The sequence below is a fragment of the Dendrobates tinctorius genome, unplaced genomic scaffold, assembly GCF_039654945.1.
Source record: "Dendrobates tinctorius isolate UK_male_01 unplaced genomic scaffold, ASM3965494v1 ptg000251l, whole genome shotgun sequence".
NCBI classification, from domain to species: Eukaryota; Metazoa; Chordata; class Amphibia; order Anura; family Dendrobatidae; genus Dendrobates; species Dendrobates tinctorius.
Window position 1 is genome coordinate 7,093,470 of NW_027361918.1, and position 71,766 is coordinate 7,165,235.

The following is a 71,766-nucleotide window of genomic DNA, read 5'->3' on the forward strand; positions in this document are numbered from 1 at the left end:
CAGCACCCCTCAAACTACTGATGATAGACTATTTAACCATCGGTCCGGCTCACCAGGGGTACGAGCACTGTCTGGTCATCGTGGACCATTTTACCAAATTCGCTGTGATGACCACAACCCGAGATCAAACAGTGGAATCAGCCACCTACACGATCTCTAGGAACTTTATTCTAGTATACGGCTGTCCCCAACGAATTCATTCAAACCAAGGTGCCTGCTTCCTGGGGGAAAGTAATGGAGGACCTACATTGTCTATATGGCATTGACAAATCCCGAACCACACCATATCATCCGCAGGGGAATGGGGCCTGCGAGCAGTTTAACCGGACCTTAATTGAAATGTTACGTACCCTGGAAGACGACCGAAAGACCCGTTGGCCCCAATACATCCCCGAACTGGTCTGGGTATATAATAACCGGGTACACTGAGTCACCAGCTACACCCCGCTACTCTTTGGCCGAGAAGGCAAGGGAATCACCGAGGTGGAGTTGGACCCAGAGGAGGAGCAACTGTAAGGGAAGTGGACTGACATATGGACCTGTCTGCAGCAGGAAAGGTTAATGTACAATATGCTGGACTTGGACTGCTGTATAGGAAGGTGGGAGACAGCTAGACAGAGGGGAAGGATGTTGTAGTACAGGGTTTTTTCCACTAGGGGGAGACCAAGGACAGCAGAAATGAAGGAAGGTGTAGTACTGCAGTTTGGCCACAAGATGGGAGTAGAGAGTTGTGAGAAAAGGACTGAACATCAGCTTAGGGCTACGAAACTGCACATTAATGGGGGCGGGGTTACAAGGACTCTAGGGGGAATCCCCAGGGAGGGTAATAAAAGGAAGACAGAGTTCTAGAAGCTGTCAGTCCGGGGAGAGGAGCTCAGGAGAGGAGAAGACCAAAGGGAGAGGTGGACAGAGAGAACAAGCTCCGGAAGGGACTAACAACAGAGACAGTCAGGGGGGTGGCCCTGACAAGAGAAGCCACAGACGGAGAGAGCCTGGGGTACTGCAAGATGGACAGACTCAGGCAGGCGAAGCGCTGTGGTGGTAGGCCTAGGGCAGCCACAGTGAAAGAGCCACGAGGGACGTCAATCAGGGGAAGGAAGGCAGTGGAGGTATCCGGGCCTGTGTGTAGAGTCGTGCAGCTGCTGTGTGGTGCTGCGGAGTTTGTTGAGCAGCTGCTGTGTGGTGCTGTGGGTCATCGAGAGGACGGCCAATAAAGAGGACCTGTTAGAGGCACTTCAGTCTCCGTTTCAGTCTGTTCGCGGCGGTAAGAGGACCACCCCCCCAGTCGGCCCACCTACCTACACAACCTTGGGCATGAGTCTCCTCATGGGTCCGAAATCACCGATATCATCTGCAAACTCTTCACCGACTAGTCCAAACGAAACTTCGGGACCTGGAACATCCAGGGAAGACCTCGCCCCAACCCGCCAAATTCCAGACAGAGGATCGCATACTCGTACGAGACCAGCGCCCCCAAAACAAATTTGGGCACCACTCGGAAGAAAATCCCTACCGAGTACTGCGACAAAAAAGTCCAGATGGGCCGGTGTATGAGATACAATCTGAAAGAGAAGGGGATCACCCCACCCAAACAGTACATCGCAATTTGCTGTGACCCTGTATATCCACAGACCCCGAGCAGCCTGAGGCCCCTCCTCAGGCCCCAGAGCCTCCGCTCTTTATATGGAAGGATGACGAGGAGGAGGACCAGGGATGGTGAGATGCACCATGTCAGCGCCGACTCCCCCCGCCGCCGCATTGAACTATACCGGCGTCTATGACGCCGGCACAGTTCAAAGCAATGATGGAGGAGAGAGCGTCAGCTGACGCTCCCACTACCATCATTCCCCGCTCTGCCTCTGACACAGTGGGTGCGTGACGACATCATAGCGCACTCACTGTGTGGCAGGCAGAGCAGGAGACAGGAGGAGGGAGCAGCGCGGGCACAAGGAGAAGGTGAGGCGAGTGTTTTTTTTAATGCAACAGTGAGTACAGCCAGGACTGTGGGGCCATTCTCGGGGGGGGCTGTATACCATGGAGGGGTGCTGTGCTGTATACAGTGGGGGGTGTATACCATGGAGGGGGTGCTGTGCTGTTTACCATGGTGCTGTATACCATGGGGGTGCTGTGTTGTATACCATGGGGGGTGCTGTGTTGTATATCCATGGGGGGTGTATACCATGGGTTTGGTGCTGTGCTGTATACCATGGTGCTGTATACCATGGGGGGTGCTGTGTTGTATACCATGGGGGGTGCTGTGCTGTATACCATGGGGGGTGTATACCATGGGGGGTGCTGTGCTGTATACCATGCGGGGCTGTGCTATATACCATGTGGTGCTGTGCTGTATATCATGTGGTGCTGTGCTCTATACCATGTGGTGCTGTGCTCTATACCATGTGGTGCTGTGCTATATACCATGTGGTGCTGTACTATATACTATGCGGCTGTGTTATATACCATGGGGGGGTACATTATATTCTATGGGGGAGGCTGTGTTATATAATACATTATAAGGCGCAACATTATATTCTAAGGTGTAGCAAGTCAGACATCTGTCCTCTGCTCCTTTCATTCTTTATATGGGGTGGAGTTATGGGAGTGGTGGGGCTGTGGACAGTTCGAGGGATGGAGTCTGGGCTGGTCTTAAGGGGGCCCCAAAAATTTTGCCAGTATGGGGCCCCAAAATTCCTACTGGCAGCCCGGGGTGGGGGGCCCCATTTGAAAGTTCGCACCGGGGCCCATAACTTTGTAGTTATGCCATTGAGGAGGACCTTCCGATAATACAAGCGGACACTTCTAAGACCAATATCCCGATGACTCCGGTCCCCCAACCACCTTCCACCACCCCAGAAGACTCCATCACAGTCGAACCGCGACGCTATGAGCGGTCTACAGCCGGAAAACCCCCCGAACGCTATGAGCAGGATCTGTTCGTGTTTCAGAAAAGACTTCAATATCAAAAGACAAATACAGGCCCCCCAAGCCTTCGCTCGAGGACTGGCGAGCAAACAGAATGGGGGAGTGTAGGGGGGAGAGTTTTCGCTGTGTAACCGGGCTGCAACCAAGGGGCTGTCACCAAGGTTCCTAGGAGAACTGTTTCTGGGGGACATAATTAGAGGATGTACCAGAGACAGTTCTAAAAGGAGTGGGGGTGGAGCGGATATAAAAGGAACGCAGAACGCCAGCAGGGGGCACTCGACAGAGTGGGAGAGAAAGAGCAGGAAGCCTAGGTGGCGCCACAGAGCTGGAAGGAGTCAGCACCTACCAGGGAGATTGGACAGGGACTCACCGGTATCAGGGAGAGGACAGCATTGAGCAGCACAGCAGGGGGACGCTGACCGGACGACCATGGTCGCACTCCAGACACCGAGACCCGTGACCGCCGCGGCCCCGACCCTGACCGCGGGTGCGACCTACCCACTGCCACCCGTGGCCGCCGCTGCCGAACTCCAGCCAGTGGCTGCAGCCTGCCAGCTGCTACCCGCGGACGCCACTGCCCGACTTCAGCCTGTGTCACCGTTAGAAGATGTGAGGCGCCGGACCGGACCGTGACACCTATTGGACCAAAACCGGACCCGGACTGCCCTTGGGTTAGTATAATCTAACTCGTTTTTCTTACAGGTCAGTGAGAGCCAGAAATCTTGCATGTTTTTAGGTGACCAAATACTTATTTTCCACCATAATTTGAAAAATAAATCTTGCCAAACCAGACAAGGTGATTTTCTGGATTTGTTTTCTCACTTTGTCTCTCATAGTTGTGGTCTACCTATGATGTCAATTACAGGCCGCTCTCATCTTTTTAAGTGGGAGAACTTATACAATTGGTGGCGACTAAATACTTTTTTTCCCCACTGTATACGTGGTAATCCAGAAATATGCAAACTGAGAAGCTGACACCTTTCATGGAAGTCCAGAAATATGAAGATGGTGAACCACAAGGAGAAGGTTTTCAGTGTACTTTCATAAGGGCTGAAAAAGTCCTGCTAAAGTCCAGCACAGCAGCTCGCACAGACACAGTCCAGAAGTTAATGCTCAGGAAATAATAAAAAAAAGTCTTATGGACCTCAGCAGTTCCAGAGATGTGTAACTCCTCTCTTTAGAAGTCTGGTCATTATGTAAGCACAGCCAGGATCAGGATGCAGCTGGAAATGATGAGGCAGAGCACAGAGTAAACAAGCAGCAGTAGGAACCCCAGAACCAAGTCAAGAGGAAGCTCCGAAGCCACCAGCAAACAAAATACTCAGGCAAGGAGTTTTTCCTGACCCAGACTTAAATAACAGGTCTGACAGGAAGTTCAAGGACACGGCGAAGCACCAGACTCCATCTTGGATGAAGGCAAAACAGGCTCCATGGAACATCTGTAAATCTTACAGCTACACAACTCAGAGTCAGTACAGCTCTACAATGTTATACATGCTGCTTCTGCATCCAGATATGTACTACATTAAGAGAGGAGAGCAGGAATTCATCGTGACTATGTGAGCTGTGTATGAGAGACATAATAGCAACAAGTCTTTGCCCACTAGCTCTGAGACAACTGAAAATAACAGATAGAGCCTGCAGAGAGGAAACCTGGGGAAAATGCAGACATCTAATAATGGTCAGAAACAACTGTGATGCAGTGACCCCTGTTACAGCTAGGGGGCACTGGGTGTTCTCCCCAGGATATGCAGGGAGGTGTATTGAGGCTATGAAGATGCATTGCAGTAACAGGCGTAGCTGGGATTGCAATGGGGAGGCAGAGACCGATGTCACAGGTAGGGGTCGCTGTATAGTCTCCCCAGGATATGAAGTGGGTGTATGAAGACCATAGGTGTGCATGGCAGTCACAGGCGTAGCTGGGACTGCAATGCAGACTGATAATAAAAGTAAGTGCTAGTGTCCAAGACAGAGGTAGGGAAAACCTGCTCTGGATGTTGTGTTTGAAACAGATTGCAGTATGATAGTGTTGCAGTCTGTTCCATTCTGGATCCAGGTTTTCCATGTGGCTGAAAGACACAGGTTGTTGTGTTAAAAACCCAGGAGGAAAGGGTTAGTGAGATCTGAGGAGTTCTGAGTGAGTCTCAGGTGTGTCAGGGCCTGAGTGAGTTGGTGCTTGTTGCTGTGCAGATCAGTTGGTGGGCAGAGCACAGGACAGAGCAGATCCAATAGGCCTGGCACTGACAGTGTACACAGTGATGCAAGTAGTCCACGGTAACTGGTCTCGGATGTGGACAGTCCTGTGCCCAGAGGTGAACCGGGGGGGGGGGGGTGGATGTCCTGTGCCCGAAAGATGACAGGCGTGTATCGATTGCAAAGCAGGTGGATATGGTGCCCGGCTGCGATTCAGAGGATATCCTGGACTGTGTACGGCTGTGAGTAGAAGATTGTGATACAAGCGGTGCAGGACACCCATGGAACTAGTCAGAGGAGAACTAGCGTGTGTAGTGACTGCAATCTAAAGGATGCCGTGTACTATGTAGTGCTATGAACTGGTGTGAATTGAACACTGCTAATATGCACTGAAGTTATATGCAATTGTGTGGTTTGGAAACTTTTCTGTGTGAAGATAACACATTAAAGAGACTTTTATGTTTGAACTTTGTGGGTCACTACCTCATCACTGCATACAGTGCTACCGCTGCCTTACATATGGTGGAGAAAGCGGGCAGTGTCAACTGAGGCATACCCAAGAGAGTGCTGCATGTTGTTGCTGGAAATATGGAGGAACTATTGAAAAAGGTGATCTTCATGTGGTAGCAGCAGGAGCAAAAGGTGCAGTGGCAGCAGGAGCGGGAGCAGGAGCAAGACGCATTTCTATTCCAGCAGCAGCAGCAAGAGGCGCTGCAGCAGCAAGAGGTGTGGCAGTTGCAGTGACAGAGGCAGCATCAAGAGGTGCTGCAGCTTCAGCATTCAACCCTCTCACTGCAAAGGTTGTGCCGGGCATAGAACTCGAAGATGTTAATGTACCTGCCATAGGGGTCACCAACCTAGGTAAAAAGAGTGTGATCCCGATAGGCTCCCCCTAGACATATTGGCAGGGAAGGATGGAAATGGTGCTTTGGGCGCAGAACCAAAAGATGTTGAGATATCTGCTACAGGGGTTGCCAACTTAGTGACTAGTGTAACCCCTGATAGGCTCCCTCTAAAGGTTGTGGCAGTAGAGGGCGTGGAGACTCCACTGAACCCAGAGCTGGAAATGTCCCCTGGTAAGTTCAGGACAGCTCAGTTCCAGGGTCCCACGCAGAGAAACAGGTGTAAAAACCGCAGGCTTAAAAAGAATGCCGGGAAGAACCAGGTGTGTGTGGTCGCGGAGGCAACTGGGGATGTGCGCACAAGGAACCCTTTGGTACCGGCCAAGGATGTGACCGAGGGTCAGGGTGAATTAGATAGAGTTATACAGCATTGTCTGGAGGCTCAGGTTCAGATGCGACGTAATTAAGATGGATGCTCGGAGTTGCTGGGGAGGACTGCGGCGTTTCAACATGACGTAGTCCCTGAGGTATGGGTAAGGGTACAGAGGAAACGGTACCAGAGGCCCGAAGGCAAGTACATAGGTGACAGGATGAGTTGCAGGGTTAGTGAACCCAAAATCAACAAGGTCGAAACCACCCAAAATCGGCCCAAATCTACGGTTAAACGTGAAAGTGGGCATGGCGTCTGCAATGGAGAACGGCGTGGTGGGTGGTCCCTTAATGAAGTATGGAGGAGAGATGCAAAGGGAAGGGATGCATTTGCTGATCGATGGTTCTGGACCCTACTTTGGTTTCTTAATGCAGTGTCTGGTGGGGATGTTACAGTGGCATGCAGATGCCCTGTCTCACGCCCTTGTGGGATGCCAAGTGTTCAACGGGTTTTAACAGGGAAAGGGAAAATGTGAGGCAGTGACCCCTGTTACAGCTAGGGGGCACTGTATGTTCTCTGTTATGAATGAGTCACCGTAGGAGGCAAAAACAGAAATACAAGCTAAGTCCAGAAAACCAGAGAAGTTGGCAACTATCAGATTTCAGACCCCTGAATCTATCAACACAACTCGCAGTAGCCGAGGGGGGTTCCTACGATGCCCTAGACCCCTCGATCACAGCCAGAGAATTAAATAGGCCGAAAGAAAGGGGAAATCTAAACTGCCCCCAAAGCAATAGGCAGCCCCCAACATATAATGACGGTGAAGCAAGATGAAAACACTAACACAGACAGAAAGATAGACTGAGCAAAGACGGGGCCCAAAACTACCTAGATAGGAAAGGACAGGAAGGCTGCTGTCTGCAATCTGCCAAAACCCTATCAAAGACATAAACCAACAAGCTGATATGAAAAAGGCCCTGAAGCAGCTAGGCTTCAAAAACTAAATCAGCACTCAGGTATTTTCAGAAGACACAGCTAAAGGAATTCAGCACACCCCAGCAGGGAATGGCAGAAATCCAGAAAAACAAAGCAAAACAAAGTCAAAGCACCAATGCAAAAGGCCAAGCAGCAAACTTAGCTTTAGAGGAGCAGGAATTCAGACTGGTCTCCAAGGATCCCACAGAGAAATCACCCGCAGGGCAGAAGGGCGTCGGCAGCCTTATATCCAGTCAGTAACTCCACTCAGCCAGTCATCATCATCAGCCTCAGGTGTTTGATAATCAGGCTCACCACCTTTCTTCACCAGAAGAGGGAGCTCCTCGGGCCTCAGTAATGAAGGGGAAAATGAATTCACAACAGTTCTCCCCAGGAAACGCACGGAGGTGTATTAAGGCTATGAGGATGCATTGCGGTCACAGGCATAGCTGGGATTGCAATGGGGAGGCAGTGACCGATGTCACAGGTAGGGGTCGCTGTGTAATCTCCTCAGGATATGCATGGGAGTGTATGAAGACCATAGGTGTGCATGGCAATCACGGGTGTATCTGTGACTGCAATGCAGACTGATAATAAAGGTAAGTGTTAGTGTCCAAGACAGAGGTAGGGAAAACCTGCGCTGGATGTTGTGTTTGAAACAGATTGTAGTAAGATAGTGTTGCAGTCCATTCCATTCTGGATCCAGGTTTTCCATGTGGTTGAAAGCCACAGATTGCTGTGTTAAAAACCTTGCAGGAAAGGGTTAGTGAGATCTGAGGGGTTCTGAGTGAGTTTCAGGTATGTCAGGGCCAGAGTGAGTTGGTGCTTGTTGGTGTGCAGAGCACAGGACAGAGCGGACCCAATAGCCCTGGCACTGGCATACAAGTGTATGACAGGTTTTAAATTATATTTATTTCCCATGATGCAGTTTTTAAACTGTAAAGCCTATCACAGGACTAGGAACACTAATGATTAAATTAATTCACCAAGAACAAATTTGCTGCTAAATCCAGCAGTTGTAGAACCTTGGTCGCTCTTCTCTGTTCTCTGCACCCACTCTAGTTCAGACATAGCTGAACTGGAGCGGGTGCAGAGAAGAGCGACCAAGGTTATTAGGAAACTGGGGGGTCTGCAACACCAAGCAGGTTATTACACTTGGGGTTATTCTTAGGGGTGATCTTATTACAATGTATAAATATACGCGGGGACAATACAAAGACCTTTCTAATGATCTTTTTACTCTTAGACCTGTGACGGGGACAAGGGGGCATCCTCTACGTCTGGAATAAAGAAGTTATAAGCATAATCACAGATTCAGATTTTTTACTGTAAGAGCAGTGGGACTATGGAACTCTCTGCCATATGATGGTGTAATGAGTGATTCCCTGCTAAAATTTAAGAAGGGACTGGAAGCCTTTCTTGAAAAGTATAATATTACAGGGTATATACACTAGTTTCCTTGATATTGCTTTGATCCAGGGAACTAGTCTAATAGCTGTATGTGGAGTCGGGAGGGAATTTTTTTCCCCAATGTGGAGCTTAGTGTTTGCCACATGGAGTTTTTTTTTTCTTCCTCTGGATCAACATGTTAGGGCAAGTTAGGATAGGATATGGGCTGAACGAGATGGACTTAAAGTCTTCCTTCAACATTAAATACTATGTTAGAAGATCCATGCACAGTCATCTGATAGCTAATGCTGGGACACAATATAAAACGGGCTGCACACAAGAGTCCAGACTCCTTCTCCCAGTCCAGACTCCATCTCCCAGTCCAGAGTTCTTGTCCCAATCCAAGGTCCTTGTTCCAATCCCAACTCTTCCCAATGAAGAGTCTTTCTCCTAGTCCAGAATCCTTCTAAAAATCCAGACCTTCTCCCAATCCAGAGTCTTTGTCCCAGTCCAGAGTCCTTGTCCCAATAAAGAGTCCTCCCTGTGAAGACTCCTTCTTCCCGTCCAGGGTCATAATCCCAGTCCAGAGTAATTCTCCCAGTCCAGAGTCCTCCCAGTCTGGAGTCCTTCTCCCAGTCCGAAGTCCTTTTCCCAATCCAAAATCCTTTTCCCAATTCAGTGTTTTTCTTCAAATCCAGAGTTGTTCTCCCAATCCAGAGTCCTTATCCCAGTCCAGAGTGCTTTTCCGAGTCCTGAGTCCTCCCAATCCAAGTCATTCTCCCAGTCCAGAGGTTTTCTCCCAGTCCCAGAGTCCTTGACACAGTCCGGATGTGTTATGCCAAACCAGAATCCTTCTCCCAATCCAGAATCCTTGTCCCAGTCGAGAGTCCTTCTCCCAATCCAGAGTCCTCGCAGTCCACAATCCTGTCAGTCCCGATTAATTAACCCAGTCCAGAGCCCTTGTCCCAATCCAGAGTCCTTGTCCTAGTCCAGATTCCTTCTTCCAGTCTCGACTCCTTCTCCCTGTCCAGAGTTTTTTGATCCAATCCAGAGTCCTTGTCTCAATTCAGACTCCTTCTCCCAGTCCAGAGTCCTTCTCCCAGTCCAGAGTCCTTCTCCCAGTCCACAGTTCTCTCAGTCCAGAGTCCTTATCCCAGACAAGAGTCCTTCTCCCAGTCCAGACTCCTCCTCTAAGTTCAGAGTTTTTGTCCCAGTCCAGACTCATAGAATCATAGAATCGTAGAGTTGGAAGGGACCTCCTGGGCCATCTGGTCCAACCCCCTGATCAAAGCAGGATTTGCTAAATCATCCCAGACAGATGTCTGTCCAACCTCTGTTTGAAGACTTCTATTGAAGGAGAACTCACCACCTCTCATGGCCGCCTGTTCCACTCAATGATCACTCTAACTGTCAAAAAGTTTTTTCTAATATCTAATCTGTGTCTCCTCCCATTCAGTTTCATCCCATTGCTTCTAGTCTTTCCTTGTGCAAATGAGAGTAAAGATGATCCTTCTACAATGTGACAGCCCTTGAGATATTTGTAGACAGCTATTAAGTCTCCTCTCAGTCTTATTTTCTGCAAGCTAAACATTCCCACATCCTGCAACCTTTCCTCATAAGACAGGGTTTGCAGACCAGTCACCATTCTGGTCGCTTTTTTCTGAACTTGCTCCAGTTTGTTGATGTATTTTTTAAAATGTGGTGCCCAAAACTGGACACAATATTCCAGATGAGGTCTAACCAAAGAGGAGTAAAGGGCAATAATGACTTCACGTGATCTAGACTTTATGCTTCTGTTAATACATCCTAGATTTGCATTTGCCTTTTTTGCTGCTGCATCACACTGTTGACTCATAATCAGTCTGTGATCTATTAGTATACCCAAGTCTTTTTCACATGTGCTGTTGCTTAGGCTAGTTTCACACTTGCTTTTTTTTGCAGCGCGTTTTTCCCGCAAAAAAACGCATTGAAAAAACGCATACATAAGCATACAACTGCTGCGTTTTTTTTCAAGCATTTGTATGAGCATGCATGAAAAAAACGCAGCGTTTTTATGCGTTTGTATGCGTTTTTAGCGCGTTTTTACCGCGTTTGCGTTTTTTTCCAACATTTTTAGGTGGCCCCTCACACTACCCAAACCATGACTTTACTAACCCTAACCCTGACCCTAACCCTAACCCTAACCCTGACCCTAACCCTAACCCTAACCCTGACCCTAACCCTTAACCAAATCATACTTAACCCTAACCCAAACCCTAAACCCTAACTAACCCTAACCCTAACCCTAACCCTGACCCTAACCCTAACCCTGACCCTAACCCTGACCCTAACCCTAACCCTAACCCTAACCCTGACCCTAACCCTAACCCTAACCCTGACCCTAACCCTTAACAAAACCATACTTAACCCTAACCCTGACCCTGACCCTAACCCTAACCCTAACCCTAACCCTAACCCTAATCCTGACCCTAACCCTGACCCTAACCCTAACCCTAACCCTGACCCTAACCCTTAACAAAACCATACTTAACCCTAATCCTGACCCTAACCCTGACCCTAATCCTTAACAAAACCATACTTAACCCTAACCCTAACCCTGACCCTAACCCTAACCCTAACCCTAACCCTAACCCTAACCCTTAACAAAACCATACTTAACCCTAATCCTGACCCTAACCCTGACCCTAATCCTTAACAAAACCATACTTAACCCTAACCCTGACCCTAACCCTAACCCTGACCCTAACCCTAACCCTAACCCTGACCCTAACCCTAACCCTAACCCTGACCCTGACCCTAACCCTTAACAAAACCATACTTAACCCTAATCCTGACCCTAACCCTGACCCTAACCCTTAACCAAACCATACTAAACCCTAACCCTGACCCAAAACCCAACCCTAACCCTGACCCTGACCCTAACCCTAACCCTAAACCCCCTTAACTAACCCTAACTCTAACTCAAACCCCTAAATTCCATGGTTAAAAAAAAAAAACGCATATGCAAAAAAACGCTTACATGAGCATGCCAGTGCGCACATATGCGCATCCATAGGCTATAATGGCCATTTTTAGCGCAAAACGTGCGCATATGTGCGCATGCGCTTTTTTGCAGGGCCAAAAAATGCAACATGATGCGTCTGGAAAATCCAATCGCACACCCCAAAAAAACGCAGCGCATGAAAATCGCATACATGCGCTTACAAGCGCGCAGGTATGCGCACCCATGTTAAAGATAGGGGAAAAAACGCATGCGCAGGTTAGCGTTTTTTTCCAGCGCTAAAAAACGCAAATGTGAAACCAGCCTTAGCCCTATTCCTCCCATTCTGTATATGCTTTTTTCATTTTTATTGCCCAGATGTAGTACTTTGCATTTTTCCCTGTTAAAAACCATTCTGTTAGTTGCTGCCCACTGCTCCAGTTTATTTATATCTTTTTGAATCCTCTCTCTCTCTTCTCTAGTATTAGCTATCCCTCCTAGCTTTGTGTCATCAGCAAATTTAATCAGTTTACCCTCAATTCCTTCCTCTAAATCGTTGATAAAGATGTTGAACAATTCAGGGCCCAGGACAGAGCCCTGTGGTACCCCACTTGAGACATTCTTCCAACTGGATGTGCAGCCATATACGACCACTCTTTGGGTCCGATCACTAAGCCAGTTATGAATCCACCTAACAGTTGCCTTGTGCATTCCTTGCTTAGCCATTTTTTCAATAAGGATTGTGTGAGATACTTTGTCAAATGCTTTGCTGAAGTCAAGATATACTATATCTACAGCATTTCCCTTATCCACCCAATCAGTGTGTCACGCCGGCGCTGCCTGGCAGGTCGGTACCATCGCCGCCTGTCAGGTCGGGGCCGGCGTCACCTGTCTCGCCGGGTCCCGCTGTGCCTGCTTCTGCTCCCTGGGTCTCCCCCTGACTCCCTGCTCACCACTCCATCCGGCGCGTGGCACCCCCAGTCTCCCGTCCTGCAGCTCTGCATGGGGCTTCCTCCTCCTCCTCTGCTCCTGTCCCGGGCATGCGCCTTAAGCCATGGGTGTGCGCTCTTCTCCTCACTTAATTCCTGCTGCACCAGCCATGTGGAGCGATTACCAATCAAGCTCCAGCACTGGGTATATCAGGCGGCTCCTCCCTCATGGAGGCGCCTGATTATCGTGTGCCTTCCATACGGTACTCTGGCCCCGTCTGGTCTCTCCTGACTCCGGTCACTCCTGACTCCGGTTGCTCCTGACTCCTGTCGCTTCTGACTCCGGTCACTCCTGACTCCTGTCGCTTCTGACTCTTGTCGCTCCTGACTCCTGTCGCTCCTGACTCCTGTCGCTCCTGACTCCTGTCGCTCCTGACTCCTGTCGCTCCTGACTCCGGTCGCTCCTGACTCCGGTCGCTCCTGACTCCGGTCGCTCCTGACTCCGGTCACTCCTAACCCTCTGCCTTGTTTGTCTCATCCGCACCTGAGCCACCCCTCTTGGTATCAGCTGTCGTGGTATTCGACTCCTTCGGGCCTGCTCCTAACGGTCCCTGTATAGGGGTCGGCACCACCTGATCAGCTTGCCCCAGGGATCCCGGTACCGTGACCTAGAGGATCCACTCTTGCTACTCCTTACACTTACAGCATAATCAGGCCATGGACCCCGCTGGTGCCTCGGCAGCCACCCAAAAAGAACTACTCTTTTTGCGGGAGAACCAAACCCGGATTATGGCTTTTATTAAGTCCATGGACACTCGGTTATCCGCCATTCAAACCTCTGATCCAGGGAGCGCCCCCCCTGCTGACGGGACTCCAGCAGGAGCTTGCGCAGCAGCGTGATAAACATTCCCATATTTTAAATTACATGGCGTGTGTTGATGACCGTTTGCAGTCCCTGCAGTCGTCCGCAGCGGCCTCTGCCCCGCCCCACGACCCTGCACTTCAGCCACCGCCACATTTGGGGAAGCCTCCTAGGTATAGAAGGGATCCCAAATTGTGCCGGGGTATCTTAACCAGTGCCGCCTACATTTCGAGCTGTTGCCCCAGCAATACCCGTCTGATAGGGCTAAGGTGGCATTTATCGTGTCCCATCTCGAGGGGCAGGCCTTGGCATGGGTGAACCCCCTGTGGGAGCGGGATGATCCAGTGGTATCCAGCCTACATGACTTCCTGGATACTTTCCGCCGGGTCTTTGAGGAGCCCGGGAGTCTGGCCTACACCACGGAGTCCCTTTTCAATCTCCGACAGGGAACTCTTACCGTGGGACAGTATGCTATTTGCTTCCGGACCCTGGCCTCAGAGCTGGGGTGGAATAATGAGGCATTGGTAGGGGCTTTTTAGAGGGGGCTTTCGGGGAAAATCAAGGACAAGCTTGCTGGTCGGGATACCGCCACCTATTTAGAAGAACTTATGTCCCTGGCTACTTGTATTGACTTGCGGTTCCAGGAACGCTCCCGCGAGACAGTAAGGGAGAGAGGCCCGTCTAGGTTCATCCCAGCCCCCAGTCCTCGTTCATTCAAGACTGCCAGTAGTTCTGCCCCAGAGCTCATGCAGGTGGATCGCGTTAAGCTATCAGAGCTGCAGCGCAGGGAAAGGTTAGAGCAAGGATTATGCCTCTATTGTGGTGGAACCAACCACTTCCTGCGTTTCTGTCCTGAGTGGCCGGGAAACTCCTCCGCCTAGGCCAGGTAAGAGAGGCCTCCCTAGGTGACGCTGTTCCCTCTCTACCCCTTACTATCTCAGCTTTAATTCTCCTAGGTCGGGAGCGTAGATCTGTGGAGGCATATGTGGACTCGGGAGCGGTGGGCAACTTATATTCGGATGGAAGAGGTAGACAAGTTTCGGATTCCTGTCGTCATCCTTGAAGAGCCGCGTGTGATCACCTCGGTGGATGGCAAGCCGTTACCTGTCCCCATCACCACAGTCACTCTAGAGCTGGAAATGCAGATTGGAGCTCTCCACCGGGACAGAATTGCTTTTTATGTTTTGCCTAATTTGTCTCACGCCCTGCTCCTTGGCCGGCCCTGGCTCAGGTCGCATGAGCCAGTCCTTGCTTGGCGCTTCGGGGAAGTCCTTCGCTGGGGTCACTCTTGCCAAGAACGTTGTCTGCTGCCTGTTACCCGTACCAGTCTGCACCAAGTGCCCGCAGACCTTCCGGGGCTTCCTGTGGCCTACCATTCGTTTGCGGATGTCTTCAACAAGAAGGAAGCTGAGACCCTTCCTCCGCATCGGGCCTACGATTGCCCAATCAAGCTAGTTCCTAGAGCTACTCCTCCCAGGGGAAGAATATACCCGTTGTTGCCTGCAGAAACCTCAGCCATGACGGAGTATATCCAGGAGAACTTGGCCAGGGGCTTTATCCGGAAGTCGTCTTCTCCAGCAGGGGCTGGGTTTTTCTTTGTTTGTAAGAAGGATGGTTCCCTTCGACCTTGCATTGATTACCGAGGCTTAAATAACATCACGGTCAAGAATCGGTATCCTCTACCACTTATTCCCAAACTGTTTGACTGCCTGCGTGGTGCCCGGATCTTTACTAAACTGGATCAATGGGGGGCCTACAATTTGGTCCGAATACGTGCCGGAGATGAGTGGAAGACCGCCTTCAACACGCGGGATGGCCATTATGAATATTTGGTCATGCCCTTTGGACTTTGTAACACCCCAGCGGTCTTCCAAGAATTTGTTAACAACGTCTTCCGTGATCTTCTGTACTCATGCCTCGTGGTGTATTTAGATGACATCCTCATCTTTTCACCAGACCTGTCCTCTCACAGGAGAAGTGTTCGCCTGGTCTTGCAACGCCTGCGGGAGAATCAACTTTATGCCAAGTTAGAAAAATGCCTGTTTGAGCAGACCTCCCTACTCTTCTTAGGGTATATCATCACGGACTCGGGGTTACGAATGGACCCAGAGAAATTGTCCTCGGTGCTCAAATGGCCCCGACCTGTCAGAGTGAAAGCCATTCAACGGTTCTTGGGCTTCGCAAATTACTATAGGCAATTCGTTCCACACTTCTCTGCTTTAACCAAGCCTATTGTTGCCCTTACCCGGAAGGGAGCAAGACCGAACATCTGGCGCTCGGAAGCTGAGGACGCATTCCTCGCACTGAAGCGGGCATTTGCCACGGCTCCGGTTTTGCATCGGCCAGAGGTCGGCAAGCCCTTCGTCTTGGAGGTAGATGCATCTTTTACTGGGGCTGGGGCGATTCTTTCCCAAAAGACGTGCACTGGGTGCTTGGCACCGTGTGGGTTGTTCTCCAAGTCATTCTCACCCGCAGAATGTAACTACACGATTGGGGATCGAGAGTTGCTGGCCATAAAGATGGAGCTGGAGGAGTGGCGTTATCTCCTGGAAGGGGCAGTCCATCCCTTCACCATCTTCACTGACCACAAAAATTTGGCCTACCTCCAGTCGGCTCAAAGACTCAACTCCAGACAAGCCAGGTGGTCATTGTTTTTCTCTCGCTTCGACTTCGAGCTCCACTTCTGACCTGGTGACAAGAATACCAAAGCAGATGCTCTTTCCCGGTCCCTGCAGTCACCCAAAATGGAGGAGGCTCCGTCGCATGTTATCGATCCTGCCCGGTTTATCACAGTAGCTCCTGTGAATCTTCGTTCCATGCTGCCTGGCAAGACCCTTGTCCCGCAGGACAAAAGGGCAGAAGTACTATGCTGGGGCCACTCCTCCAAGATCGCTGGACATGTTGGCATCAAGAAGAACCTTGCGCTGGTTTCCCGTTATTACTGGTAGCCTTCTCAACACCAGGATGTGTTAGACTTCGTGGCCTCCTGCTCAATTTGCGCCAGGAACAAGGTACCTAGAAGCTTGTCCTCCGGTCTCCTTCAGCCATTGCCTGTTCCCGAAGCCCCCTGGCAAGACATCGCCATGGATTTTGTTACCGACTTACCCCGCTCTTCTGGATGCACGACTGTTCTGGTAGTAGTCGATCGGTTTTTCAAAATGGCCCATTTTGTCCCATTACCCGGCTTGCCCATGGCCTCTGAATTGGCCAGAATCTTCATTCATCAGATTTTCAGATTAAACAGGCTTCCTCAGCGAATCGTGTCTGACCGCGGGGTACAGTTTACCTCCCGCTTCTGGAGTGCACTCTGTAAACTCTTGGGCATATCTCTGGATTTCTCTTCCGCTTATCATCCACAGACCAACGGGCAAGTCGAACGGGTCAACCAAGTCTTGACCTCCTACCTGCGGAACTTCTCCAACGTCCATCATGACAATTGGGTTGATCTTCTTCCATGGGCAGAGTTCGCTCATAACAATCTTTCCAATGAATCCACCACCAAATCTCTGTTTTTTGCGGTCTCCAGTCAGAACCCAGGTGTGCCTCTTCCAGTATCTTCATCCTCTGGTGTACCCGCCGCCGATGCCCTCTCCCAAGAGTTTTCCCAGGTCTGGAGGAGGACCAAGGAGGCTCTCATACAAGAAAAAACATGCCGACTAGAGGTGGTGGGATCTCCTACCATACCATCCGGGAGACAAAGTCTGGCTGTCAATCAAGCACATTCGCTTGAAAATCCCTTCGTATAAATTGGATCCCTGGTACATCGGTCCCTTCGAGATTCTTGGATGCATCAACAATACGGCCTATAGATTGAGGCTGCTTGCTTCACTCCGGGTCCATAACACCTTCCATGTCTCGCTCCTGAAACCGGTCGTCCTCAATCAGTTCTGCCCTGCACCTCCTGTTGTTCCTCAGCCAGTAGGGGCCGATGACATCTTTGAGGTGAGAGATATTTTGGCCATGAAAATGGTTAGGGGAAAGACCTTTTTCCTCATCGATTGGAATGGGTTCGGTCCTGAGGAGAGGTCTTGGGAGTCGCGAGAGAATGTGGATGCTCCACTCATCATAGACCGATTCTTGGCCAATCTCAGAAGGAGGAGAAGTAAAGGGGGGTACTGTTGTGAGTTCATTTTCCCCTTCGTCACTGAGGTCTGGTGAACTCCCTATTCTGATAAAGGAAGGTAATGAGCCTGATCATCAGGCACCTGAGTCTAATGAGGATGACTGGCTCAGTGGAGTCACGGACTGGATATAAGGCTGCCGACGCCCTTCTGCCCTGCGGGTCATTTCTCTGTGGACTACTAGGACACCAGTCTGATTCCTGCTCCTCTAAAGCTAAGTTTTCTGCTTTGCCTGTTAGCATTTGTGTTTTGCTTTTGTTTGCCTTGCTTTTCTGGATTCTGCCATTCCCTTCTGGGGTGAGCTGAATCTCCTTTTGCCTGTAGCTCTGTCTTCAGAATATTCCTGAGTACTGACATAGCTTTTTGAAGCCTAGCGTCTTCAGGGCCTTTTTCACTGTCAGTCTGTTGGCTCTTATTTTCATAGGGTTTTTCACGGATTGCAGACAGCAGCCTTCCTGTTCTTTTCTATCTAGCTAGCTCGGGCCCCGTCTTTGCTCAGTCTATCTTTCTGTCTGTGTTAGTATTTTCATCTTGCTTCACCGTCATTATATGTTGGGGGCTGCCTATTGCTTTGGGGTCTGCTCTGGGGCAGTTTAGATTTCCCCTTTCTTTCTTTAGGCCTATTTAATTCTCCGGCTGTGATCGAGGGGTCTAGGGCATCGTAGGAACCCCCCACGGCTACTGCTAGTTGTGTTGATAGGTTCAGGGGTCTGCAATCCGATAGCTGCCAACTTCTCTGGTTTTCTGGACTTAGCTAGCATTTCTGTTTTTGCCTCCTACGGTGACTCATTCATAACAAAATCAATCACCCGCCATACCGCAGATCCTAGGGTACTCAATAGCAGGAAAGAATTGTGTTTAAAAAAAAAAAAAAAAAAAAAAAAGGGTGTGTGTATATTCTTTCCTCTATATCTCTGAGGCCGTAGAGGGAATTTTTTTTTCTCTCTCAATGGAGATAAAGCAATTGTCTGATCGTGTGGAGCAGCTCGCTGCGGAAGTGTGGGGAATTTCCGCCTACCTTGCTCGTTCGCATGCTGTTGAACCAAAGATCCCTACACCTGATGTATTTTTTGGGGATCGATCTAAATTTTTGAGTTTCAAAAATAATTGTAAATTATTTTTTGCCTTGAAGCCTGACTCGTCAGGGAGCTCCGCGCAGCAGGTTAAAATTGTCATCTCTTTGCTGCGTGGTGATCCCCAGGATTGGGCGTTTTCTTTGAAACCAGATGATCCTATTCTGACTAATGTGAACGCATTCTTTCAAGCTTTGGGGTTGTTGCATGATGAACCTAATGCTATTGATCAGGCTGAAAAGACCCTGTTGGCATTGAACCAGGGTCGAGATTCTGCAGAGTTGTACTGTCAAAAGTTCCGAAAGTGGGCGGTCCTTACTACCTGGAATGATAATGCCTTGGCTGCTCTCTTTCGGAAGGGTTTGTCAGAAGCCGTAAAAGATACTATGGTGGGATTTCCTGTTCCCTCTGGTCTGGACGATTCTATGTCATTAGCCATTCAGGTTGATCGGCGTTTACGTGAACGCAGGATTGCACGAGAGGTGTTGCCACCGATTGAACAGACGTCTGAACCTATGCAATGTGATAGAGTTTTGTCTAAGGCGCAACGTCAGGAGTTCAGAAGGCATAATAAGCTGTGTTTTTTCTGTGGAGATGCCTCGCATATTATTTCTGTTTGTCCTAAACGAGAGAAACGCTTTGCACACACGTTTTCTGTTGGTGGTGTTCAACCTAAGTTTCTTCTGGCAATTACTCTGATCTGCTCCCTGTCCACATTTTCCGCCAAGGCTTTTGTGGATTCGGGAGCAGCGCTAAACCTAATGAACAACATGGGAAGGGAAGCAAAAGACCAGAAAAAGCCATACACCTGACAAATGCTATTGAGAACTCTGCTAATAGAAGTGGAAAGGAAGAACAAAGACGAAAGAATCTAATTAATAACAATATTGGAGAAAGAGAAACCAATCACAAACTAAAATGTTTCTATACTAATGCACAAAGCATGGGCAACAAACAAGGAGAATTGGAACTACTAACACAGGAAAAGAAATATGATGTCATTGGAATCACTGAAACTTGGTGGGACGATACACATGATTGGAATACAAGACTAGAAGGATACAACTTATTTGCAAGAAACAGACTTGATAAACGAGGAGGGGGTGTTGCATTGTATGTTAGAAATGCATATATCTGCACAGAGATTGAAGCTTCAGAGACTGGGAGTTCTGTGGAAACTGTTTGGGTAAGAATACAAGGACAGAACAATGGAAAGGACACCATTGTAGGCATTTACTACAGGCCGCCTGTGCAAGCTGAAGATATGGATGAACTCTTTATGCATCAAATGGCCAAGTTCTCCAAAAAATATGACATAGTTGTCATGGGAGATTTCAACTATCCAGACATTTGTTGGGAATCTCTCTCAGGCAAAACTAACAGGTCAAGGAAATTCTTATCCTCTCTTGCTGACAACTTTATCTTCCAAAAGGTAGGGGAGAAAACAAGGGGAACTGCTACCTTGGATCTAATCCTTATAAACAGGGAGGAAATGGTTGAGGAGGTAAAAGTGGCTGGAACCCTAGGAGGTAGCGACCATGCTATTTTAGAATTTTGGATAACTAGAGGCGGAAGACCTGTGAAGACTCAGACGTCAAGGTTAGATTTCAGAAAGGCAGATTTTAAGGGATTCAGAAAGAGAATTGGAGGGATCCAATGGCTGGATATCCTTAAAGACAAAAATGTCCAGGAAGGATGGGAAATCTTGAAAAATGAAATTCTCAAAGCACAGTTGTTAACAATTCCGAAAAGAGGGAAGAATAGGAAGCATTTAAGGAAACCAGGATGGGTGAACACAGAACTTAAGCACATGCTAAAAAGGAAGAAAAAATTTTTTATAAAATGGAAAGAGGGAGGCATATCTAAAGAAGAATATAATGCTGTCTGCAGAATCTGCAGGGCACAAATCAGATTAGCTAAAGCTGAAAATGAATTGAGGCTTGCAAGAGATGTCAAAAGCAATAATAAAGGATTTTGGGGATATGTCAAAAGTAAAAGAAAAGTCAAAGATGCTATAGGATTTTTACAGGATGAAAATGATGAAATGGTAAGACAGGATGTTGAGAAGGCTGAACTTTTAAATTCCTATTTTGCATCTGTTTTCTCTCAGAAAGGAAATGTAACACCAACTGTTATTCACTGTCCTATTAAGGGAATAGAAGAATCCAGGATATCTATAAACAGAAAGATAGTGAGGAAACACTTAGCTAACCTAAATGAATTCAAGTCTCCAGGTCCAGATGAATTACACCCCAGAGTACTGAAGGAGATAGCAGAAGAAATTTCTGAACCACTCTCCATAATCTTTGAAAATTCTTGGAGAACAGGAGAAGTGCCAGAAGACTGGAGAAGAGCAAATGTTGTTCCTATCTTCAAAAAGGGGAAGAAGGTGGACCCAGGCAACTATAGGCCGGTGAGTCTGACTTCTATACCAGGAAAGATCTTTGAACAAATTATTAAACAACATGTAAGTCAATACCTGGATAAGAATGAAGTGATCAAACAGAGTCAGCATGGGTTTGTAACTAATAAGTCATGTCAGACTAACTTAATTTCCTTCTATGACGGTATCACTGATTGGGTGGATCAAGGAAATGCTGTAGATATAGTATATCTTGACTTCAGCAAAGCATTTGACAAAGTCTCTCATACAATCCTTATTGAAAAAATGACTAAGTATGGAATGGACAAGGCAACTGTTAGGTGGATTCATAGCTGGCTTAGTGATCGGACCCAAAGAGTGGTCGTAAATGGCTGCACATCCAGTTGGAAGAATGTCTCAAGTGGGGTACCACAGGGCTCTGTCCTGGGCCCTGTATTGTTCAACATCTTTATCAACGATTTAGATGAAGGAATTGAGGGTAAACTGATTAAATTTGCTGATGACACAAAGCTAGGAGGGATAGCTAATACTAGAGAAGAGAGAGAGAGGATTCAAAAAGATTTAAATAAACTGGAGAAGTGGGCAGTAACTAACAGAATGGTTTTTAACAGGGAGAAATGCAAAGTACTACATCTGGGCAATAAAAATGAAAAAAGCATATATAGAATGGGAGGAATAGGGCTAAGTGACAGCACATGTGAAAAAGACTTGGGTATACTAATAGATCACAGACTGAATATGAGTCAACAGTGTGATGCAGCAGCAAAAAAGGCAAATGCAGTTCTAGGATGTATTAACAGAAGCATACAGTCTAGATCACGTGAAGTCATTATTTCCCTCTACTCCTCTTTGGTCAGACCTCATCTGGAATATTGTGTCCAGTTTTGGGCACCACATTTTAAAAAAGACATCAACAAACTGGAGCGAGTTCAGAAAAGAGCGACCAGAATGGTGACCGGTCTGCAAACCCTGTCTTATGAGGAAAGGTTGCAGGATTTGGGAATGTTTAGTTTGCAAAAGAGAAGACTGAGAGGAGACTTAATTGCTGTCTACAAATATCTAAAGGGCTGTCACATTGTAGAAGGATCAACTTTATTCTCATTTGCACAAGGAAAGACTAGAAGCAATGGGATGAAACTGAATGGGAGGAGACACAGATTAGATATTAGAAAAAGCTTTTTGACAGTTAGAGTGATCAATGAGTGGAACAGGCTGCCACGAGAAGTGGTGAGTTCTCCTTCAATGGAAGTCTTCAAACAGAGGCTGGACAGACATCTGACTGGGATGATTTAGCGAATCCTGCTTTGAGCAGGGGGTTGGACCAGATGGCCCAGGAGGTCCCTTCCAACTCTACGATTCTATGATTCTATGACTTGGATTTTGCTAAACGTTGTGGATTTCCGATGACACCTCTGCAGATGCCTATCCCTTTGAGGGGGATTGATGCTACTCCTTTGGCTAAAAATAAACCTCAGTTTTGGACCCAGGTGGTCATGCGGGTCGCCCCAGACCATCAAGAAAATTGCAGATTTTTGGTATTGCATGGTCTGCATGATGCCATTGTTCTGGGGTTTCCCTGGTTGCAAATTCATAATCCAGTTTTGGATTGGAAATCTGTGTCTGTGGTGAGTTGGGGTTGTCGGTGTGCCTTTAGTGAGGCTCCGGTTTTTTCCACCTCTCCTCAGTCGCATGATGTTCCTGACTATTTGGCGGACTTTTATGATGTATTTAGTGAGAATGAGTCTGCGTCCTTGCCTCCTCATAGGAGTTATGACTGTGCAATTGAACTAAGCTCGGGGTGTAAATTTCCCAAGGGTCGGCTCTTCAATTTATCTGTACCCGAGCACGAGGCTATGCGGTCCTATATTAAGGAGGCGTTGGAGAAGGGTCATATTAGACCATCCTCTTCACCCTTAGGTGTCGGGTTTTTTTTTGTGGCCAAAAAGGATGGTTCTTTAAGGCCTTGTATTGATTATCGTGCCCTCAATAAAATTACTATTAAATATCAGTATCCGTTACCCCTGATTTCGGATCTATTCTCTAGAGTTAGAGGTGCTTGCTGGTTTACCAAGCTTGACCTCAGGGGGGCGTATAATCTTATCCGCATTAAGCAGGGGGATGAATGGAAGATGGCGTTTAATACTCCGGAGGGACATTTTGAGTACCTGGTGATGCCTTTTGGGCTCACTAATGCCCCTTCTGTCTTCCAGTGCTTCATGAACGATATTTTCCGAGACTTTGTCGATAAATTTTTGATTATCTATCTGGATAATATTTTGATCTTCTCCAAGGATTGGGATTCTCATGTGGAACATATTCGGACTGTGTTCCGGATTTTGAGGGAGAATTCCCTGTATGTCAAAGGATCAAAATGCCTTTTTGTCTTACAGAGGATTTCATTTTTGGGATTTATTTTGTCTCCGTCAACTATTGAAATGGACCCGGCCAAGGTACAGGCCATTTATGATTGGGTTCAGCCCACTTCTTTGAAGGCCCTCCAGAAGTTTTTGGGTTTTGCTAATTTTTATCGGAAATTTATAGCAAAATTTTCTAGTATTGCCAAGCCATTGACTGATCTGACTAAGAAGGGTGCTGATGTGTTGAATTGGTCTCCTGAGGCTGTTGCTTCCTTTCAGGAGCTGAAGCGAAGATTTACCTCCGCCCCGGTTTTGCGGCAACCTGAAGTCTCACTCCCGTTCCAGGTAGAGGTGGATGCTTCTGACATTGGTGCAGGAGCTGTTTTGTCCCAAAAGGATCCTGTAACATCTAAAATGAATCCCTGTGCTTTCTTTTCCCAAAAGTTCTCTCCATCTGAACGTAACTATGATGTGGGGAATCGGGAACTGTTGGCCATGAAATGGGCATTTGAGGAGTGGAGACATTGGTTGGAGGGAGCTAAACATCAAGTTGTGGTCCTCACAGACCACAAGAATTTGATTTACCTAGAGTCGGCTAAACGCTTGAACCCTAGACAAGCTAGGTGGGCCTTGTTTTTTACACGTTTTGATTTTGTGATCTCTTTTCTTCCTGGAACTAAGAATGTCAAGGCAGCCGCCCTCTCTAGGAGTTTCTTTGCTGATTCTCCTGTGGTGACCAAGCCTGCTACCATCTTAGGCGAAGGGGTAGTTCTTTCTGCCATCTCGCCCGATTTGAGACTTGCTCTGCAAGAGTTCCAGGAGGACAAACCTGAGCGTTGTCCCAGTGGAAAGTTGTATGTTCCTGACCAGTGGAAGAAGAGAGTGATGTCTGAAGTTCATTGCTCTGCATTGGCTGGTTATCCAGGTATTTTTGGTACTAGAGATCTGGTGAGTCGCTCTTTTTGGTGGCCCACCTTGTCTCATGATGTCAGGAATTTTGTGCAGTCCTGTGGGACTTGCTCCCGGTCTAAATCTTGTTCTCGCTCTAGTGGGTTGTTGATGCCTTTGCCGGTCCCCAGGAGGCCATGGACCCATGTTTCAATGGATTTCATCTCTGATATGCTGGTCTCTCAAAGAATGACTGTTATTTGGGTGATTTGTGATAGGTTCTCTAAGATGGTTCATCTTGTACCACTCCCTAAGTTGCCATCTTCCTCTGAGTTGGTGCCCCTGTTTTTGCAACAGGTGGTTCGCTTACACGGGATTCCTGAGAACATTGTATCTGACAGAGGAGTTCAGTTTGTGTCTAGATTTTGGAGGACCTTCTGTTCCAAGCTGGGAATTAAGTTGTCCTTCTCCTCTGCTTTTCACCCTCAGACCAATGGGCAGACAGAGAGAACAAACCAGACCTTGGAGTCGTATTTGAGATGTTTTATTTCCGCTGATCAGGATGATTGGGTTTCATTTTTGCCCTTGGCCGAATTTGCTTTAAATAATAGAGCTAGTTCTGCCACTTTGATGTCACCTTTTTTTTGTAACTTTGGGTTTCATCCTCGATTTTCTTCAGGGCAGGTGGAGCCTTCTGCCTGCCCAGGTGTTGACACTGTGGTGGAGAGAATGCACCAGATCTGGGACCAAGTGGTGGATAAGTTATCTCTCTAACAGGAAAAGGCCCAGTAGTTTTCCAATCGACATAGGACCATTGGTCCCCAGTTTAAGATTGGTAATATGGTGTGGTTATCATCAAAAAATATTGCTATGAAGGTGGCTTCTCCTAAGTTTAAGCCTAGATTTATTGGACCTTACAAGATTTTGGAGATTATTAATCCGGTCTCTTTTCGTTTGGCTCTTCCTGTCACATTTAAAATCCATAATGTGTTCCATAAGTCCTTGTTGAAGAGGTTTGTTGAACCAGTTGTTCCTGGGGTGGCACCTCCAGACCCTGTATTGGTTGAAGGTAACATGGAATATGAGGTAGAGAAAATACTGGATTCCCGTCTGGCTAGACGGAGACTCCAGTATTTGGTTAAGTGGAACGGTTATGGTCAGGAGGATAATTCCTGGGTCTCTGCCTCTGATATTCATGCCAAAAGATTGGTGCGTGCATTTCATCGGGCTCACCCTCATTGCCCTGGTGGCGTGGTTGAGGGTTCGGTGACCCCTCCTCAAGGGGGAGGTACTGTTGTGAGTTCATTTTCCCCTTCGTCACTGAGGTCTGGTGAACTCCCTATTCTGGTAAAGGAAGGTAATGAGCCTGATTATCAGGCACCTGAGTCTAATGAGGATGACTGGCTGAGTGGAGTCACGGATTGGATATAAGGCTGCCGACGCCCTTCTGCCCTGCGGGTGATTTCTCTGTGGACTTCTAGGACACCAGTCTGATTCCTGCTCCTCTAAAGCTAAGTTTTCTGCTTTGCCTGTTAGCATTTGTGTTTTGCTTTTGTGGATTCTGCCATTCCCTTCTGGGGTGAGCTGAATCTCCTTTTGCCTGTAGCTCTGTCTTCAGAATATTCCTGAGTACTGACATAGCTTTTTGAAGCCTAGCGTCTTCAGGGCCTTTTTCACTGTCAGTCTGTTGGCTCTTATTTTCATAGGGTTTTTCACGGATTGCAGACAGCAGCCTTCCTGTCCTTTTCTATCTAGTTAGCTCGGGCCCCGTTTATCTTTCTGTCTGTGTTAGTATTTTCATCTTGCTTCACCGTCATTATATGTTGGGGGCTGCCTATTGCTTTGGGGGTCTGCTCTGGGGCAGTTTAGATTTCCCCTTTCTTTCTTTAGGCCTATTTAATTCTCCGGCTGTGATTGAGGGGTCTAGGGCATCGTAGGAACCCCCCACGGCTACTGCTAGTTGTGTTGATAGGTTCAGGGGTCTGCAATCCGATAGCTGCCAACTTCTCTGGTTTTCTGGACTAGCATTTCTGTTTTTGCCTCCTACGGTGACTCATTCATTACAGGGTACTGTCACGCCGGCGCCGCCTGGCATGTCGGTACCAGCGCCGCCTGTCAGGTCGGGCCGGCGTCACCTGTCTCGCTGGGTCCCGCTTTGCCTGCTCCTGCTCCCTGGGTCTCCCCCCAACTCCCCGCTCACCACTCCAGCTGGCACGCGGCGCCCCCAGTCTCCCGTCCTGCAGCTCTGCATGTTGCTTCCGCCTCCTCCTCTGCTCCTGTCCCGGGCATGCACCTTAGGCCATGGGCGCGCGCTCTTCCCCTCACTTAACTCCTGCTGCACCAGCCCTGTGGAGTGATTACCAATCAAGCTCCAGCACAGGGTATATCAGGCGGCTCCTCCCTCATGGAAGCGCCTGATTATCGTGTGCCTTCCGTACGGTACTCTAGCCCCGTCTGGTCTCTCCTGTCTCCAGTAGCTCCTGACTCCGGTCGCTCCTGACTCCTGCCGCTCCTGACTCCTGCCGCTCCTGACCCTCTGCCTTGTTTGTCTCATCCACACCTGAGCCGCCCCTCTTGGTATGAGCTGTCATGGTATTCGACTCCTTCTGGCCTGCTCCCAACGGTCTCTGTATAGGGGTCGGCACCACCTGGTCAGCTCACCCCAGGGATCCTGGTACCATGACCCAGAGGGTCCACTCTTGCTACTCCTTACAGAGTGATTCTGTCATAGAAGGAAATTAAGTTAGTCTGACATGACTTATTAGTTGCAAACCCATGCTGACTCTGTTTAATCACTTCTTTCTTATCCAGGTGCTGACATACATGTTGTTTAATAATTTGTTCAAAGATCTTTCCTGGTATAGAAGTCAGACTCACCGGCCTATAGTTGCCTGGGTCCACCTTCTTCCCCTTTTTGAAGATAGGAACAACATTTGCTTTTCTCCAGTCTTCTGGGACTTCTCCTGTTCTCCAAGAATTTTCAAAGATTATCGAGAGGGGTTCAAAAATTTCTTCTGCTACCTCCTTCAGTACTCTGGGGTGTAATTCATTTGGACCTGGAGACTTGAATTCATTTAGGTTAGCTAAGTGTTTCCTCACTATCTCTCTGCTTATAGATATCCTGGATTCTTCTATTCCCTTAATAGGACAGTGAAGAACAGTTGATGTTACATTTCCTTTCTAAGAGAAAACAGATGCAAAATAGGAATTTAAAAGTTCGACCTTCTCAACATCCTGTCTTACCATTTCATCATTTTGATCCTGTAAAAATCCTATAGCGTCTTTGACTTTTCTTTTACTTTTGACATATCCCCAAAATCCTTTATTTTTGCTTTTGACGTCTCTTGCAAGCCTCAAATCATTGTCAGCTTTAGCTAATCCTCCTTTCCCCAAACCTGACTCATCCTCCCAGTTCAGAGTCATTGTCCCAGTACAGAGTCCTTGTTTCAGTACAGACTCCTTGTCCCAGTCAAGAGTCCTTCTCCCACTCTAAAATCATTCTCCAAGTCCAGCAATCTTCTCCCAATCCAGAGTCCTTCTCCTAATCCAGAGTACGTGTCCGAGTCTAAAGTTCTTCTCCCAATACAGAATTCTTGTCCAGCACAGAGCTCTTGTCCTAGTCCAGAATCCTTGTCACAGTCCAGAAGTCTTCTTCCATTCCAGAGGTCTTCTCCCAACCCAGAGTCCTTCTCCCAACCCAGAGTTCTTCTTCAAATTCAGAATCCAGTCCAGAGTCCTCTCAATGCGGAGTCTTTCTCCCAGAGTATTTCTCTCAGTTTATTGTTTGTTCTTCCAAATTTCCCAGAGACCTCTAATAAGATTTTCTCTTGGCAGAAGTTTCACCTGTAGCTGGAGTTCTGCTCCCACCCCTCAGATGTGGAGATACTGGGTATTCAAAAGTCACATGTCCTGACATCTGAATGTCCTGACTATCACATTTGTGTATCCTCCTTCATATTTCATTATTCAAACATAACGCTAGGCACCTGATGAACATCCTGGTTCATCATCTGTATAAAATAAGTAGCACTGGAGCCGAATTGCTCATATCTCCAGGACCAGAAGACATGGCTCCAGTAAAGATTTCTTTCCTGCTTCTATTCTTCCTGTGCTGCTCAGGTTATCCTACCTCTGCAGTTTCACCCCCAAAACCAAGCGATGTTGATGGTAAGTGATAAACATGAATGAATGAAGAACATTGTAGTTGACATTTTAATATACTGACAATTCAGAAGGCACAGAAGTATCTGAAAAGAAATCTTAAGGGGACAAAGGGTTAAAAGCAAAAAAGAGTTTATAAGAGACAAAAGACTATGGAGGGGACACAGTGCTAGAGGGAAAAAGGCATCTACATGGGGATAATAAGATCTGGATGGGACGATGGTAACTGAAGTGGGTTGATAGGAGACTGGAGGAGGACAGAGCATGTGGAAGGGTGCCACAGGAGATTGGAAAGGACAGAGGGTCTGGAATGAGCTGGAGGAGATAGCAAAGTCCTGAGTGGACAGAAGTGTTGGGGAGGATGTGGTAAAGAAATCTGGAGGATGCTGAGGTCTAGAGGACAGAAGAAACTGAAGGTGGACAGATAGATCTGAAGAAGTCAGCGGTATCTGGAGGTGACAGTGGAGAGTTTAGGGAACAAAAAAGTCTGGAGAAGATAAAGGAGGCTAAAGGGGACAGATGAGTCTGGAAGGGAGAGGATGGACATAAAGGGGACAAATAGATCAGTAAAGATGCAGCAGAGTCTAAAGGGGAATAGAGGATGGGAATTGGACTGATGAGTGTGCAGGTGAGGTCAGGAAACCAGAATGGGGCAAGTCGTCTGGAGAAGACAATGTGAAGATGATAGAGGTATGTAGGGGACAGAGAAGAAAAAGAAGTGTGAAAGAGAGAATGGTATGAAAGGGACAGAAGAGTCTGACAGGTACAGTCTGGATGAGAGAGAGGAGACTAAATGGTACAGACTGTCTGAAGGGAATAACACAGTCTGGAAGGGACAGAATATTCTGGAGGAAGCAGAGATCTGGGAGGAAAAAAAGGAGTCTGCAGAGGAGAAGGGTGAGTGTAGAAATCAGAAGAATCATGGAGGTCTGTGAATTACAAAAGAACACACTGTGAGCGGTGTGTGTGGTATGTGTCTACTGTGAGCGGTGTGTGCGGTATGTGTCTACTGTGAGCGGTGTGTGCGGTATGTGTCTACTGTGAGCGGTGTGTGCGGTATGTGTCTACTGTGAGCGGTGTGTGCGGTATGTGTCTACTGTGAGCGGTTTGTGCGGTATGTGTCTACTGTGAGCGGTGTGTGGTATGTGTCTACTGTGAGCGGTGTGTGTGGTATGTGTCTACTGTGAGCGGTGTGTGCGGTATGTGTCTACTGTGAGCGGTGTGTGCGGTATGTGTCTACTGTGAGCGGTGTGTGTGGTATGTGTCTACTGTGAGCGGTGTGTGCGGTATGTGTCTACTGTGAGCGGTTTGTGCGGTATGTGTCTACTGTGAGCGGTGTGTGGTATGTGTCTACTGTGAGCGGTGTGTGGTATGTGTCTACTGTGAGCGGTGTGTGGTATGTGTCTACTGTGAGCGGTGTGTGCGGTATGTGTCTACTGTGAGCGGTGTGTGCGGCATGTGTCTACTGTGAGCGGTGTGTGCGGTATGTGTCTACTGTGAGCGGTTTGTGCGGTATGTGTCTACTGTGAGCGGTGTGTGGTATGTGTCTACTGTGAGCGGTGTGTGCGGTATGTGTCTACTGTGAGCGGTGTGTGCGGCATGTGTCTACTGTGAGCGGTGTGTGTGGTATGTGTCTACTGTGAGCGGTGTGTGCGGTATGTGTCTACTGTGAGCGGTGTGTGTGGTATGTGTCTACTGTGAGCGGTGTGTGTCTACTGTGAGCGGTGTGTGCGGTATGTGTCTACTGTGAGCGGTGTGTGCGGTATGTGTCTACTGTGAGCGGTGTGTGCGGTATGTGTCTACTGTGAGCGGTGTGTGTGGTATGTGTCTACTGTGAGCGGTGTGTGCGGTATGTGTCTACTGTGAGCGGTGTGTCCGGTATGTGTCTACTGTGAGCGGTGTGTGTGGTATGTGTCTACTGAGAGCGGTGTGTGCGGTATGTGTCTACTGTGAGCGGTGTGTGCGGCATGTGTCTACTGTGAGCGGTGTGTGTGGTATGTGTCTACTGTGAGCGGTGTGTGTCTACTGTGAGCGGTGTGTGCGGTATGTGTCTACTGTGAGCGGTGTGTTCGGCATGTGTCTACTGTGAGCGGTGTGTGCGGCATGTGTCTACTGTGAGCGGTGTGTGTGGTATGTGTCTACTGTGAGCGGTGTGTGCGGTATGTGTCTACTGTGAGCGGTGTGTCCGGTATGTGTCTACTGTGAGCGGTGTGTGTCTACTGTGAGCGGTGTGTGTGGTATGTGTCTACTGTGAGCGGTGTGTGTCTACTGTGAGCGGTGTGTGCGGTATGTGTCTACTGTGAGCGGTGTGTTCGGCATGTGTCTACTGTGAGCGGTGTGTGCGGCATGTGTCTACTGTGAGCGGTGTGTGTGGTATGTGTCTACTGTGAGCGGTGTGTGTGGTATGTGTCTACTGTGAGCGGTGTGTGCGGTATGTGTCTACTGTGAGCGGTGTGTCCGGTATGTGTCTACTGTGAGCGGTGTGTGTCTACTGTGAGCGGTGTGTGTGGTATGTGTCTACTGTGAGCGGTGTGTGTCTACTGTGAGCGGTGTGTGCGGTATGTGTCTACTGTGAGCGGTGTGTTCGGCATGTGTCTACTGTGAGCGGTGTGTGCGGCATGTGTCTACTGTGAGCGGTGTGTGTGGTATGTGTCTACTGTGAGCGGTGTGTGTGGTATGTGTCTACTGTGAGCGGTGTGTGCGGTATGTGTCTACTGTGAGCGGTGTGTCCGGTATGTGTCTACTGTGAGCGGTGTGTGTGGTATGTGTCTACTGTGAGCGGTGTGTGTCTACTGTGAGCGGTGTGTGTGGTATGTGTCTACTGTGAGCAGTGTGTGTCTACTGTGAGCGGTGTGTGTGGTATGTGTCTACTGTGAGCGGTGTGTGCGGTATGTGTCTACTGTGAGCGGTGTGTCCGGTATGTGTCTACTGTGAGCGGTGTGTGTGGTATGTGTCTACTGTGAGCGGTGTGTGTCTACTGTGAGCGGTGTGTGTGGTATGTGTCTACTGTGAGCGGTGTGTGTCTACTGTGAGCGGTGTGTGTGGTATGTGTCTACTGTGAGCGGTGTGTTCGGCATGTGTCTACTGTGAGCGGTGTGTGCGGTATGTGTCTACTGTGAGCGGTGTGTGCGGTATGTGTCTACTGTGAGCGGTGTGTCCGGTATGTGTCTACTGTGAGCGGTGTGTGCGGTATGTGTCTACTGTGAGCGGTGTGTGTGGTATGTGTCTACTGTGAGCGGTGTGTGCGGTATGTGTCTACTGTGAGCGGTGTGTGGTATGTGTCTACTGTGAGCGGTGTGTGTGGTATGTGTCTACTGTGTGCGGTATGTGTCTACTGTGAGCGGTGTGTGCGGCATGTGTCTACTGTGAGCTGTGTGTGCGGTATGTGTCTACTGTGAGCGGTGTGTGCGGTATGTGTCTACTGTGAGCGGTGTGTGCGGCATGTGTCTACTGTGAGCGGTGTGTGCAGTATGTGTCTACTGTGAGCGGTGTGTGCAGTATGTGTCTACTGTGAGCGGTGTGTGCGGCATGTGTCTACTGTGAGCGGTGTGTGCGGTATGTGTCTACTGTGAGCGGTGTGTGCAGTATGTGTCTACTGTGAGCGGTGTGTGCGGCATGTGTCTACTGTGAGCGGTGTGTGTGGTATGTGTGGCATGTGTCTACTGTGAGCGGTGTGTGCGGCATGTGTCTACTGTGAGCGGTGTGTGTGGTATGTGTCTACTGTGAGCGGTGTGTGTGGTATGTGTCTACTGTGAGCGGTGTGTGCGGTATGTGTCTACTGTGAGCGGTGTGTCCGGTATGTGTCTACTGTGAGCGGTGTGTGCGGCATGTGTCTACTGTGAGCGGTGTGTGTGGTATGTGTGGCATGTGTCTACTGTGAGCGGTGTGTGCGGCATGTGTCTACTGTGAGCGGTGTGTGTGGTATGTGTCTACTGTGAGCGGTGTGTGCGGTATGTGTCTACTGTGAGCGGTGTGTGCGGTATGTGTCTACTGTGAGCGGTGTGTCCGGTATGTGTCTACTGTGAGCGGTGTGTGTGGTATGTGTCTACTGTGAGCGGTGTGTGTCTACTGTGAGCGGTGTGTGTGGTATGTGTCTACTGTGAGCAGTGTGTGTCTACTGTGAGCAGTGTGTGTCTACTGTGAGCTGTGTGTGCGGTATGTGTCTACTGTGAGCGGTGTGTGCGGTATGTGTCTACTGTGAGCGGTGTGTCCGGTATGTGTCTACTGTGAGCGGTGTGTGTGGTATGTGTCTACTGTGAGCGGTTTGTGTCTACTGTGAGCGGTGTGTGTGGTATGTGTCTACTGTGAGCGGTGTGTGTCTACTGTGAGCGGTGTGTGCGGTATGTGTCTACTGTGAGCGGTGTGTTCGGCATGTGTCTACTGTGAGCGGTGTGTGCGGCATGTGTCTACTGTGAGCGGTGTGTGTGGTATGTGTCTACTGTGAGCGGTGTGTGTGGTATGTGTCTACTGTGAGCGGTGTGTGCGGTATGTGTCTACTGTGAGCGGTGTGTCCGGTATGTGTCTACTGTGAGCGGTGTGTGTGGTATGTGTCTACTGTGAGCGGTGTGTGTCTACTGTGAGCGGTGTGTGTGGTATGTGTCTACTGTGAGCAGTGTGTGTCTACTGTGAGCGGTGTGTGTGGTATGTGTCTACTGTGAGCGGTGTGTGCGGTATGTGTCTACTGTGAGCGGTGTGTCCGGTATGTGTCTACTGTGAGCGGTGTGTGTGGTATGTGTCTACTGTGAGCGGTGTGTGTCTACTGTGAGCGGTGTGTGTGGTATGTGTCTACTGTGAGCGGTGTGTGTCTACTGTGAGCGGTGTGTGTGGTATGTGTCTACTGTGAGCGGTGTGTTCGGCATGTGTCTACTGTGAGCGGTGTGTGCGGTATGTGTCTACTGTGAGCGGTGTGTGCGGTATGTGTCTACTGTGAGCGGTGTGTCCGGTATGTGTCTACTGTGAGCGGTGTGTGCGGTATGTGTCTACTGTGAGCGGTGTGTGCGGTATGTGTCTACTGTGAGCGGTGTGTGCGGTATGTGTCTACTGTGAGCGGTGTATGCGGTATGTGTCTACTGTGAGCGGTGTGTGCGGTATGTGTCTACTGTGAGCGGTGTGTGGTATGTGTCTACTGTGAGCGGTGTGTGTGGTATGTGTCTACTGTGTGCGGTATGTGTCTACTGTGAGCGGTGTGTGCGGCATGTGTCTACTGTGAGCGGTGTGTGCGGTATGTGTCTACTGTGAGCGGTGTGTGCGGCATGTGTCTACTGTGAGCGGTGTGTGTGGTATGTGTCTACTGTGAGCGGTGTGTGCGGTATGTGTCTACTGTGAGCGGTGTGTGCGGTATGTGTCTACTGTGAGCGGTGTGTGCGGTATGTGTCTACTGTGAGCGGTGTGTGCGGTATGTGTCTACTGTGAGCGGTGTGTGCGGTATGTGTCTACTGTGAGCGCTGTGTGCGGTATTTGTCTACTGTGAGCGGTGTGTGCGGTATGTGTCTACTGTGAGCGGTGTGTGCGGTATGTGTCTACTGTGAGCGGTGTGTGCGCTATGTGTCTACTGTGAGCGGTGTGTGCGCTATGTGTCTACTGTGAGCGGTGTGTGCGGTATGTGTCTACTGTGAGCGGTGTGTGCGGTATGTGTCTACTGTGAGCGGTGTGTGCGGTATGTGTCTACTGTGAGCGGTGTGTGCGGTATGTGTCTACTGTGAGCGGTGTGTGCGGTATGTGTCTACTGTGAGCGGTGTGTGCGGTATGTGTCTACTGTGAGCGGTGTGTGCGGCATGTGTCTACTGTGAGCGGTGTGTGCGGTATGTGTCTACTGTGAGCGGTGTGTGCGGCATGTGTCTACTGTGAGCGGTGTGTGCGGTATGTGTCTACTGTGAGCGGTGTGTGTGGTATGTGTTTACTGTGAGCGGTGTGTGCGGTATGTGTCTACTGTGAGCGGTGTGTGCGGTATGTGTCTACTGTGAGCGGTGTGTGCGGCATGTGTCTACTGTGAGCGGTGTGTGCGGCATGTGTCTACTGTGAGCGGTGTGTGCGGCATGTGTCTACTGTGAGCTGTGTGTGCGGCATGTGTCTACTGTGAGCGGTGTGTGCGGTATGTGTCTACTGTGAGCTGTGTGTGCGGCATGTGTCTACTGTGAGCTGTGTGTGCGGTATGTGTCTACTGTGAGCGGTGTGTGCGGTATGTGTCTACTGTGAGCGGTGTGTGCGGCATGTGTCTACTGTGAGCGGTGTGTGCGGCATGTGTCTACTGTGAGCGGTGTGTGCAGTATGTGTCTACTGTGAGCGGTGTGTGTGGTATGTGTCTACTGTGAGCGGTGTGTGTGGTATGTGTCTACTGTGAGCGGTGTGTGTCTACTGTGAGCGGTGTGTGTGGTATGTGTCTACTGTGAGCGGTGTGTGTCTACTGTGAGCGGTGTGTGTGGTATGTGTCTACTGTGAGCGGTGTGTTCGGCATGTGTCTACTGTGAGCGGTGTGTGCGGTATGTGTCTACTGTGAGCGGTGTGTGCGGTATGTGTCTACTGTGAGCGGTGTGTCCGGTATGTGTCTACTGTGAGCGGTGTGTGCGGTATGTGTCTACTGTGAGCGGTGTGTGTGGTATGTGTCTACTGTGAGCGGTGTGTGCGGTATGTGTCTACTGTGAGCGGTGTATGCGGTATGTGTCTACTGTGAGCGGTGTGTGCGGTATGTGTCTACTGTGAGCGGTGTGTGGTATGTGTCTACTGTGAGCGGTGTGTGTGGTATGTGTCTACTGTGTGCGGTATGTGTCTACTGTGAGCGGTGTGTGCGGCATGTGTCTACTGTGAGCGGTGTGTGCGGTATGTGTCTACTGTGAGCGGTGTGTGCGGCATGTGTCTACTGTGAGCGGTGTGTGTGGTATGTGTCTACTGTGAGCGGTGTGTGCGGTATGTGTCTACTGTGAGCGGTGTGTGCGGTATGTGTCTACTGTGAGCGGTGTGTGCGGTATGTGTCTACTGTGAGCGGTGTGTGCGGTATGTGTCTACTGTGAGCGGTGTGTGCGGTATGTGTCTACTGTGAGCGGTGTGTGCAGTATGTGTCTACTGTGAGCGCTGTGTGCGGTATTTGTCTACTGTGAGCGGTGTGTGCGGTATGTGTCTACTGTGAGCGGTGTGTGCAGTATGTGTCTACTGTGAGCGGTGTGTGCGCTATGTGTCTACTGTGAGCGGTGTGTGCGGTATGTGTCTACTGTGAGCGGTGTGTGCGGTATGTGTCTACTGTGAGCGGTGTGTGCGGTATGTGTCTACTGTGAGCGGTGTGTGCGGTATGTGTCTACTGTGAGCGGTGTGTGCGGTATGTGTCTACTGTGAGCGGTGTGTGCGGTATGTGTCTACTGTGAGCGGTGTGTGCGGTATGTGTCTACTGTGAGCGGTGTGTGCGGCATGTGTCTACTGTGAGCGGTGTGTGCGGTATGTGTCTACTGTGAGCGGTGTGTGCGGCATGTGTCTACTGTGAGCGGTGTGTGCGGTATGTGTCTACTGTGAGCGGTGTGTGTGGTATGTGTTTACTGTGAGCGGTGTGTGCGGTATGTGTCTACTGTGAGCGGTGTGTGCGGTATGTGTCTACTGTGAGCGGTGTGTGCGGCATGTGTCTACTGTGAGCGGTGTGTGCGGCATGTGTCTACTGTGAGCGGTGTGTGCGGCATGTGTCTACTGTGAGCTGTGTGTGCGGCATGTGTCTACTGTGAGCGGTGTGTGCGGTATGTGTCTACTGTGAGCTGTGTGTGCGGCATGTGTCTACTGTGAGCTGTGTGTGCGGTATGTGTCTACTGTGAGCGGTGTGTGCGGTATGTGTCTACTGTGAGCGGTGTGTGCGGCATGTGTCTACTGTGAGCGGTGTGTGCAGTATGTGTCTACTGTGAGCGGTGTGTGCGGTATGTGTCTACTGTGAGCGGTGTGTGCAGTATGTGTCTACTGTGAGCGGTGTGTGCGGCATGTGTCTACTGTGAGCGGTGTGTGTAGTATGTGTGGCATGTGTCTACTGTGAGCGGTGTGTGCGGCATGTGTCTACTGTGAGCGGTGTGTGTGGTATGTGTCTACTGTGAGCGGTGTGTGTGGTATGTGTCTACTGTGAGCGGTGTGTGCGGTATGTGTCTACTGTGAGCGGTGTGTCCGGTATGTGTCTACTGTGAGCGGTGTGTGTGGTATGTGTCTACTGTGAGCGGTGTGTGTCTGCTGTGAGCGGTGTGTGTGGTATGTGTCTACTGTGAGCAGTGTGTGTCTACTGTGAGCTGTGTGTGCGGTATGTGTCTACTGTGAGCGGTGTGTGCGGCATGTGTCTACTGTGAGCGGTGTGTGTGGCATGTGTCTACTGTGAGCGGTGTGTGTGGTATGTGTCTACTGTGAGCGGTGTGTGCGGCATGTGTCTACTGTGAGCGGTGTGTGCGGCATGTGTCTACTGTGAGCGGTGTGTGCGGCATGTGTCTACTGTGAGCGGTGTGTGCGGCATGTGTCTACTGTGAGCGGTGTGTGTGGTATGTGTCTACTGTGAGCGGTGTGTGTGGTATGTGTCTACTGTGAGCGGTGTGTGCGGCATGTGTCTACTGTGAGCGGTGTGTGCGGCATGTGTCTACTGTGAGCGGTGTGTTCGGCATGTGTCTACTGTGAGCGGTGTGTGTGGTATGTGACTACTGTGAGGGGTGTGTGTGGTATGTGTCTACTGTGAGCGGTGTGTGCGGTATGTGTCTACTGTGAGCGGTGTGTTCGGCATGTGTCTACTGTGAGCGGTGTGTGCGGCATGTGTCTACTGTGAGCGGTGTGTGTGGTATGTGTCTACTGTGAGCGGTGTGTGTGGTATGTGTCTACTGTGAGCGGTGTGTGCGGTATGTGTCTACTGTGAGCGGTGTGTGCGGTATGTGTCTACTGTGAGTGGTGTGTGCGGTATGTGTCTACTGTGAGCGGTGTGTGCGGTATGTGTCTACTGTGAGCGGTGTGTGCGGCATGTGTCTACTGTGAGCGGTGTGTGCGGTATGTGTCTACTGTGAGCGGTGTGTGTGGTATGTGTCTACTGTGAGCGGTGTGTGTCTACTGTGAGCGGTGTGTGTGGTATGTGTCTACTGTGAGCAGTGTGTGTCTACTGTGAGCTGTGTGTGCGGTATGTGTCTACTGTGAGCGGTGTGTGCGGCATGTGTCTACTGTGAGCGGTGTGTGTGGCATGTGTCTACTGTGAGCGGTGTGTGTGGTATGTGACTACTGTGAGGGGTGTGTGTTGTATGTGTCTACTGTGAGCGGTGTGTGCGGCATGTGTCTACTGTGAGCGGTGTGTGTGGTATGTGTCTACTGTGAGCGGTGTGTTCGGCATGTGTCTACTGTGAGCGGTGTGTGTGGTATGTGACTACTGTGAGGGGTGTGTGTGGTATGTGTCTACTGTGAGCGGTGTGTGCGGCATGTGTCTACTGTGAGCGGTGTGTGCGGTATGTGTCTACTGTGAGCGGTGTGTGCGGCATGTGTCTACTGTGAGCGGTGTGTGCGGCATGTGTCTACTGTGAGCGGTGTGTGCGGCATGTGTCTACTGTGAGCGGTGTGTGTGGTATGTGTCTACTGTGAGCGGTGTGTGTGGTATGTGTCTACTGTGAGCGGTGTGTGCGGTATGTGTCTACTGTGAGCGGTGTGTCCGGTATGTGTCTACTGTGAGCGGTGTGTGTGGTATGTGTCTACTGTGAGCGGTGTGTGTCTACTGTGAGCGGTGTGTGTGGTATGTGTCTACTGTGAGCAGTGTGTGTCTACTGTGAGCTGTGTGTGCGGTATGTGTCTACTGTGAGCGGTGTGTGCGGCATGTGTCTACTGTGAGCGGTGTGTGTGGCATGTGTCTACTGTGAGCGGTGTGTGTGGTATGTGACTACTGTGAGGGGTGTGTGCGGTATGTGTCTACTGTGAGCGGTTTGTGCGGTATGTGTCTACTGTGAGCGGTGTGTGTGGTATGTGTCTACTGTGAGCGGAGTGTGCGGTATGTGTCTACTGTGAGCGGTGTGTGTGGCATGTGTCTACTGTGAGCGGTCGTGTTGGATTTTTTAGGGTTTTTGCATGATTGCAGACAGTGTCTTTCCTGTCCTATCCTGTCTAGACAGTTTAGGCCCCATCATTTGCTCAGTCTATTTTCTACCTGTGTTTGTACCTTATCTTGTCTCACCCATAATATACGTTTGGGATTCTACTCTGGGGCAGTTTAGATTTCACCTTTCTTGCTTTAGGCTTAGTTAACTCTCCGGCTGTGCCGAGGCGTCTAGGGCATCGTAGGCACGACCCACGGCTACTGCTAATTGTGTTGTTAGGATTAGGGGTCTGCAATCCACCAAGTTACCAACCTTTCTGGTTTCCTGGTGGCCTGGCCTATTCCTGCCATCCTCCTTGGTGACCAGTTCATAACAGGTATGTGTCTACTGTGAACGGTGTGTGCGGTATGTGTCTACTGTAAAGGGGTGTGTGCGGTATGTGTCTACTTTGAGCGGTGTGTGCGACATGTGTTTATTGTGTGCTGTGTGTGATATGTGCGGTACAGAGTATTTTCCCTCAAAATCCAGTACACAGTCTGGACATGTAACACATGAGAATCCCAATCACTGGAAAATATCATCCAGATAAATGATTACAAACGTATCCACAAAGTCCCGGAAAATATCGTTCATAAAAGATTGGAAGACGGAAAGGGCATTAGTGAGCCCAAAAGGCATCACCAGGAACTCAAAATGTCCCTCCGGAGTATTAAACGCAGTCTTCCATTCATCCCCGTGCTTGATGCAAATAAGATTATACGCCCCCTGAGGTCAAGCTTGGTAAACCAGCAAGCACTTTTAACTCTGGAAAATAAATCAGAAATCAGAGGTAACGGGTACTGATATTTAGCAGTGATTTTGTTAAGGGAACGATAGTCAATACAAGGCCTTAATGAACCATCTTTCTTGGCCACAAAAAAAACAGCACCCAAAGGCGAAGAGGATGGGCTGATATGACCCTTCTCCCATGACTCCTTGATATAAGATTGCATAGCATCATGTTCAGGTACCGATAAGTCGAAAAGCCGACCCTTGGGAAATTTACAACCGGGCATTAATTCAATGGCTCAGTCATAACTCCTATGAGGAGGCAAAGATGCAGACTTACTCTCACTAAATACATCAGAAAAATCAGCCAAATAGTCAGGAACATCATGAGACTGGGGAGAGGTGGAGAAAACAGGAGTGATGGGACCCAAACTGTCTAGACAGGATAGGAAAGGAAAGACACTGTCTGCAATCACGCAAAAGCCCTTAAAAATCCAACACAACTGATATACAAAAAAACACTGAGGTCTCACGACCTCTCCCCCATTATATCAGCATTCTGGTATGAACTGGCAGCAAAGCAAAAGGGACTAATATAACAGGGGACTGAACAAACTGACACAAGCTGTAACATTTGGAGCAGGGTCCAGCACTGCCCCAGCAGGGAGCACGCTGAACCCTCACAGCAAAGCAGAAAGAGGCAAAACCAGATGAGATGCAAAGGATTAGCAAAAGAACCACTTAACTGAAAAATGCAGGATCAGGCAGGAGACAGCAGACCTCAAAATATTAAGTATTAAAAACCTGGCTGAGAAGAAGGATGAAATAGCAGACAAACTTTGTGGGATTTTGGTTAGTAGGGAGGTAATATCTGGTCCAGATAGGTAGATATGTGTGTCATCAGCATAGAGGTGATACTGAAATCTGGAAAATTCTATGAGCTGTCCAAGGCCGAAGGTGTAAATGGAGAAGAGCAGAGGCCCTAGGACTGAGCCTTGGAGATCACAGACAGATAGGGGGCGAGGTGAGGAGGTGGTGTGTGAGTAGAAGATGCTGAATGTCTGGTGTGATAGGTATAATGAGATCCAAGATAGGGCCAAGTCAGTGATGCCAAGAGATTAGAGGGTCTGTAGTAAAAGGGAATGGTCCACTGTGTCAAAGGCAGAGGACAGCTCCAGGAGGAGGAGGACAGAGTAGTGTTGCTTGGCTTTGGCGGTTAATAGATCATTGGTGACTAGTTAGGGCAGTTTCAGTGGAGTGATGCGGTCAGAAGAAGAAGACATTGTAAGCAGTCGAAGAGGGAGCAATGAGAGAGGTGAGAGGACAGCTCAAGATGGACGTGTTGTTCCAGTAGTTTTGAGGCATAGGGGAGAAGTGATATAGGGTGATAGCTAGATGAAGAGGATGGGTCAAGAGAGGGCTTTTTGAGGATAGGTGTGATTGAGACATGTTTAAAGCTTGAGGGGAAAACACCATTTGATAGTGATAGGTTGAAGAGAAAGGTTAGTGTTGGGATGAAGACTCTGGTGAGATTTCGAATGAAGTGGGATGGGATCGGGTCAAGTGCACAGGTGGTGAGATGTGATCTTGAGGGTAGAGTGGAGAGTCAATCTTCTGTAATGGTGGAGAGGTTGGTTTTGGAGGAGGGCCGATCAGTTAGGAGGAAGTGTTCTGGGAATTGTTGACCAAAACTGTCTCTGATGTTATCAATCTTCTGTTTAAAAAATGAGGCAAAGTCTTTGGTTGAGATGAATGGAGAGGGAGGGGGTGCTGAGGGACGGAGGAGAGAGTTGAAAGTTTTGAATAACTGCTTAGGATTGTGAGACAGGGAGGATATGAGAGATGAGAAGTAGGTTTGTTTTTCTGTGGTGAGTGTGGCCTCGAAAGTAGTGAGGGACTGTTTGAATGTGATGAAGTGCTTGTTGGAGTGGGATCTTTTCCAGCTCTGCTCAGCAGCACTGGAAGCTCGCCTCAGTTCTTTGATCAGGCTGGTGTGCCAGGGCTGTATGTTGCTTTTGCGAGCTTTGGTATGTATGAGAGAGGCAATCGATTCCAGAGCTACAGCTATTGTGGTGTTATATAAAGCGGCAGCAGCATCCGCATTGTGTAGGGAACTTATGTCTGTAAGAGGGAGAAGGGATTCAGACAGTGAGTGAAGATCCAAGTGTTTAAGATTTCTGCGAGGGTGAGCAAGTTTGTGGAGTGGGGATTGTGAACAAGGAGTGGAGATTGAAGAGAATATAAGTAGATTGTGGTCAGAAAGAGGTAGAGATGAGTTAGAGATGTTAGATAGGGAGCAGAGGCGGGTGAAGAAGAGTTACAGTGTGTGGCCATCTTTGTGAGTGGCTGCAGAAGACCATTGAGTGAGGCCGAAGGAGGAAGTGAGAGATAGAAGTTTAGAGACAGCTGAGAGAGAAGTGTCAATGGGGATGTTGAAGTCACCCATGATGATAGTGGGGATGTCAGCGGAAAGGAAATGAAGTAGCCAGGTGGTGAAATGGTCAAACAAGGTGGTGGCTGGTCCTGGGGCATGGTAAATGACAGCCAGTTGAAGGTTGAAGGGGGAATAGATACGCACAGAGTGCACCTCATAGGAAGGGAGGGTAACAGAGGGTGGCAGTGGGATTGAAATGAAGGAGCAGTTATCTGACAGGAGAAAACCAACTCCTCCACCATGCTTGCTGCTGGGGCCGGGATGTAGGAAAGGTCGAACCCATTGTACAAGAGTGCAGCAGGAGAGGCTGTGTCGGAGGGGGTGAGCAAGGTTTCGGTGATGGCAAGGAAGCAAAGTTTGCGAGTAATGAAAAGATCACGGCTGTAGGAAAGTTTATTGCAGACTGAGTGAGAACTCCATAGAGCTCATGTTAGTGGGACTGAAGAAGCGGAGGCTGGGCGAATGGGTATAAGGTTCAAGAGGTTATGGAAGGTTGTGATAGATCGTGGATGGGAGGTAGAAATGACTGTGGGGATGTGGTAAGCAGGACCAAGATTTGGAGAAATATCACCAGCAGTGAGAAGGAGCAGAGAAAATGTTAGCAGATGGGAGCAGGAGAGGGCATGGGGGGCTGTCTGTGTTTGGAGACAGAGGATTGTATGTTTAGGAACAGTTCTGAGGAGGAGGTGAGATGGATGTGTAATGATGAGGCCGAACGTTCCCTGCTATCCACCCCCACACGGTGTCCACAGCTGAAGTAATTATGACACACAGCGGTCTCGGGGATAACAGTTGCTTTTACTTCAGCAGGAACGGGAATTATAACTTGGAATAAATAAGGAACAGACTGTCATGGGTAGTCCATGGCAATTACAGTTCACACTTAGGTGCTGAGATGTGATTGGGGTCTGGAGCTTTAAGAGCACTGGACAGTGTCTTTTGGTATTTTACAGAAGGAGGTAGATGCAGCAATTAGAGGTCACAGACCTGTACTTGGGGTTATCTCCACAGTGTGTCACGGCACGTGCACAAGTACTTATAAGTGAATATAGAAACTGTGGTGAATCCTGTCATAAAGACTTTAGATGTGGTGAATCCTATCAGCAATAGAATGATGTCTGTACAGGTTATAGGGAACTTAGGCTTTTACACCTGCAGATCTTGAGGTAAAAACCTCCTCCACGTGTGTTCTGCTCTCCCTGAAGGCATCACTCAGACTAAAGAACATTCTAGACTTGCCTGGAAAAACAGCTCCTCCTATTGACCATGTGACTAGGAGCTGGCCACTAGGAGACCGAATTCACATCTCAGATCCTTACAAACAATAATTCAGTCATTGTACACTTTCACCATTAGATGGCGACAGCACACAGCAAATAAGAAATGCATTACATCTAAAATGAAGGTGACGAGAAATGGAGAATTACAGCTCACAAATAGTGTAGAGAGCCAGTTAGAGAGTGAGCAGTAGTGTACAGAAGCCACTCACAATTCAGTATTACTTAAAGGGACAGACACACTCTGGACTGGGTCACTACATAGATGGGGAGGAATGAATAAGAGATGAACAGTTCCTTACTAGGTGGAGCGATTGGGGGGTAACCGGAAAGTGAGGGATTATTTGTTTGAGAGTGAAAACAAATAAACATTGTTTACAGTGACTGTATGGAGTTACCTTCAGTTCCCTTTTGGTTCAATTCTGGATTCAGTTCTGGATCTATGCCCTTCTGCTGCTCACAGATCCGTGGACCTCTGCTGACACTTCTACACAAATTAGACGTGTACAATCCACCGTCGGCCTCAAAAAACCTGCGCGTTGTTAAACATTATTATTTCTTCACAATTCTTGCTGTAATAATCCAATATTAGATCTATTTAGGTCTGGGATCTGCCTGGTATTACTGGGATCTGCCTGGTATTGCTGGGCTGTTATTACTGGGATCTGCCTGGTATTACTGGGATGTTATTACTGGGATCTGCCTGGTTTTACTGGGATCTTCCTGGTATTACTAGGATGTTATTATTAGGATCTGCCTGGTGTTACTGGGATGTTATTACTGGGATCTGCCTGGTGTTACTGGGATGTCATTACTGGGATCTGCCTGGTGTTACTGGGATCTGCCTGGTATTACTGGGCTGTTATTACTGGGATCTGCCTGGTATTACTGGGCTGTTATTACTGGGATCTACCTGGTATTACTGGGATGCTATTACTGGGATCTGCCTGGTATTACTGGGCTGTTATTACTGGGATCTGTCTGGTATTACTGGGATCTGCCTGGTATTGCTGGGCTGTTATTACTGGGATCTGCCTGGTATTACTGGGATCTGCCCGGTATTACTGGGATCTGCCCGGTATTACTGGGCTGTTATTACTGGGATCTGCCTGGTATTACTGGGATGTTATTACTGGGATCTGCCTGGTATTACTGGGCTGTTATTACTGGGATCTGCCTGGTATTACTGGGATGTTATTACTGGGATCTGCCTGGTGTTAGTGGGATGTTATTACTGGGATCTGCCTGGTATTACTGGGCTGTTATTACTGGGATCTGCCTGGTATTACTGGGATCTTCCTGTTGGGATCTGCCTGGTGTTACTGGGATGTTATTACAGGGATCTGCCTGGTGTTACTGGGATGTTATTAATGGGATCTGCCTGGTGTTACTGGGGTGTTATTAATGGGATCTGCCTGGTATTACTGGGATCTTCCTGTTGGGATCTGCCTGGTGTTACTGGGATGTTATTACTGGGATCTGCCTGGTGTTACTGGGATGTTATTATTGGGATCTGCCTGGTGTTACTGGGATGTTATTATTGGGATCTGCCTGATGTTACTGGGATCTGTCTGGAATAACTAATTTAATTTCTGAGAAAAAATGTGGTAATGCCGGCAAATTGGAATTTCAGACATTGTGATCATCTGTAGTGAGCAGGTGGGGAGGTGGGATTAGGAGAGTCGGGTGTAGATTATTGATCTGTATTGGTGGAGGAGCAGATTACGTGGACATATCTTTCCAGTTATATAGAAGGGTGTCGGGGACCGTGGGATAAAGTGATCAATGCTGGTATCGATCTCTTTCTTGAAGCAAGTGGAGAAGTCCTCAGCTAAGACAATCAATGTGTGTATAAGGGGGTGAGGGCTTCACTAGAATTCACCATTCTTACAGGACCTTTAAATTTACCATGGAAAAAATGATTTGATCATCGTACATAATATACTGTACAGGAATATGTTTGGAAGTATTTATTGGATGTCAGATCTCAGGAGTAAAGTTCACCTTGTCTGGGCACCGAGACCCTTCATACCTCGAGTATCCATTAGTGAGACTCTTCTAGGCTCTCGAGATTGATGCAGACGATTGTAGACATGCCTCCAGATTTTCATACACAGTAAAAATGTCTAGACGTCTACAGCAATGTCTGCCCTCTGTCCATCTGTCCTGCATGTGATTGTACCATTTCCAAAAAGAAAAGTCTAAGGAAAAATTTATAACAGATCTTCCTTTAAATGTGAACTTGTGATTTTGGACTTGAAGTTTTCGGGTGGAATAGGCAGTGATTGGAAGTTCTCACTTGACCATGATTGCTGCTATCTGAGTTATCTTTGTTAGAGATCTCCACTCATCACCAGTTCCTGAGACTACAAGGTGTTGTAGACTGTGAAAAAGAAAAATGAAGAATTGAGTTACTATGGTATTTCCACTATTTTTCTAATGTAAAAAACCTTAATATGTCACAAGATGTTTACAAAGCTCAGAAGTTGCACAAAAATATTACAACTTTTGAAATTTTCATTCAGCATCGTCTAAATTGGTTAATTTATGAAGGGTTTCATCACGTCTATGGCCCAACTTTCACCACTAGTGTGTTCCAGTCCCCGTACATCTCCGGCAGAGGCACACCACACTGGTAATGAATTATAGGCCTCTTACACCTTATTGAATTGGTCCCTAAGTTTTCCTGTAGACTATGAAGAACATTTGATGAAGGAGTGAGAACGTTGTGTCCACTCTACTGGCTGGATGAGTGAGCTGGATGATTGGCACGGATGATGGCGGCACGGCATGATGATAAAACCTGATTATCACTTTCTACCTCCTCATTGATGTTTTGCAGTGAAACCTGGGAGTTGTGAACCCGATTCTTCAGACACAGATTGTGACACAGTGGATGACTCCCTGTGCACCCAGGACGGCGATTGCGATTATAACATGAAGTGCTGTCAAAAGGGCTGTCAGATGGACTGCAGCTACCCTGTAAGTAACACAATCTATCATATGAGAGGGATCGAACACACAAACAGTAGATTATCCCAACCCAAAAATCTGTATATATATTACACAAGAAATGATAAACAGCAGAAGTATGCTTGGCGATTATCGGGCGTAATTGTAGGATGTCTTTTCATCTTCTCAGTTTTTATCAGCATGTGTCTTCTGTGCGATGCCTCCTGCTCATCGACTTGCCGGTTATCTCCACTTGTCGCGTACTGAAAAGGACAAAGCCCTTGAGTTGAGAGATCATAGTTGTCACTCTGGCAGATCGCAATGCCCGTAGTTTGAGATGTCAGCAGTAGTCAGCGTTGTGTCTCCCTGTGATTGGGAGAACGATGACAAAATGGAAATACAACAAGATGTGTACAGACACAAAACTGCACAGATGGATATTAGAACCATGGCGCATTGTGATCCATTGTGTGCTGCAACTGAAATTAGGTGGCACCTACCGAGTCCACGTTGTCAAACAGCGTCTACACAAACTATCAAAAGGTGGCAACGTGACAATAGGCTACTAAACAAACATCTGGCTACTGGTGCTCCACTGACCTCATGTCACTGCATTCAAAGGCCATTTTTGTGCAGAAACAGCAATGGAGGCAGGATTGGAGATCTGTCCTCTGCAGAGATGTGTCCCAATTTTGTCTTCGACACAATGATAAGTGAAGAATGGTCAGGAGACCAGATGGGCTATACCATGAAGAGTCTTTCAACAGGGAACTCACACCAGTCCTTCTCCAAGAATATGGTCTGGGGGGGCATAATGTGCAGTGGTCAGACACCTCTCCATTTCAGGTGCACTGAAACAGCTCGGCATTGCGTTGATTTGTGGTGGATCCAATGCTGTGGCAGTTTCTTCAAAGTGTCCTTGGAGCCGTTTTACACGCAACATCCCAAAGCTGAATGCTTCTCACATGACTGTGAGCTGTCTGCATGACCTAAACCTGCTTCCATGGCAGGAGAGTCTCCAGACTTGTCTCCATCGAGCTCCAGCTGCACAGAAAAAGAGAGAGCAAGGTGTAATAGAGGGAGCAGGGTACAAAAGAGGGAGTGGGATGAAAAAAGAAGGAGCAGGGTGCAAAGGAGTAAGCAGGGTGCAAAAACACATTGGGCGGCCCCTTGCATGTACATCGGCTGCTACTGGCCACCGCGCTGATGAATTGAGCACACCAAATCCAGCTCAAAGGGGCTCCCTTACAAGACATGGGTGGTTTGCACCCTATACCATTAGAGACTTAATCAAGGCATAAATATTATTAACCTGAGCACCACCTGCATGAGGAGTCATCCGAATACACAGCATGAGTTGTAGTGAAATGCACACTTGTTAAACCAGGAAATATCTGAGGCACCTCCTGCTCCCTCTTCTGCTGCGGACTCAGCCTATTCCTCCCCTTCCGAGTAGCAGTGCCGCCTGGCTCTCTGCAAAGAGGATGTGACCGCACCACCACCGAGCATCTCCACCATCCTCTCCAGCAGCTAGCGCCCTGCATCGCGCCAGCGTTTTTGCAGCACCTCGCCAGCGGCACAGTTCTTGCCGCGCTGCAGTTGCAGCTTATTTCTGCGTCCACGGTTGCGACGCCAGCACACTTGTTACCACAGTAGGTGTCGGACGTAGTGACATTTTTAACTACTCCGGTTTTTACCTACCGCATGTGTGCCGCTGAGTCCCAGTGTTACTAACAGGCTCAGCGTTACTTTTCTATTTTTTCCTGTAGCAGCTCTGTGCACTTAACAGAGACTGCTTGATTGCACCTGGATGATATAGAACCCCGTGCACTTTACCGCCACAGTGCTCTGTGTCTTCTAGCTGCGGTTTTTCCATCTGCCGCACGGTGGACCCCGAGTGGCGAAGGCACTTTATTTATATTTTTATTTAGTGTCTTCCGCCACTCCTAACATAATACTAGCGCCAGGGTCTGGCTAGAGATGGCAGATCAGCAGCAGCTGTTACAGCTTGTGCGTCAGCTCGAGGCTCGTCTTGCTACCCTTGAGAGGTCTCTCACAGCTGCGCAGGCTACAGATGCTGCCGTCCAGGCACTCACAGATGCGGTAGGACGTATGTCCATGTCTGCCCTTGCACCGACAGTTACCCGCCTTCCGTTGCCCGATAAATATGCTGGGGATGGTGCCTCCTGTAGGAGTTTTATCAGACAGTGCTCGATACACCTGGAGCTGCTGGCTGCGCAATTCCCTACGGAGCGGGCTAAGGTGGCTTTTATCTCCCTACTGTTGGGCAAGGCGCTGGAATGGGCTACGCCTCTGTGGGAGCGTGGTGACCCCGAGATTCGGTCCACGTCTAACTTGCTAACTGCCATCAGGAAAGTTTCTCGGTCCTCGGGTCACGCATGATATGTCCCTGCAGTTACTCGCCCTTACTCAAGGGTTACTCTCGGTTAGCCAGTATGCCGTCCGTTTTCGGACACTGGCGTCCGAGTTGAAATGGTCCGACAAGGCCGTAATCCCCGTTTTTTGGCGAGGTCTAGCGGAGCATGTGAAGGATGCTCTCTCTACTAGAGAGATTCCCACTAGCTTGGAAGAGCTAATCTCAGTCTCCTCACGTATCGATCTCCGTTTTTCGGAGCGCGGTATGGAGCGGGCTCACTCCAAGCGCAAATCCGTTTCGGCTCCCAAATTTTTTGTACCCCTTGAGCTAGACGAGCCGGAGGTTCTACCTCCTGAGCCCATGCAGGTGTCCCACACCAACGTTAATGCAGATTCTGACCAGGAATCCATCTGTGGTTGTCACCGTGTCTGTGCGGTTTCTCCGGAAGTCGGCTCCCCGCAAAAGTTGGAGTCTGAACCGGCTATCGAGACCTTTGTCCCTCCTCATCTCAGGGCTCAGGTGCTCGCCTGGGCGCATGCGCCTAACACGCACCACCATCGGGGCTATATGCAGGTCTCAAAACTGTTGGCTGATGCGTATTGGTGGCCCCATAGAGCTCGGGACATAAAAAAATGTATTCAGGCTTGCACCTTATGTGCTCAGCCTAACCCTCCTAGACAGAGGGTGGCGACATCTGCCAACACGCGGCAGCGTGCCTCTGTCACTCCCACTCCTACTATCTCCCAAGTGTCCCTCTTGAAATCTGGTAACCTCAGTTCCTCGGATGCCTTCCAGGTGTCTCGGGTTACTGTAACCCCTACCTGGACACCAAGCTCGCCCTCGGACGAGTTTGAGCCCTATGCCACCGTAGGGCACAGGGTATTTGCCCGGAGGGCTCGGGGAGGAGGGGGCCTTAGGAGGGTGGGGTAATGTTAGGAATCTGTGTCCTGCCATACTTATGCAGAGATCCAGATCCTCACATTTGTCTCCAGAGGCTAAGTCCTTTCAGCCAGCTTCTGAGCATACTCCTGGAATGAGCTCCCATTGGAGTTCAGGAGTCAGGTGCTCAGGTCCTGCTCCTGATTCCATTGGTTCAGCTCAGGGCTCTAGAGATTTCCGGAAGGTCCCGGTTACTATAAAAAGTGCGCATGGCTGTTCCGCAATGCGCTAGTATTTTTCATACTTGCTGCTGTGTGTATGGTGATGGATGCTTGGACTGGTGACTGACTTATTATGAAACCCCTTCCCTCTGATAATACGATTGTGTGAGTGTTTGGGCGTCTGCCAGTAGCAGCGCTAGAGCCAGCGCGCTTAAGCACCATCCTCTCCAGCAGCTAGCGCCCTGCATCGCGCCAGCGTTTTTGCAGCGCCTCGCCAGTGGCTCAGTTCTTGCCGCGCTGCAGTTGCAGCTTATTTCGGTTGCAATGCCAGCACACTTGATACCACAGTAGGTGTCGGATGTAGTGACGTTTTTAACTACTCCGGTTTTTACCTACCGCATGTGTGCCGCTGAGTCCCTGTGTTACTAACAGGCTCAGAGTTACTTTTCTATTTTTTCCTGTAGCAGCTCTGTGCACTTAACAAAGACTGCTTGATTGCACCTGGGTGATATAGAACCCCGTGCACTTTACCGCCACAGTGCTCTGTGTCTTCTAGCTGCGGTTTTTCCATCTGCCGCACGGTGGACCCCGAGTGGCGAAGGCACTTTCTTTATATTTTTATTTAGTGCCGCCACTCCTAACACAACGTCATCACAGCCAGGGGTAAACTACATCAGGCTGTTCTGAAACTCATCTATTTGAGGGCCAAATCCCACTCCACACAGGAGATGTGGATACAGATGAAACAATAGACAGATGTGTGGTTGGTGCCCACAAACCTAAAAGCCCGGTCTGTTGATGTGCGATAATGGACGAATTCTCGTAACAGCTCCTGGCCTTGCTGGTTTTACGCACATCCCTTGCCTGGCGCATGTGCTGAATTTGGTGGTGCAGAGCTGTCTTAATAATGCGAGAATACAAGAGCACTCTAATAGACGCACTATTGATGGCATCCTCACCTGACAGTGAGGGCTCAGTGCAAGCACTACGCAGAGGAGGAGGATGTCACCCATGCAGCTGTGGAAATGTCACCACCTCAGAAGCATTAGCATACAGTAGCAGAAATGTGGAAAACCTCAGCATATCACAACATCCAGCAGCACCATCTGATACGGTCCGTATTAGCAGGAGGCAGCATTTAGGATATGCCTGTTTACCAGCTTATTAGGGATTAATAGGTTAGACACTAAAAAAAAACACAACTGAACCTGTCGGTTCCTATACAGACTAGATATCCTGATACCGCAGCCCTTAGCGGTGTCTACGGGTACAGATATAGCCATAACCAAAGAACAATTAGATGACAACTTGGACCGAAACTCCCTAAATGCCCTTCGAGTTGCTTCACATTCCTCTTAAAGAACCAAAGGGCAGAGTAGAGTGTGAATTACCTACAAGAGGAGAAGTGTGCTGGACACAGAAAAGATGTTACAGTGAGTAAAGTAAATAATAAAATACCAAACAAAGAATAAAGCAATTACTGTTAACAAATAGACAGTCTACTTGCTAACGTGAAACAAAAGAGAGGTGGAAAGTATGGCAAAGAAACAGCAAAGTGAAAACCCTAAGCTCAAAGCTCACAGACTGGCTCCAAACATCAATACAATATCACTGTAACGTCCGTCTGCGGGTCTGGGCTGCAGCCAGGCAACACCCCGAGAAACACTGATACCCTTTACCCCTATACAGGGATCTGGTTTACAACAGAGCCCAGGAGGTAGCTGTCTGAATATGAGCAGCGGCCAGAGTAGGACGGTCGTCAGAGGGAAGTAGGAAAAAACGGCAGGCAATAGAAGAGTCAAATTCAGGCCAAGGTCAGAGTCAAAAACCAGGAGGGCGGCAGAGGTACAGAATCGTTAGGAAGTAGCAGAGTCAGAATATCCAAGCCAAGGTCACAAACCAGGAGAGTAGCAGAAGTACAAAATCGTCAGGTAATAGAAGGGTCAGAAATCCAGGCTGAGGTCAGAGTCAAACAGAAGTCAATCACTAAGTAGCACACATGGGAACCAAGAATATATCTGGCGGCTTGCAAGCCCAGTCCCAAGGTATTTGAGGGATCAGGTCATCCCTCACAGGCTCCCAGGCTGATGATGCCATCAGAACCGCCCCCAGGATCAGACCTGATGATGATGCACCAACCCCTTCATGACTGACAGAGGAGCAGAGTCTGCGTCCACTAGATGTCTGCGCAGAAGCCCTTTTACTGTTGCCGCCATCACTCAGGCGCGAGCCACGGCGCCTCCTAGTAGCTGAGGGCGGAACAGCAGGCCCCGAGTTCGACGGCGACATGTCAGTCCGGCACCTCCTGGTGGCCGAGGCCTGGAGAGCAGGCCCCGAGCCCGAGGGCGGCGTGACAGTCCGTCACCTCCTAGTGGCTGAGGGCGGAACAGCAGGCCCCGAGTCTGACGGCGACGTGACAGTACCCCCCCTCTCCAGGAGGGGCCTCCGGACCCTCAAAACCCGGTTTGTCTGGGTGAAGGAGATGAAATCTCCTAATTAATGCCTTGGCATGGATGTTCCTTGTGGGGATCCAGGACCTCTCCTCCGGGCCGTAGCCCCTCCAGTGTACAAGATACTGTATGGAGCCTCTCACAAGGCGGGAGTCAAGGATACCCTGGACTTCATACTCCAAGGACCCTCTGACCGAAACAGGAGGAGGAGGGGACTGGACAGGGTGAATTGGGGAGCGATACAGCTTGAGGAGGGACTTGTGGAACACATTGGGCAACTTAAAAGACTGTGGAAGTTTTAAACGGAAAGCTACAGGGTTAATTAGTTCTATGATTTCATATGGACCAATAAATCTGGGACCCAGTTTGGCAGACGGCACTTTAAGTTTGATGTTTTTGGTAGAGAGCCAAACCTTGTCTCTAACTCCCAGGTGCGGCCCCTTAGATCGTCGCCTATTCGCAGCCGAAGCCTGTCTAACCTTGGCCCCTTTCAAGTTTGAGTTTACCTCAGACCAAATCATTTTTAAACGATGTATATTTCCCTCTACCCCGGGGAGCTCTGACATCCTGGCCGAGAACGAACCAAACCACGGATGCAGTCCATGGTTGCAGAAAAATGGGGTAGTCTTAATGGAGTCCTGGTAACGATTATTTAGGGCAAACTCAGCTAGTGGCAGATGTTCCACCCAATCAGACTGATGTTCTGACACATAACAGCGGAGGTATTGCTCCAGTGCTTGGTTGGTACGTTCGGTTTGACCATTGGTCTCGGGGTGGTAGGCAGAGGAGAAGGACAGCTCAATCCCAATGCGTTTGCAGAAAGCTCTCCAGAATTTTGAGATGAACTGGGTACCTCTGTCGGACACAATATTCACTGGAGCACCGTGCAGGCGTACAACATGCACAATAAAAAGTTTACTCAAGGTTTCTGAGTTAGGTAACCCAGGCAGGGGGACAAAGTGACACTGTTTGCTGAACCTGTCCACCACCACCCAGATACACGTTTTCCCATCTGAGGGCGGCAGGTCCGTAATGAAGTCCATGGAGATGTGGGTCCATGGACTCTCAGGGGTGGGCAAGGACTGGAGCCAGCCGGCAGGGTGATTATGGTAGGACTTGGCGCGGGCACAGACTTCACACGCTAACACATTCTTTACAGTCCTTAACCACTGTCGGCCACCAAAAGTTTCTAGTTACCAGTCGGGTGGTATTATTAAGACCGGGATGGCCTGCCAGAACAGAGTCATGTGACTCTTTAAGAACTTGCATGCGAAACGTAGCCAGGACGAACAATTTTTTTGGGGGCGTAGTGTCAGGAGCCTGTTCTGGGGAGCTACGGATCTCATCCAGAAGATCCAGAGATACTGCTGACACAACGATCCCATTGGCCAATATCGGGACTGGCTCACAGTCCTCGGCTTGTGAGGGGCAAAAACTGCGAGAGAGGGCATCGGCCCTCACATTTTTAGTACCAGGGCGAAAGATGATTAAAAAAAAATCAAACCTAGAGAAGTACAAGGCCCAACTTGCCTGTCTAGGATTTAATCTTTTAGCTAACTTCAGGTAGGTCAGATTTTTGTGGTCGGTAATTACCGTGATCTTATGTTTGGCGCCTTCGAGGAAGTGGCGCCATTCCTCGAAGGCCCATTTGATCGCCAATAATTCCCGATTACCTATATCGTAGTTTTTCTCAGTGACAGAGAATTTTCGGGAAAAAAAAGCACATGGGCGAAGCTGAGTGAGGGATGCAGTGCCTTGCGACAGCACTGCTCCCACTCCGACCTCAGAGGCATCCACTTCTACAATAAATGGGCGCTCTAGATCAGGCTGAACCAAAACTGGGTTGGCCACAAAGCACTCTTTTAGCGTAGCAAAAGCCTGAATTGCCTCAAGGTTCCAATTAGCCACGTCTGCCCCTTTTCGGGTCAAATCGGTGAGTGGTTTGGCAATTTCGGAGAAACCCCTGATAAATTTACGGTAGTAGTTAGCAAAGCCTAAAAGTCGCTGCAGCGCTTTTAGCGATTTGGGTTGCACCCAAGCTTTGATAGGTTGGATCTTGGCAGGATCCATACATAGAATCATAGAATCGTAGAGTTGGAAGGGACCTCCTGGGCCATCTGGTCCAACCCCCTGCTCAAAGCAGGATTCGCTAAATCATCTCAGTCAGATGTCTGTCTAGCCTCTGTTTGAAGACATCCATTGAAGGAGGACTCACCACTTCTCGTGGCAGCTTGTTCCACTCATTGATCACTCTAACTGTCAAAAAGTTTTTTCTAATATCTAATCTGTGTCTCCTCCCATTCAGTTTCATCCCATTGCTTCTAGTCTTTCCTTGTGCAAATGAGAATAAAGTTGATCCTTCTACAATGTGACAGCCCTTTAGATATTTGTAGACAGCTATTAAGTCTCCTCTCAGTCTTCTCTTCTGCAAGCTAAACATTCCCAAATCCTGCAACCTTTCCTCATAAGACAGGGTTTGCAGACCGGTCACCATTCTGGTTGCTCTTTTCTGAACTTGCTCCAGTTTGTTGATGTCTTTTTTAAAATGTGGTGCCCAAAACTGGACACAATATTCCAGATGAGGTCTGACCAAAGAGGAGTAGAGGGAAATAATGACTTCACGTGATCTAGACTGTATGCTTCTGTTAATACATCCTAGAATTGCATTTGCTTTTTTTGCTGCTGCATCACACTGTTGACTCATATTCAGTCTGTGATCTATTAGTATACCCAAGTCTTTTTCACATGTGCTGTTGCTTAGGCCTATTCCTCCCATTCTATATATGCTTTTTTCATTTTTATTGCCCAGATGTAGAACTTTGCATTTTTCCCTGTTAAAAACCATTCTGTTAGTTGCTGCCCACTTCTCCAGTTTATTTATATCTTTTTGAATCCTCTCTCTCTTCTCTAGTATTAGCTATCCCTCCTAGCTTTGTGTCATCAGCAAATTTAATCAGTTTACCCTCAATTCCTTCATCTAAATCATTGACAAAGATGTTGAACAATACAGTGCCCAGGACAGAGCCCTGTGGTACCCCACTTGAGACATTCTTCCAACTGGATGTGCAGCCATTTACGACCACTCTTTGGGTCCGAAAGCCTTTGCCTGAAACCATGTACCCTAAAAACTGTACCTCCTCAGCAAAGAAAACACTTTTCTCCAGTTTAGCAAACAAGGAGTGTTCTCGCAGTCTCTGCAGCACAGAACAGACGTGTTGAGCATGTGTCACAGGGTCAGCAGAATAAATCAAAATGTCATCTAAATACACGACGACATACACCCCACAAATGTCCCTGAAAATATCATTTGCAAAGTGCTGGAATACGGCAGGTGCGTTACTGAGTCCAAACGGCATTACAAGGTACTCAAAATGGCCAAGAGGGGTATTGAAGGCTGTTTTCCACTCATCGCCGTCTCTTATGCGGATTAGATTGTATGCCCCCCGGAGGTCAAGTTTAGTAAACCAACGGGCTCCTATTAGTTGATTAAAAAGATCAGGGATGAGTGGAAGCGGATACTGGTTCTTTATAGTGATTGCGTTCAACTCCCGGTAATCAAAGCAGGGTCTGAGACCACCATCCTTCTCCTCTACAAAGAAGAACCCGGCCCCAACTGGTGAAATGGATGGTCTAATTGTAAGAAAAAGTCCTACTGAGAGCTGGAAGAGTCGGGAAGAAGTTCCACAGACGATCTCTTATCAAGCTGAGGTTGAAGGTTTATTCGGAGATACACAGCAAGACAGATACAGAATAACAGAGGAGTTGGAATATGCGGGCAAAAACAGGAATTCAGACAGGCAGAGATTTGCTAGGAGGTCTGGCGATGGTAAGGCTCTGTGCCCTGGCCATGGTGAGGCACAGTGGCATGATGGCGATGGAATGGCCCCGATCGACAGTAACAGGGGCTTCTTATACATTATCAGAACAAAGAAAGCTGCATTTTGCCGCAGAGGGCGTTAACATTATAATTCTAAGGCGTTTTCATGGTAATCTACAGAAACATGGTTTAGAAAAGAGAATATAATGACATAATACGAAGATATTAATTAACATTTCTTCAAGCAACACTAAAACCCATAAGTCATTGGTATCTATGGCTACTGTCCTAAAATCTTATCATTGTCTCCAGTCTAGGTCCCTAAATTCTTACATCCTGACATTTTAACTACTCTACTCTTCGCTACCACACTATCACGTATAAGCATACTGACCATATATTTGGTAACCTGTGACCCTATTGATTGATCCAATCTTCCTCTACGCACATCGGCTGAGGTTGCTAGGAGACATGATCTCATTTTCCATCCTCCATTTAATACATTTTATCAGCTCTTTTGTAAAAGTTGAATCTTCTCTAACTTTCAACAAAATGGCTGCTAGAGACAACATGGCCGCTCAGTATATTATGACTGACCATTCTCTTACACTAATAAACCCTTTTTTTAAGCTATCTGCTATATAGTCATTCATGGCCTGACGCTCTGGGCCAGAGAGATTAAATATTCTCCCTTTTGGGAGACGGGCATCTGGAATCATAGAATCATAGAATCATAGAATCGTAGAGTTGGAAGGGACCTCCTGGGCCATCTGGTCCAACCCCCTGCTCAAAGCAGGATTCGCTAAATCATCCCAGTCAGATGTCTGTCCAGCCTCTGTTTGAAGACTTCCATTGAACTGGAATCAGTTCTATAGGGCAATCATACTCTCTGTGGGGGGGTAGCTTCTCAGAATCTACAATAGAAAAAACATCTTCATAGTCTCTGAAAGCAAACGGTATGAGGGGGTTTTTAACTTTAACTTAGTTTACGGCTAGTGATATGCAGTTATCTTGACAGTGCGAACTCCAGCGTACAACATCAGCCAGGTGCCAGTCGATGACTGGATTGTGCTGGCGTAGCCATGCCATTCCCAAAATGACTGCAGCAGATAAATTATCCATCACAAAAAATGACATAACCTCGGTATGCAACGCTCCCACAGACATAGTGATTTTGTCAGTAACAAATTTAACCCCCTCCCGGACAATGGGTGTGCCATTAATAGCAGTAGTTTTTATAGGGGCATTAAGTCTTAATAGGGGTACACCGAGACTTTTAGCAGCCAAAGAATCCATAAAATTTCCTTCAGATCCACAATCCACATACGCGTTCAAACACAGATTTCTGACCAAAAGAAAGAGAAATGGGTAATAGAACTTTTGCCGCATCTGCGGGCAGTACCTGAGCCCCTGGGCAACCATAGCCAGAGTGGCTACCCAGAGGCCGACGTCCCAGGAGCATGGATCTCTGAGGTGCAGCTCTCTCCCTGAAGACTCCAGACTGCCGCATAGTTGTCCAGGAAAATGAGAGAGATCTTCCAGGCTGTGCAGTGCAACAGGTGTTCAGGCCAAAAATCAGCTCAGTCAGAAGAAGGGAAAAAAAAAGTTCAGGGAGACTGCTTTTGTATTTGTTGGGTATATATACACAAGAAGCAGTTAATTTTAGGCCGGATATAATGTAACGTCCGTCTGCAGTTCTGGGCTGCAGCCAGGCAACACCCCGAGAAACACTGATACCCTTTACCCCTATACAGGGATCTGGATTTACAACAGAGCCCAGGAGGTACTGTCTGAATATGAGCAGCGTCCAGAGCAGGACGGTCGTCAGAGGGAAGTAGGAAAAACGGCAGGCAATAGCAGAGTCAAATTCAGGCCAAGGTCAGAGTCAAAAACCAGGAGGGCGGCAGAGGTACAGAATCGTTAGGAAGTAGCAGAGTCAGAATATCCAAGCCAAGGTCACAAACCAGGAGAGTAGCAGAAGTACAAAATCGTCAGGCAATAGAGGGGTCAGAAATCCAGGCTGAGGTCAGAGTCAAACAGAAATCAATCACTAAGTAACACACAGGGGCACCAAGAATATATCCGGCGGCTTGCAAGACCAGTCCCAAGGTATTTGAGGGATCAGGTCCTCCCTCACAGGCTCCCGGGCTGATGATGTCATCAGGACCGCCCCCAGGATCAGACCTGATGATGATGCACCAACCCCTTCATGACTGACAGAGGAGCGGAGTCTGCGTCCACTAGATGTCTGCGCAGAAGCCCTTTCACTGTTGCCGCCATCACTCAGGCGCGAGCCACGGCGCCTCCTAGTAGCTGAGGGCGGAACAGCAGGCCCCGAGTTCGACGGCGACATGTCAGTCCGGCGCCTCCTGGTGGCCGAGGCCTGGAGAGCAGGCCCCGAGCCCGAGGGCGGCGTGACAGTCCGTCGCCTCCTAGTGGCTGAGGACGGAACAGCAGGCCCCGAGTTCGACGGTGACATGTCAGTCCAGCGCCTCCTGGTGGCCGAGGCCCGGACAGCAGGCCCCGAGCCCGAGGGCGGTGTGACAGTCCGTCGCCTCCTAGTGGCTGAGGGCGGAACAGCAGGCCCCGAGTCTGACGGCGATGTGACAGTCACAACATCTAAATGAATCTATCACCAGAATGGTAATAATGTTTTGAACTTTTGAATTTCATGTTCCATATTTCACCATCCACTTCTGCTTTGAACGTGAAACCAAGAGACAACCATCATTTATTAATCATCTTGGCTATCTCATACATAAATGTGCCTTGCAGCTAATTAACATATGATTAGTTATGCAGATTCTTGTGATCTCACTGCATTGTTACTGTTTTCCTCCTAAACATCTAAATTTTCATTTTTATTATTTTATCAGTATTTTGTAAATCCACCTTTGGTTTTCACCACGGCCTATACCCTTCTGTTCACGCTCTCAGTCAGATTCAAACATGTCTCGACATGTTTGCTCTTTTTTAGTTTATTTTAATTTTTTCAGATTCTTAAGAGAAAAACTAAACTAAAACTAAATTAAATATATCGACATGTATCCTCATCACTACTTCACTTCAAATGGTAAATTACATTAAAGTCAGTGAATTGACACTTGTGACATCCATCACCCAAAAACTAGATGAAAAGTTAATAAAAAATCGTAAATATAAAGATACTTTGCAGAACTGAATCCTCATCATTCATTGTGTCGTCTTCCACCAGATCTTCTACTAGAGACAAGGTGAAGATGGCGGGAGACTCCGGGCAGATAACGACTGAAGAGACCAATGGACGTAGACCAAATCTGTATATCCTGCGATGTCTGGTGGATCGCCCTCTGTAGACCCGTCTGGTGGATCGCCCTCTGTAGACCCGTCTGGTGGATCGCCCTCTGTAGACCCGTCTGGTGGATCGCCCTCTGTAGACCCGTCTTTGCCGCTTATCTGTAACTGTAGTTTCCATGTCCATGACCACAGTCTGTAGTAGATCGTCTACGATATTCAGATCCTCTTAATGTTCTTCCTCCTCAATTGGATCTGTAAGAGTAAATAAACTTGAGGAGTCCAAGAGTTTTGTGTGTTCTATGGTCGCAGTGCATTTGGAATGTTAGCGGGGTCTGGTGCAGGGTTTTGATATTTGACAACAATAAATCATGAGTCTAAATCACCAACCAGTCACATCACATGATGCCAAAATACTCGGAGGACACCCGAGCATGCTCGGAAAAATCCGAGCAACGAGTATACTCGCTCATCACTATGTGGCAATGACACTTAGAACAGTACCAGCAAAATACCCCAATATGGTGCACATCACCCATCTGCTGACTGACGGGATAATGGCAGCTGTTATTTCAGAGCTCCCAGGGTCGACTTTCCCACCTGTGGTACACACACTGAGAGAAGGTAACGACAAACAACCTGGACACATGGAAGTCTGTCCACACTCTGACAGACTCCCTCACACTCTTCCACATGTGCTAAACACCTCAATTACATAGCCCTGTAACCACACCCATAGGTGAGGTATGGATCACATGAGCTGGTCACATGGTCAGGGCCTCACCACAGGTCCTGAACATACACATATCTTCAGGCAAAACGGGGTACAGTCCGCACCCTCACCCAAAGGTGAGTCAATATGGGTAGACAGACCCTCCCATCTCTCATAGCTACCTGCAACCCGGACCCAGTGCACTAAACACCATATTAGTGCTCATGTGCACTAACAACAAAATACTCCGGGTTGCATCGCAGGGAGCATCCATCCATGTGACGTATACCTCCCATTAACCATGCGACCACCCGTCACATCACACCCCCGATGACCAGCTAACTTGGAGTCATGGACAAACTTGAGAACCTGTAGACTTACGACCTTTGCAAGGTATAAACGTCAATCTCGAACCCACATGACGTTCTTGAGAAGTAAGTCCACATCATCAGTCGGATTAGCGAGAAATGGGTCTGTGTCATAGGCCTCCTTAATGGTCTTCCATAAGTCCTTATTTTAGACGACTCTGACAAAGTTGGCATCCAACAATTTGGTCATGGACGGGTCCCAGGTACGGAATCCCTGGCATGGACTCGGGATAAAGCATCTGCATTCCCATTACGTGAACCTGGGCGGTATTAAATTGATTCAAAAATAGACTCCAACGAGCCTGACGTGGAGAAATACATCTAGCAGACCTAAGAAATTCCAGATTGCGATGATCCATGAACACAATGACTTGTGATGCCCCCAGCAGAAGGTGTCTCCATTCCTTAAATGCTGTGATCATGGCTAGAAGTTCATTTACTCCCACATCATAATTCTTCTCTACAGCAGAAAGTCTGCGAGAGAAAAAAACCACACAGATGTAACAGACCCTTTTCTCCTGTTCTCTGTGAGAGGATGGCCCCCAGAGCACAATCTGAAGCGTTCACTTCCACGATGAAAGGATGTTCTGGGTTAGGGTGAATCAATACAGGTGTAGAAGTGAAACGGGTCTTAAGACAATCAAAAGCCTCTTGAGCTTGTGCAGACCACAAGAAAGACTTTTCCTTCTTGGTTAGTTGCGTAATGGGTTGAACAATATCAGAAAAATTACGAATAAGCCATCTATAAAGTTTGCGAATCCGATGAAACGTTGTACCTCCTTGACATTTTTCGTTGCGGGCTATTCAAGAATAGCCTGGATCTTACTTGCCTCCAAGTTATGTCCCTGTGGTGAGATGACATAACCCAGAAATTGAATCTCTGTGCGATGGAATTCACATTTCTCAGGCTTGATGTAGAGATGATTCTCTTTCAGGCGTCTCAAAACAGTCTTAACATAATCTTGATGTTCCTGCAACGAATCAGAAAAAATCAAAATATCGTCCAGATAGAATACGACAAATTGATCTAACAGATCTCTAAAAATGTCATTAGCCAGGTGTTGGAAGGTTGCCGAAGCATTGCAGAGACCAAAAGGCATCACAAGGTACTCGAAGTGCCCATAACGACATCTACATGCAGTCTTCCATTCATCCCCAGAGCGGATCCAAATCAGATTATAAGCTCCTTAAAGATCCAACTTAGAGAAGATCTTAGCATGTCGTACTCTTTCCAGCAGTTCAGGAATTAACGGTAAAGGATGACGGTTCCGGATGGTTACCTTGTTGAGCTCCCGATATTCAATACAGGGTCTAAGAGTTCCATCCTTTACGAAAAGATGGGTGCCCCAGCCAGTGATGAAGAGGGGTGAATGAAACCCTTAGCCAGATTCTCGTCAATGTATTCCTTCAAGAATTTCAGCTCCGGAGCTGCTAATGGGTAGACATTTTTTAATGGAATTGCCACTCCTCGGAAGTAGTTCAATAGGGCAATCATAAGGCCTATGAGGAGGGAGCTGATCTGCCATCTTCTGTTCACAAATATCAGAGAATTCATTACAAATGAATGGTAACATAGATACCTCAGTAGTACACTCCGTATCCTGAGGACTTGCCTGACTTGTAAAGGTACTGTCACACTTAGCGATGTACCAGCGATCCCGACCAGCGATATGACACGGTCAGGATCGCTGGTACATCGCTAAGTGGTCACTAGTGAGCTGCCATACAGGCAGATCACACCAGCGACGCTGGGGACGGGGGTCGCTACTTACCCGTCACACCAGGCGATCCTGCGTCCTCCCACCCGCATCCACGCGTCGCTCGTCGTCACAGCAGGAAGCGCCGCAGGAAGCTGACGACGAGAAACAGTCCTGGACGTTCTTGCGCGATCAGCGATAAGCAGCGGGGGAGCGGGTTGTAGGTAAGTATCACACACAGCGATATCGCTAGCAATATCGCTATAACGTCACAAGTTATAGCGATATTGCTAGCGATATCGCTTAGTGTGACAGTACCTTTACTGATGTCTCCCTTGGTGGAAAAGTGATCTCTTTGGTTTCCCAGGTGATAATTGGATTCTGTGACTGCAGTCAGGGAATTCCTAAAATTAAAGGGAAATGTGGCGCAGAAATTAACATAATGTGACGGGCTCAGCTCCTGCTGAGCCCATTTTTTGAGTGGACCCTCTGGGTCGTGGCACCCACCCACCGAGGGCGAGCTGACCTTGTGAGGAACCACCCCCTATACAGGGAGTGTCAGGGGAAAGACCAAGGAGGTGAGCCACCATGACTGCTGGGACCAGCCGGCCGGCTCAGGGGGACACTATGGAAGTGTCTGACGACCAGGGACAAGTAGGAAACAAGACAAGAGGTAAGTGCAAGGTAACTTCATTAAGAACTTCAGGATAACATTCAGTGCAAATGTGAAAAGAAGCAAAACGTGCAAGGTGCGTGCGTGGGCACACCAAGGTCCATAGTATAGTACGTGCCAGGTGGCACGCCTGGGTACAGGCAAAGGCACAATGGCATCGGACTCCGGACAGCTGGTAACGATCGACATGATCAGGGCATCAGGCTGCAGACATCAGCTCCGGACAGCAGGCCGCAGTCATCAGGCTTACGATCTCTGGCAGCGATTGGCAGGTTCCGGGCATCCGGCAGGCAAACCAGGGTTCAGGCAAGGAGGCACGACAGATATCCAGGCATGGTGCGTGTTGGGGAACACGCCAAGGTCCAAGGCTAGGTGCAAGGCAAGGTGCGTGTGTAGGGGACACGCCAGGGTTCAAAGCAATGTGCAAGGCAAGGTACGTGTGTAGGGGACACGCCAGAGTTCACAAAACGAGACAGGGTGCGTGTGTAGAGACAAGCCAAAGCACAAGGTACAAGACAGAGTGCTTGTGTAGAGACATGCTAAGGCAAAAGGTACAAGACAGAGTGCGTGTGTAAAGACACGCCAAGGCTCAAGGTACAAGACAGAGTTCTGCCCGTGCAGAGAGACACGCCAGGGTCAGGGTTCAAGGCAGAGTCCTGTGCGTGCAGAGGGCACACCAGGGTTAGGGTTCAAGGCAGGGTGCGTGCTAAGAGCCACGCCAGGGTTCAGGGCAGGACCTGTGCTAGGAGCCACGTGGGTTCAACGAAGGGCTGCGTGCTAGGAGCCACGCAGGAGGCACGCCTCGCTGGCCAGTACACACGGCTGTACACAAACACAAGGTACTGCCACGGCACAGGAGGCGGCCAGGGGAACCCACGCCGGGGTTCAAGGCAAGGACAAGCAAGGGACAAGGCAGGACAGGGTACAGAAAACAGAGCGGAAACATAGGCAGAAACAGAGCCAGGTCAGAGAGAGAACAGAGCTAGCAGCGGAGCATAGGCCGAAGCCCATAGCCGGGCCAAGGGAGAGCCTTGGGACTAGCCAGGAAAGGAGACATAGAACTAGCAGCGGAGCGTAAGCCGAAGCCCAGAGCCGAGCCAAGGCAGAGCCTTGGGACTAGTCAGGAGTGTGCTAGAGAGCACCAGAGGACAGAGTTTAGCAGCGGAGCGTAGACCGAAGCCCAGAGCCGGGCCAAGGCAGAGCCTTGGGACTAGACATGGAAATGTGCAAGAGAGCACCAGAGGACAGAGTACAGAAAACCAGACAGAGGCAAGAAACATGAGAAGTACTACAAGGCTCAGAATAGCAAAGACTAGACATAGCAAAACAGGCTAAGGCAGAAAACAGCGGAAGGACTACAAGGCAAAGAAAAACATGGCACGAGAGACAACACAAGACATGACACGAGACTAGAGACAGAGTACAAGCACAGAGCATGTGCAGAGACGCACGACAGAGCAGAGTGCAGGGGCACAGAATACAGGGAGCGACCAAGCAGACCAAGCAACCATGCACGGAAGCAACACAATAATCAGGCCATGACCATAGGGAGGGGCGGTCTGATATAGCACCAGTACTTCCTGGTCAAGACCAGGGGAGAACTTCCAGCTCAGTTCCTCCAGGATCACAGAGAGCAGTCACATGACCAGGGATTCCAGACATGCAGAGATAATTGCAGAACCAGACAGTACTGGAACCTAGGAAAGGTAACATGATCAGGGGTTCCAGACATGCAGAGATGATTGCAGAACCAGACAGCGCTGGAGCCTAGGAAAGGTCACATGATCAGGGGTTCCAGACATGCAGAGATGATTGCAGAACCAGACAGTGCTGGAGCCTAGGAAGGACACATAATCAGGGGTTCTTGGAACACAGAGATGATCACAGAAGGCAGAGCAGAAATGCAGGCATCTTGTAGCCCAACAGTCATGAGGTGAGTGTGCACACTGCTCTAGGGAACATGCAGGATAGCAGACATGAGATGCGCGTGCACACCGCTCCAGGGGTAATGAGGCAAAACAGACATGGTGGACATAGTGGACATTGCACATAAAGGATAGTATTTCCTGATGATTGGGTTCAATGAAAACCTCCAGAGGTGCTGTCTCCTGATCCACCGGTCCTGAAACTACAGTAGAGGGGAACCATCCATAGTTTCCATGGTTACTAGGGTTGCTCTCTGCTGAGTCTGAATGTCATGTTCCTTGGCAAAGGTTAAGTCCATAAAATTACCTCCTGCCCGTGAATCCACCATGGCTGCACAGGAGATCCATTGTCCTGACAACCGGATCTTTATAGGAAGGGAACAATGTGTCTCTTTATTATTATTATTATTATTATTTATTATTTATTGTTATAGCGCCATTTATTCCATGGCACTTTACATGTAAGGAGGGGTATACATAATAAAAACAAGTACAATAATCTTAAACAATACAAGTCATAACTGGTACAGGAGGAGAGAGGACCCTGCCCGCGAGGGTTCACAATCTACAAGGGATGGGTGATAATACAGTAGGCGAGGGTAGAGCTGATCGTGCAGCGGTTTGGTCGATCGGTGGTTACTGCAGGTTATAGGCTTGTCGGAAGAGGTGGGTCTTCAGGCTCTTTTTGAAGGTTTCGATGGTAGGTGAGAGTCTGATATGTTGTGGTAGAGAGTTCCAGAGTAGGGGTGATGCGCGAGAGAAATCTTGTATGCGATTGTGGGAAGAGGAGATAAGAGGGGATTAGAGAAGGAGATCTTGTGAGGATCGGAGGTTGCGTGCGGGAAAGTACCGGGAGACCAGGTCACAGATGTATGGAGGAGACAGGTTGTGGATGGCTTTGTATGTCATGGTTAGGGTTTTGTAATGGAGTCTCTGGGCAATTGGGAGCAAGTGAAGGGATTGACAGAGGGGAGAAGCTGGGGAATAGCGGGGGGACAGGTGGATTAGTCGGGCAGCAGAGTTTAGAATAGATTGGAGGGGTGCGAGAGTGTTTGAGGGGAGGCCACAGAGCAGGAGGTTGCAGTAGTCAAGGCGAGAGATGATGAGGGCATGGACTAGGGTTTTTGCAGATTCTTGGGTGAGGAATGAACGGATTCGTGAAATATTTTTGAGTTGAAGTCGGCAGGAAGTGGAAAGGGCTTGGATATGTGGTTTGAAGGAGAGATCAGCATCAAGGATTACTCCGAGACAGTGAGCTTGTGGGACTGGGGAGAGTGGGCAGTCATTTACTGTAATTGATAGGTTCGTAGGGGGGGTCACGTGAGATGGGGGAAAGATGATGAATTCTGTTTTGTCCATGTTGAGTTGCAGAAATCTAGCGGAGAAGAAGGATGAAATAGTGGACAGACATTGAGGGATTCTGGTTAGTAGGGAGGTGATATCTGGTCCAGAGATGTAGATCTGTGTGTCATCAGCGTAGAGATGATACTGAAAGCCATGAGATTCTATGAGCTGTCCCAGGCCAAAGGTGTAAATAGAGAACAGCAGGGGCCCAAGGACTGAACCTTGTGGGACTCCGACAGATAGGGGGCGAGGTGAGGAGGTGGTGTGTGAGTGGGAGACGCTGAATGTCCGCTCTGTTAGGTATGATGAGATCCAGGATAGGGCCAAGTCTGTGATGCCGAGGGATGAGAGGGTCTGTAATAATAGGGAATGGTCCACTGTGTCAAAGGCAGCCGACAGGTCCAGGAGGAGGAGGACAGAGTAGTGTCGCTTGATCTTGGCGGTTAAGAGGTCATTGGTGACCTTAGTAAGGGCAGTTTCAGTGGAGTGGTGTGACCGGAAGCCAGATTGTAAGCGGTCAAAGAGGGAGCAAGAAGAGAGATGGGAAGACAGTTCAAGGTAGACGTGTTGTTCCAGGAGCTTGGAGGCGTAGGGGAGAAGTGATATAGGGCGATAGCTAGATACAGAGGATGGGTCAAGAGAGGGCTTTTTGAGGATAGGTGTGATGGAGGCATGTTTAAAGCTTGAGGGGAAAACACCAGTTGTTAGTGATAGGTTGACGAGATGGGTTAGGGTTGGGATGAAGACTGTGGTGAGGTTTGGTATGAAGTGGGATGGGATCGGGTCGAGTGCACAGGTGGTGAGATGTGATCTTGAGAGTAGAGTGGAGAGTCGATCTTCTGTAATGGTGGAGAAGTTGGTTTTGAAGGTGGAAGGCTGGGAAGTCAGGAAGAAGGGCTCTGGGGGTTGTTGACCAAAACTGTCTCTGATGTTATCAATCTTCTGCTTGAAAAATGAGGCAAAGTCTTCAGCTGAGATTTATCCATCCGTACCTTATGAGGGGTAGTCACTGATAGGGAAGGAAAGATGGCATTCACAGAAAAACTGGACTCAGAAGCAACAGATTTGTCATCCTGATCTTTATATTCCCCTACAGCAGCCAGTACCTTGCGAGGTCGCTTGGGACAGTTAATAAGGAAGTGATCTGACTGACCGCAGTAAAAACACAAACGTTCCCGAAAACGATGCCCCCTGCGCTCGTTACTCTCACGCTGCTGTAAGGCATTCACTTGCATGGGAGTTGGTTCAATTTCCAAAGAGGATTTACCTGCAGGTACTTTAGGAGAAAGGGGAGAGTTAGTGACACGATTAGAGGCTGCAAATCTCTCCTGTCTACGCTCAGTAATACGTGTATCAATGCGCACACAATGCTGTATGAATGCCTCTAACTCTTGCGGAGCATGTGCATGGGCTAACTCATCCTTAATCACACTAGAAAGTCCCCTCTTAAAAATGGGTAATTGGGCATAACAGTCCCAAACCGTATCCACCGCCAACTGTCTAAATTCAGTAGCATATTCGATGACAGAACAATTACCCTGACGTAAAGATAAGAATGCGGTTTCAGCTGTAGTGCGACGATTAGGATCATCAAACATCATAGACATTGAAGCAAGAAAATCATTAAGGTTATTTAAACGAGGGTCACGAGTCTCAATTAGCAGATTCACCCACGCGGGAGCTCGGGAGGTAAGTAACATGACTATACATACAGTAAGACTTTGGATCGATCTGTATGGAAGTAGGCTGCATGCACATCAAAATACAAAATGCATTGACTAATAAACCCACGAAATTTGTAGCGGTCTCCATTAAACCTAAACAGCGGTAACTTAGGAGGGCTAGTTGGCAGTGGCTGCCCCAGGGGTGGAGGCGCCCGTGCGGTTATTTGATTACTTACATCCTGCAGCGCCTGTCCGAAATGGGCCTCCCAGTTAGCAACCTTGTTTTGCAGAGCCTCTATGTCCCCTTGTAAGGAGTTGATCATAGAGAACAACTGATCCAACTTTGTCTCAGTCGACATTATCCCAGCAGATTCCTTATGGGCCTGAGTATCCTCCTGTAACAATTATGTGGGTACTGTGGTATCTGATTGCGTGGGATAAAACTAATCTGAGACCAAAGCTGAGGCAAACAAGTGTATTTAACAAAATAAAAGTGCAGTCAAAACTAATAGAGATCTTCCTGCAATTGTAACGAAGTGCACAGCACAATGTAGTAAGGTAGAGCAAGCTGAATAGTGGGGCGCAACCACTAACATGAACCAGTCCAGCAAAAATATGACGCAGGAAACGTGGAAGCCCAGTGAGAAACTCATAGTACTTAAACGTGGAAGTCCGGCATTAATATTTGTGAGAATGCACACAGTACTTTAACGAGGAAGTCCAGCAATAATATTTGATCACAAGTGCGCACTATTATGATGAGTCACCGAAGGAGGAAAAAACAAAATACCAGCTAAGTCCAGAAAAACCAGAGAGGTTGGCAGCTATCGGATTGCAGACCCCTGAACCTATCCACAACAACTAGCAGTAGCCGTGGGGTGTTCCTACGGTGCCCTAGACCCCTCGATCACAGCCGGAGAACTATATAGCCTAAAGACAGAAAGGGGAAAAACTAAACTGCCCCAGAGCAGACCCCAAAGCAATAGGCAGCCCCCAACATATAATGGCGGTGAAGCAAGATGAAAACACTAACACAGATAGAAAGATAGGTTGAGCAAATGATGGGGCACAAGCTAACTACATAGGACAGGATAGGAAAGCTGCTGTCTGCCATCCGCAAAAACCCTATCAAAATGAGCCGACCGACTGATAGGAAAAACAGGCCCTGAAGTCGCTAGGCTTCAAAAGACTATATCAGCACTCAGGTATATTCTGAAGACAGAGCAAAATATCAACAGATCAGAGACAAAAATGGAATTCAGCTCACCCCCGGCCGGGGATGGCAGAACTCCCAAAAAACAAGGCAAAACAAAAACAAAACTGAAGAGTACAAAGCAGAGCAGAAAAACTTAGCTTTGAGATGCAGGAATCAGACTGGTCTCCAAGAATCCAGCAGGAAAGTTACCAGCCAGGAAGAAGGGCATCGGCAGCCTTATATCCAGTCCTCAATTCCAGCCACCCAGTCATCATCTAGCTGCCCAGGTGTTTGGTAATCACTCTCACTACCTTCCTTCACTAGAGGAGGGAGTTCATCAGACCTCAATGGTGAAGGGAAAAATGAACTCACAACAGTACCTCCCCCTTGAGGATGGGTCACCGAACCCTCATCCATGCCACCAGGGCAATCCGGGTGAGCCCGATGAAAGGCACGCACCAATCTTTCGGCATGAATATCAGAGGCAGAGACCCAAGAATTATCCTCCTGACCATAACCCTTCCACTTAACCAAATACTGGAGTCTCCGTCTAGCCAGACGGGAATCCAGTATCTTCTCTACCTCATATTCCATGTTACCTTCAACCAATATATGGTCAGGAGGTGCCACCACAGGAACTACTGGTTCACCAAACCTCTTCAACAAGGACTTATGAAACACATTATGAATTTTAAATGTGACAGGAAGAGCCAACCGAAAAGAGACCGGATTAATAATCTCCAAAATCTTGTAAGGTCCAATAAATCTAGGCTTAAACTTAGGAGAAGCCACCTTCATAGCGATATTTTTGGATGACAACCAAACCATATCACCCACCTTAAACTGGGGACCAACGGTCCTACGCCGGTTGGAAAACCGCTGGGCCTTTTCCTGGGAGAGAGACAACTTATCCACTACTTGGTCCCAGATCTGGTGCATTCTCTCCACCACAGTGTCAACACCTGGGCAGGCAGAAGGCTCCACCTGCCCTGAAGAAAATCGAGGGTGAAAACCAAAGTTACAAAAAAAAGGAGACATCAAAGTGGCAGAACTAGCTCTATTATTTAAAGCAAATTCAGCCAAGGGCAAAAATAAAACCCAATCATCCTGATCGGCAGAAATAAAACATCTCAAATACGACTCCAAAGTCTGGTTTGTTCTCTCTGTCTGACCATTGGTCTGAGGGTGAAACGCAGAGGAGAAGGACAACTGAATTCCCAGCTTGGAACAGAAAGTCCTCCAAAATCTAGACACAAACTGAACTCCACTGTCAGATACAATGTTCTCAGGAATCCCGTGCAAGCGAACCACCTGTTGCAAAAACAAGGGCACCAACTCAAAGGAAGATGGCAACTTAGGGAGTGGTACAAGATGGACCATCTTAGAGAATCTATCACAAATCACCCAAATAACAGTCATTCTCTGAGAGACAGGCATATCAGAGATAAAATCCATTGAAATATGGGTCCATGGCCTCCTGGGCACCGGCAAAGGCATCAACAAGCCACTAGAGCGAGAACAAGGTTTAGACCGGGAGCAAGTCCCACAGGACTGCACAAAATTCCTGACATCACGAGACAAGGCGGGCCACCAAAAAGATCAACTCACCAGATCTCTAGTACCAAAAACACCTGGATGACCAGCCAATGCAGAGCAATGAACTTCAGACATCACTCTCTTCCTCCACTGGTCAGGAACAAACAACTTTCCACTGGGACAACGCTCAGGTTTGTCCTCCTGGAACTCTTCCAGAGCACGTCTCAAATCGGGCGAGATGGCAGAAAGAACTACCCCCTCGCCTAAGATGGTAGCAGGCTTAGTCACAACAGGAGAATCAGCAAGGAAACTCCTAGAGAGGGCATCTGCCTTGACATTCTTAGTGCCCGGAAGAAAAGAGACCACAAAATCAAAGCGTGTGAAAAACAAGGCCCACCTAGCCTGTCTGGGATTCAAGCGCTTGGCCGACTCCAGGTAAATCAAACTCTTGTGGTCAGTAAGGACCACGACTTGGTGTTTGGCTCCCTGCAACCAATGTCTCCACTCCTCAAATGCCCATTTCATGGCCAACAGTTCCCGATTCCCCACATCATAGTTACGTTCGGATGGGGAGAACTTTCGGGAAAAGAAAGCACAAGGATTCATTTTAGATGTCACAGGATCTTTTTGGGACAACACCGCTCCTGCACCAATCTCAGAAGCGTCCACCTCCACCAGAAACGGGAGTGAGACATCAGGTTGCCGCAAAACCGGAGCAGAAGTGAATCTTCGCTTCAGCTCCTGAAAGGAAGAAACAGCCTCTGGAGACCAATTCAGCACATCAGCACCCTTCCTAGTCAAATCCGTCAATGGCTTGGCAATACCAGAAAAATTAGCTATAAATTTCCGATAAAAATTAGCAAAACCCAAAAACTTCTGGAGGGCCTTCAAAGAAGTGGGCTGAACCCAATCATAAATGGCCTGTACCTTGACCGGGTCCATTTCAGTAGTTGACGGAGACAAAATAAATCCCAAAAATGAAATCCTCTGTACCCCAAAAAGGCATTTTGATCCCTTGACATACAGGGAATTCTCCCTCAAAATCCGGAACACAGTCCGAACATGTTCCACATGAGAGTCCCAATTCTTGGAGAAGATCAAAATATCATCCAGATAGATAATCAAAAATTTACCCACAAAGTCTCGGAATATATCGCTCATGAAGCACTGGAAGACAGAAGGGGCATTAATGAGCCCAAAAGGCATCACCAGGTACTCAAAATGTCCCTCTGTAGTATTAAACGCCGTCTTCCATTCATCCCCATGCTTAATGCGAATAAGATTATACGCCCCCCTGAGGTCAAACTTGGTAAACCAGCAAGCACCTTTAACTCTGGAGAATAGATCCGAAATCAGGGGTAACGGATACTGATATTTAACAGTAATTTTTTTGAGGGCATGATAGTCAATACAAGGCCTTAATGAACCATCCTTTTTAGCCACAAAAAAAAAACAGCACCTAAGGGTGAAGAGGATGGTCTAATATGACCCTTCTCCAATGCCTCCTTAATATAGGATCGCATAGCCTCGTCCTCGGGTACAGATAAATTGAAAAGCCGACCCTTGGGGAATTTACACCCCGGGTTCAGCTCAATAGCACAGTCATAACTCCTATGAGGAGGCAAAGACGCAGACTCATTCTCACTAAATACATCATAAAAGTCAGCCAAATAGTCAGGAACATCATGTGACTGGGGAGAGGTGGAGAAAACAGGAGCATCACTAAGGGCACACCGACAACCCCAACTCACC

At 48.5% G+C, this 71,766-nt stretch overlaps 1 protein-coding gene across 1 annotated transcript; it reads left to right on the forward strand.

Annotated features, from left to right (window-relative positions):
- The first annotated feature begins 28,258 nt into the window (after nucleotides 1-28,258).
- Nucleotides 28,259-59,188, forward strand: LOC141065370 (WAP four-disulfide core domain protein 18-like). The gene is made up of 3 exons (XM_073557814.1): nucleotides 28,259-28,451; nucleotides 45,774-45,913; nucleotides 58,842-59,188. Exons 1-3 carry the CDS (start codon nucleotides 28,274-28,276, stop codon nucleotides 58,851-58,853), a joined length of 330 nt encoding a protein of 109 aa, XP_073413915.1. The 5' UTR covers nucleotides 28,259-28,273; the 3' UTR covers nucleotides 58,854-59,188.
- Nucleotides 59,189-71,766: the final 12,578 nt, after the last annotated feature.

What these genes read in the sequence shown, in the direction of transcription:
- LOC141065370 (XM_073557814.1), top strand. Translation starts at nt 28,274, where the DNA reads ATGAACATCCTGGTTCATCATCTGTATAAAATAAGTAGCACTGGAGCC. An exon ending in AAAACCAAGCGATGTTGATG is followed by an intron (nt 28,452 to 45,773) that starts GTAAGTGATAAA and finishes GATGTTTTGCAG; the next exon opens with TGAAACCTGGGAGTTGTGAA.